Below are 72,089 nucleotides of genomic sequence, written 5' to 3' on the forward strand. Positions count from 1 at the left end.
TTCTGAACGTGCATATAAGTTGGGGTCTGATTTTTATGATTGATTTTTCGGGTTTCAAGACCCAACTTATACACGAATATATACGGTATCTATTGTCTAACCAACTTATCCAGTTCAAACTCACAGACAGTAAGTGGGTATGGATTTGTGTGTAAGAACTCTTTACAATGTACTGGTTCCCAGCACTTTAGCAAAAAATATTTTGAGTAATCGCATGCCTAACTGTTTACAATGTGCTGCACAAGAGCCTTGCAAACTGGCACCCTGTCCAAGAAAGCTTCCTGCCTTTTGCTTACTGTGTATTTCACTGAGGGTATAGTACCAATTACAAATAATTAATTTAAAAATATTTAACTTACAATTTTTTCATCAATTCATTTTTTTAGTCTACTTACCCCTAGTTGTGTTATGTACAAAAATGCCTGGGAGAAAAAGTCTATCTCAGGAACACTTGATGGAAAGAGGGGACTAAGTCAGAAGTGGGCTATAATTCATCACAGCATGAACTTAACCACTCACTAAATTTATTGTCATCTTGCTAATTTTAATTGAAACCACAAAAAAGCTGCACCAGTTAAAAGTTTAATGTAGTTTGCTTCTAACTTCTCATAATGTTCTGTGAGTAATTAACTAGTACATCTATCTTCCCAGACAATTTTGTCTTGTGTCATATTTATTTAAAGTCTTTAAGCCCCATACAGCTTAAAGTCAGCAAAACTGTAAAGTTTATGTTTAACAATTGTTTGTACAAATGAAAAATACTTATACAGGTTAAATCCCTTACTGAAGTAATACAGAAGTAATGAAATTTTCAGAATAACGAATACTTTTTGTGGGCCCAGACAAATGTTCATAGAACATCATGTTAAAAGAATCTCATCTTAACAAAATGTAAATCTCAGCATAACAAACGTTTTTTCAACCAACAATGCCCACTGAAGATAATAATGCATTGCAAAAAACACTTCATACTACTTCTACACTCTCCATGTCAAGTTTCGGGAACCTTGCAATAGGTTGTCTCAAAGAGACAGAGAGAGTCTGTTGTGAAATTTCTGGTCTTGGGCAGGCTTGGTGAGTGTGAAGGCAAGACGTTATATTAACATCAGAGTCAGTGCTCCACCAAGCGTCCACGTGGGTAGTTGTGTTGTGTGCGGATACTGTACTGTTTGTGTTTCATAGAAGGTAGGTACAGACTTAATTCAGAATAGGAACTGTTAGGAGCTGCGGCATGGGCAATCATCCGACTTTATCTCCCATCTTCGGATTAGACGAACACCAGCGACTCAGAATCACCACTGTGGCAGACGTGGTCTGGAGTAGACAAATGAGAAGAGTGTGAGGAAGACAAGATCAAAGCCCCGTGTTAAATGTTTAACATTGTGCAACAAGAAAGATATGCGGTAACCCTGATCCTGCAGAAGACAACCAATTGCTTTGGCCTTGGTTTACCCTTTACAGATGTAGCAGAGCAACTACAGAGCTGTTCCTGCACTGCTTCCATTAGACATGGCAAATCGCTGGCAGCCCTGGTCACAATACTATACCTATTTTACCCATATTCGTTATAATGAAATATTTTTATGATCCTGTGAGTTTCATTATAATGGTATTCCATCTCTATATATAAAAATTGTTTCTATGTTTTTATTATTATTTAAGTAAATATGATCTGATTACCTGTGAAATGTTAGTTAGGCACCAACATATCTACACTAACCGACTTCAGAGAATTTTGAATATCTTTGGAGTGAGGGAGGAAATAAAGTAACCAAAGATGCTTGGGTGCAAAACTGAGAGAATGTAAGAATAATCTGACTGAGAAATAAGCTTTTGCAATAACATATAACTTAAAATACAGCATCTTTCCAATAAAAGAGAAAAATGAAAGAAACTCAAATACTGTCACTTTTTAAGATTTTAAATTAGCAGCACATCTTTGTAAGTATTAGCTCTCAGTACTGGCTCTTACCAACAGGTACTAAGTGAGCACAACCTTAAACTAATAGGGTAATGTGCTAAACCCTAATCCTTTAAATTTTTTCTGAGACATTAAATGAGAAATTTAATTATGAGTCTTATGAATCATTTTTATGCAAGAGCATCTGTTGTGGGGTACAAAATATGTACATATTGGTTTAATTTTCCATTATATTTTGTTCAAGACAAGACAACAGATGGACTACATTTAGGACAAAACAAAGCAGGTTTTCTTCCCTTACACCTCACTTTTAAAACAGCTGTTCCAACATAGAAAGGAAGACATGCTGGTGGCTTGATACTTTATAACCTGGGAAAGGAAGATTGAGCCATGCCTCAGGCTATTGATTACTTTATGGATGGACATCTGGAACAACAATTTGGTTTACAGCCTTGGAAAGGAGGACACGAGGCAATATCAAAAATCTTTATTATCTGGGAAAAGATAGATTAAAGATTTTGAGCAAAATTCATCCATCATATTGACAGCCAGCCAATCAGGTGCATGGAACATTCATGTGCTGTGAAACCACGGCATGAAACTTTATAATAAATATGCCTCATTTGAAAGCAGAAGAGGAAGAGAAACAGTGACAATGGAAGAGCGACGTCAGAGAAGACAACAAAGACACGTATGACCAGTTTTCATCCAATCATCAGTTAACAGCATTTTCATGAACGTCGATTGCTAAATCAAACGCCTCCCTGCAACATTCATCCTTGTCATCTGTACTTTTTTTTGTAAGCTTTTTCTAAAGACTATATATATTCAGACTTTCCTATTAGTACCTATTTTCTATTATTCTTTGTTCCAGTAATATTATTGTTATTCTTGTAATAAATACCATGCTGCTTTTAACTTTCTATGCTTTGTCTTAATGTCTATAGAGTGATTGAAATAATAAGTTAGATTTCTTTGAGCACCTAGTGCAGCCGGAGATTTCCCATTACCTCTGTGCTGTGAGGTTTATTAGGCTAAGAGTGAGAGCTCCACTCAATAGTAGGGAACAGTACCGTAAAGAAGGTATTCTTGGCTGATAAATGGCCTATTGTCAAGAGTGCTGAGTCTATGTATGTTTAAATGTATTCTTGTAGAACAAAAGTAATATTTAGGTCTGAGATATCATTAAAACATCGTATGTTGTTTGTGCCGATAATAAATAAGTCTCTTGAAGTGCTGAGTGACAGGCTGTGTTACTCCTAAAGCACTTGTGTGGTTTAAAGTGCTAAAGGTTAATCAGTGTGTGTGTCATTTATGGGGCACTGTTGTGGTTAGGGTCTGTGTGAATGCCTATAGCTGTGTATGTGTGTGTTCATCTTAAAGATGCAAAAGTAGACCAACCCGATAACGAACTTGACGAGTACACTTACCCTTGAGGCAAAACAAGTAAAGGGTAAGTAGAGGGAAATACTATGATAATACAGCATCCACACAATATTTTGTTCTCAGAACAGTACCTTCCCTTAACATTTTTTTTCATAGAAGTTAAGTCAACGCACATTTCATCAGTCGATATAGAGCGTTAGGAATGGAGGCTAGGAAACCCGCACCAGTGGTCCTGTCTATTGTTTGAAGCAAATATCAGTCAGCTTAATAGATATAGAAAATCCAGTGGTTTCAGCAAATATTTTCTCACCTCAAACTCTCAATTGCAAAAATTGTAAAGCAGTAGAAAATCTATTTTAACATTTTTTAACAAGTGTCAAAATTATAGAATGTAAATCTTAAGACAGTCTAGTGAATTTACAGTCACTCAATTTAAACTGTTGTAAAAGTTACAAGTAAAACAAGCCATGCAAGATTTCATCTCCAATGAAGAACAGTCATTAGTAAAGAATATCCCATGTGTAATGTACATATTTCCATTCATCTACCTGTTTTCAGAGCACGCTTAATCCAATATGTGTACAAAGAAAAATCCTACATCAGGCAGAATTTGAGGATTACCTCAAAATAGGGCTCCTGTCCATAATGGGGCACATATATATCCATATTGCTTAAGTTCTTCTTTTGGCTGCTCCCCTTTGAGGTTGCCACAGCAGACCATCTTGTTCCATATCTTCCTGTCCTCTGCATCTTGCTCTGTCATACCCACCACCTGCATGTCTTCTTTCTCCACATCCTTAAATCTCCTCATAGACCTTCCTCTTTTTCTCTTGTCTGTCAGCTCCATCTCCAGCATCCTTCTCCCAATATACCCAGCATCTCTCCCCTGCATATGTCCGTACCAACACATCTCGCCTCTCCTGTATTGTTGTCCGCATATTGATCTGGCAAAATTTTACACCAGATGCCCTTCCTGACGTAACCCTCCACATTTATCTGGGAATGGGACCAGCATGAAGAAATATAATGGTTTGTGCATCCCTGCTGCCTGGGTTTATTGCCTACTATAATACTAAATTCAGTATACTTAGATCCATAATGATCTAAACCCTGCTAATTTCATTAAAACAAATATCAGCGAAAAGGCATCTGTGGCCACCTTGTATCCCAGAAAACATCAGAAATTTCTGAAGACAAATGCATAAAAAACTGAAAGTGGCAATCCCTCAAATTACAAATCTTTGCTCGATGAAAATCCTGATATATGAAAAACATCCTTTAAACTCATCTCTTCCATTTTCTACTATTTTATTATTACTATATATCTGACTTAAATAATTCCAATAAAGCATCAACTGGTGCTAAATAAACCCCACTATATAGGTGCAGTGGTAGTGCTGCTGCCACTCAGAAAGGAGACCAGGATTTGCATCCCGGGTCCTCCCTGGGTGGAGTTTGCATGTTCTCCCTGTGTCTGTGTGTGTTCCTCTGGCAGTCCAAAGACATGCAGGTTAGGTGAACTGGCTTGTGTTTGTGCATGCGTGTGTTTGAGTGTGTGTATGTGTGCTTGTGTGTTTGCCCTACAATGGAGTGGCACCCAGTTGGTGCCTTATTATGTACTTGTGACACATTTTAAAGACTTAGAAATCAGATGCCAAAGATTGCTGTTTTTTTGAGGCTTGAAGGTTTTTTTCAAAAAGGCCAACTGTATAGGATTTTAAATGGGCTGACTTGAAAAGCTAGCTTTGTGACTCAGCCATTACTTTTACTCTTTCAAAGCTGTGCTTTAAATATTATTTTGGATGAAGGTATTTTTGTTCTCATGACTTGAATGGTACTTTTACATTTTACTGGAAACTTCTGTTCTGTGCTTCAAAAAGCTTATACCATTTTTACACTTTCAGAGCTGTGCTTTTTTACATGTGTATTAGTTAAAACTGTTTTTTACTCTTGTAAATGATCAGTTATGTGCACTTGGATTGCACACCTTTCATTTCACCTCTTTTATTAATATTATTTTATTTCTTCTTTTTGCTGAACCATTTTCCCATTTTGCGAATGACTGCTTAAAATGCTGTGCTACAGGACCATGGACAGAGTTATGACTTTTTCTTTTTCTTTGCTAATGTTCATCTTAGCAAGAACTCAGAATGCCACACATCTACACTGCAGAGACATGTTTTAATTTAAACACTGCTTTTTTTGTTTTTACATTTTTTAATCATTGTTTTTTCCTATTTTCACACCTTTCTTTTTTAAAACATTCTTTATTTCTTTATGTGTTAGAGAACAATGGGAATTTTCACACTCAGTGGGCACAAGGCAGAAACTAACTGCTATACTGTCAATCAAAGTTGAATGGAACTATATGCTGTAATCCATCTCACCTGTAGTTTATAAAGCAGAATCAAAAGAACCTAAAGTCAAATCCAAGCCCTGTAGCTGTATCGAGTGTGTATGTCCTACCCATGATTTTAAGTTCATCTCTAAGGAATAAGAATTAGAATACAAAAGATATCAAAAAGCTAGGAAATAGCCAAAGGACCACTTATTTTCAAAACTAAGACCCGCAGTCTATCCTGGCACATGGACAAGGCAGTAGGAGGGCAAATTAGAGAGGACAACAGGGAGCACTCAAGTCTTTTTGAAAGATGCCCAATGATCTTTTACAACCATAGAGAGCCAGGACCTGGGTTTTATGTCCCATCTGAAGGATGGCACAAAGTTTTACAGCACAGTGTCCCTCTCTGTGCACTGGGGCATTGGGATCCATACACAGGCCGCAGGGTAGGTAATCCCTGATGGCTTCGCCAACACCTGTTCCACCAGCTACAGTGGGCCTGATCTACATGTGCAAATAAACCACTAACCAAAAGGTTAACAGCAAGAATATGTGGTAAACCTGAGATCTTCTGTATACCATTAATGATGTTATATAAAGTAAAGCTATGAAGCAGTGTGGTAGACAGATGGCTGGCACCACGATTAAGACAAATTAGACTTTCACCTAGGGTGCAGATCATAAGGGGGAGAAATCCAGCCACACGGGTCAGCCACTGAACAGGGAGTTGGCACACCAATAAGCTTGGCCTAGGGCACAAAATAACCTAGCACCAGCGCTGGGTAGACGATTGGACTTTAGGGACCTTCATTACTCAACTCGATGTGATTTTGGAAGTATTAAGTGGATAGGACTGATGAGTTTTGTTAGGCTGACATGCTTGTTCTCGTCTATATTGTTCTAATATTCTAATGTACTAAGGCCTGAATGCTAATGGCCATATTCTTTATTTAGGCAAATCTAAATGTAATTTACAGCATTCTGAGAGAAGTGCAGGTACAGTATATTTGATACCCATAGGTGTATATTTTCACTGTATTTTGTGTAATACCATACAATACGTGGAAGTTTTCTAAACTTTTCCATTGAAAGAACACACTTTGGTCAGCAAAAAATATGTAATCACCTGGGAACCTTCTGCCAACATAAATGTTTACCAAACTGTACTTCTCCCATACCTGTACAAGTGCTTGTGCCGAAATCATGCCATTTACAGTAGAACCTCTGGTCACGAACGTTTCTGAACACGTACAAATCGAGTTACGATGAAAAAATTTGCCAGAATTTTCCATCTGTTCACGACCACACACTCTGGTGGCGAACAAAAACACTGGTGGGCAGTTTCCCTATGCACGTTCATACGCGCCAATGATTTCCCATTCTCCGCTTCCCATTTGGTTTTGTTTGCATATACAGGGCCTAACAAAGCAGCTGATGTTTCAAAAGGAGCTACAATGTTAACCAAGCAGAGGCCTCAAGTGCTGGAGGAGGTGGAAAAACTGTTGCTAGTGTGGTTAAACGAGAAGCAACTTGCAAGGGATAGCGTAAGTGAGCCAATCATATGCGAGAAAGCCAGGAAGATTCATGGCGATTTGCTGAAAAAAAAATCCTTCTTCGAGTGGCGAAGGCTAGGAATTTTAAGCCAGTACAGGATGGTGTGAAAAGTTTTGCTAGAGAAGTGGCATTTAATTTCTTTTTCCTGTGCTTAAAACTCATAAAAAAAGGGTTTACAGCGAGTGGTTCGTAAGGGTCTAGCGCGAACTCTTACAATGTTAGTTTTCTCTGTTGTTCAAGGTTTTCTCAGTGTTATTCAATGTTTTTACATTTAGTTTACTATCACACTGTGTATTCTATGGTATAATTAACTATTTTTGTGCTTAAAAAATATATATATTAACATACAGTTCGTATGGTCTGGAATGGATTAATTGTATTTACATACATTCTTATGAGGAAATTACGATCGGGTCATGACCAAATTGGGTCATGTCCAGAGTTTTGGAATGAATTACAGTCGTGACCAAAGGTACCACTGTATGCATTTATGTGATTTAAAACCTTGTCATCCATATAATATTTAAAATGATAAAATTATAATTTTTTATTTAATGGAGCACACCACACCACAGGAAGATGGTAAAAGTTCCATGAATACTTCCAATTCTGGACTGTACATAGTTGCAAAGCAATTTGATAAAACTGACTGCCACAGGTTCCTTAAGAAAAAAATCCTTTTCTGGTGAAATGGAGGCATGCAACACTATATTTTGACTTTGTTGCATCCTTACCCCAATTTTATAGAGAGATGTTTTTCAAATAAAGAATGGAACTTAAATAAACTGATTCGTGAAATGCTTTGTTTTGGGCTCATCTTTACAGTAGTTGAGCATATGATTCCAAGAACATAATCTTATGATTGGCAAAATTTAATTTAATGACTAGAATTTGGACCAGACCTAGATTTGGATGGTTCTGACCATTATGTTAATTGAGTAAATTTGTATCCCTATTTTGAACATAAATATGACTTTGAAAACTTCCACAGAGATTATAGAATTGTCTCCAGGGAGCTACAAAATGTGGGTGCCATAAATTCTTCCAAAATTAAGGGGGACACCTGAGTTTGTTCATTATACTGGACATAAAATTCTAACAAGAGACATAGGCCTAGAAGCTGGCTTCTTTGGTTTAGTCGCTTGACTAACAATGATGTATTACCATTGCAAAGATCAAGTCATGGATTGCTTCTGGGCTAACAAACAATGATATTGTTATCATCTAGGGGCAACCTCTGTACCCAAATCATATATAACCCTAAAGTTAGATCAGTCACAAAGAGCTTTTTCACTGACAGGTTAAGTTTCTCCATGAATATGATACCAGTGGGGAAAGGGTGGGATTAGCAACATAACTATTTTATTTCAATTCAGTTTATTTTTGTATAGCATTGTTCACTGAGTGCAGGCACAAGGCACGGTAACAAGTTCATTGTTGATACAAATACAAATTTTGCAAATTACTAATTACATAATGAGTACACATACGTACAAATGCTGATTTGTTGAAAAAGATAGCAAATCAAAGCCGCTCAAAACTGATTACCATAAATGTAATGCAACAATATCTGTTAATTAAGTAATTTAGTTTCTAGAGAAGTCCCAAGAAGGGTTTAAATGAGGATTGTGGACCCTATGTGATACTCTTGCCCCCTTAAACCCTAGTCATCTTCCTGACCAACAAGACAACAACTCTCCAATTTTTGCTTTGGTAGCTGACCAGAAAGGTAGCATCGGTCCTTTTTCAATTAAGTAGGACAGTCTACAAGGGAAAGGCCAAATTATTTCAATATATTAGCCTATTCTGCAAAATGCAGGGACTGTTTCCTCTGTCTATATGTCCAGCCTACAAGGAATTTCATATTCTATTGATTAGATAAGTATCAGTTCTGTTTTTCTTGATCTTAAATCCAGGATAATTTATTGCAAATGAATTATTACAGTACTTTTGAAAAAAAATGTGCTGGTTCTAGCCCCATTTGATTGTATGCCTTAGTATAAACAAAAATTGCACAAAATATAAGCCTGCTGGTATTATTTTAGTAATAGACTGATGACTTGCTACAATGTAGAATTCTCAAATGAAACACTGCTGGCACTGGGAATTGAAAGAGTTCACCCGGCATAATAAAGTCTAAGACTTAGAAACTCTGGCGAAACAATACCCAGCAATCAGCCTTTTACAAGCCTTTCTAGAGAACATAATAAGCATCTAGGTCAGCTCAACATTCATATATGTAGAATACACAACCTTAATTATAATGAATGCAATCATAAATACATTAATTCAATTGCTTTCATTACTTCATCAATTAGCTCTGCCATTCAATTATATTAAAAACTTCTCAATGAAAAGTTACAGTTGCTGGTATACTTGTTTGGAACTAAAACTACTTTGAAATAACCACTGTTAAATGATGTCTAGATATTCTCCAGATCTCCAATGTAACATTACTACAGTGAGAACATTCTGTAATTTTCCAAAAATACATTAAATGTTTAAACTGTATCCATTACACCCAAGTGCTGTTGACAAGAGTTCATTTGTTTGCCTGCAGCAAAGAAATTTCCAACTTTGTCTAAAATTGGAAGTCTAGCATTTAAAAAGTGTGTAATGTTAAATTGCTTGAGGTGAAAAGGAAATCCTTAAACAGAAGTCACAATGTGTAACTTAAACTTTTTTTATGTCTGCTGATTTTGAAAGATCAAAGCCATGCTTAAAAAAGTTAAGAATATAGCAGTCTTTGGAAGAAATACCAGGAAACTGAAAGCATGCTGCTTAGATTAATGTTAAGGAAAAGAAATTCCAGTCACACATAAATTCCCATTTCACATTGCTGCACTGATTTTATTTCTATATCAGAAATGAAATTTCTACTAAGAAAGATGTGCTGCAATCATTTATTATCTTATATGATAAACTATTGAAAGCTGGTCAGAAAAAAATATCTAACATCTGCAGCTACATTCATTTTTATAAATGAGCATCTGTAAAAACATAACTTAAAAGAACATTTTCTATATAATGATTCGTGACCAACAAGTCAAATCACTGACTGAAGTTTCATGATTTATTATATTTATACCATAAAGTGCAATACTTTTTTCCCTCAATATTTACTTATGGTGTTATTGGAGTTACTATGTCTATAAATGATATTTATCAGATTTTTGTTGGTATATTTGGAGGGTATATACATACACAGTTTTAGAATATATAAATTTACTTGTATATACACAATATTTCCTGCTGATATGTGGTCTTTCAGGCTTAAAAGTAATTTGATTCATTAACCAGATCATATATACTTTGTAAATACAGCTGAAACAAATGAGTGCAACATAGTGCTGCTTCTATGCAGTGCCAACATCCTAAATTCAAATCCCAGACCTGGGGCCTCATGTATAAATGGTGCATACATACAAAAATGTTGCGGAAGCCTGTTTCCACGCTTTTTTACGCGATGCATAAAACCTAAACTTGGCATAAAGCCACACTAATTTTCACGCCAGCTAAATGCTTGGCATACGCAAGTTCGCCGCTCAGTTTTGCAAACTGGTGGCACCCAGCATCAAAGCAGTGCTTTTATTCCAGTGTGGTTTCCCCTTCTTTTTTAGATCCTCATCCCTGATGCAGCTTTATGAAATACACTGAAATTAACCGCATATTGTTTATTAGTTTATGGCATCTGATTGTAATTAACCTGTAACAATATAATGGTCCGTGGAATGGCCAAACTATTCCAAATACCGTAGCTGCTTTAGCTTTGTTTCTCTCAATGCACCACTCAGAGTATTTATCCCACTATATCTGAGTGTGGAATCACAGCTCTACAGCAGCTGATCGGAAAGAGAATTATCGGTATATAGCATCAAGCACCCACTGTCTCAGCCATGCTGTCTATATGAACTGCTCTCAAACGGCAAACGCTTCAGAGACTTTCCTGTACGGACTTCGTGGTTCTGAAACAGTTTCATCCTAGGAACTATAAACGCACTCAATCAGTCCATCAAGCGCTCCTTGTAGAACTGTTTGTACTTATAAGTACAATACTTCACTGTAAACTTGCGATACAGTTATAATATTGCACAAACTGAGCCACTTTATAAAGAGCGTATTTACATTTGATGACTATATCATTTATAAGATGAAATGCAGCAAAATATGTTTATTACATTATATGGACAAAATGTTAACATCATTGAAATAACCTATATTGTTAAAAATTAAACATGTGAGGACACGGTGGTGCAGCGCTAGCGACAATCTGGCACCCCATTCAGAGATTGTTCCTGCCTCGCACTGTATTCTTGCTTGGGCTGGTGCGACACTGGCAGGATAGATGGATAGAATAATTAAATATATACTAAAAAGATATTTCAATGTTCCTTAAAAGTTTTGAAGAATAGGCTTTCTAAGCTTACAGATGGCTTAACATCTATTTAAGAGCTAATTGTGGCGATTGGTTACTTGGAGAAAGAAAAGGAAGGACAAGAATTGGTTAGTACATTTGAAAGAGACAGTACTGCTGCAATAAATTATTTCATCAAAGGTCGTGCACAGTGCAGCAAACATCTTGTGGGTGGCAGTCTCTGGACAGGGCGCCAGCTCGTCACTATTACTCTGCCACCATGTTCCCATGTTTAATAAAATGCTTTAACTCCTATCACCATGAAAATGATTCATCGTTTCATCCTAAATTCAGTTGGGGCAGCATCTCACACGTGAAAACACACATATAGATACACACACAAACACACACATGCAGAAACTGCGTGCATGGGCAGTAACCCAGTGTAGATTATCTGTGAGCAAATGAATGCAACAGAAGCTTAATAACTAGCTAAAGAATTTATCCATCTTGTCCACATAAAATGAGAGATCAGAATTCATAAGTGATGTACCTTAGTGCATGTGCATAATAATTCAGTTAGGGTATAATAATTTAACCATCATTTGTTATTGTCCTTCATCTCTCTCTCTCTCACTCTCTCATACTGTATATATACTTTCACATACAGTTTACATCTTCTATTATCCTTATGTTACACATACATTGTATCATTTGGATTATTGCAGAAGTGTGTCTGGGGCATTTGTTGAAAGATTGTTTATCATCACGCTACAACAGAGCTACAACAGAGAAAGTGAAAGTATTTAATGTAGACTTTCGCCAGTTTATAAACCTGCTTCACAAATTGTATAGATCTGTTTATATTTCTGGCATACATACACTTTTCCTTTTCATGTCTCACATGAAGGACATGACAAATGCAGACCAAGTTATTTGTTGCAGGTCACTTTGGCTCTGAGCAGCCACACTGCATTTTAAACTCTTTACTCAATGCTCTTTTTCTCAGCTGTATCACTGAAATACCCATTTTGCTGCCAAACAGTCTAGAATTTATTTAATGGTAAATATTTTTTATATTTCTTAATCCCCTTGTTAGATCTTCTCATTTTTTGTATATTATTGGATATGAATTTTCATTTGATGCATTACTATTTTATTAACTTTTGCTTTGTATTATATAATTGATATAAGATACCTTGCATTACAGTTTGTTGTGAAAGTTTTTATAAGAAACTGAGATGTATAGTTACTGTTTAAAACTTGATTGGAAAGGAACAATCTCACTAAATACACTGTTACTTCTAACATTTTATATTTGGGTCTGTTTCACATTTTTTTAATTATAATTGTATTTTGGGCAAAAGGTTGATTGCTAGCATGGCAGATTCATGAACCCAGCAGCCTGCTTTGGAATCCTGTGCAATTATTTTCTGTGTATAGTTTACATGTTCTCCGGGTGTCTGTGAGGATTTTCCTCTGGGCAGTGCTGTTTTTTTTTCCATCATGCTCAAAGAGTAGTAGATTAAATTATTGCTGATTCTGAACTGGCACCATGTGAATGTGTCTGTTAGGGATCTATTTTCCATTCAGAGTTAGTTCCTGGGTTGAAAATATTAATATGTTATAATATTTGTTTTCGATAATTCTCTATTGATGTATTCTTTTAGCAATAAACAGGGAATTTGAGAGTGACTTTTTAGCCACAGGTTACATGTGAACATTTAAAGAGAGACAACAAGAAATCTGATTATTTGTGAAGTAAGAAACTGGCTGCAATAAAGGCCAATAGAACCTGCTGGCGAGTAGGTAATTATCTTAATGTTTTAAGCTGTAATTTTGGAATTGTTAAATGCACTACAAACTGAGACATTTGACAAAATATATTACAGCAGACAGAGCTACTGAGTAATTTTATTAGGACATGTTCATGAATTCAAATAGCTCACTTCTCCAAACATTATTGTTATTATTATTATTGCACATATATGGTTCCGAAATGGTCAAGGCTTTTAGTTTTTGTTTGACCAAATATTAGTCATACAAGGTCCATGTTCTAAGCAATTCAGGCCATGACATGAATACTGGTATCAAAAGCAGCTGTCTTCCTTTGAGTTTCACACACTACATTCTTTGGAGTTTTGCGTTAAAACACTTTCAGGGTTCCATGGCAGTGTGCCAGTTTCTCCTTTAAATACTGTTGGGTACACATGTACGACAAAGTCCAAATTGTGTGTGATGGTATTGTTTTCCTATTCTTAATACACATTCAATTTTGGGTAAAAAAAACCCCACTAAAATCATTGCCAATCTTTAAAGAGCAATATTCAAAGTAACATTACATGGTATAACATTATGCAATAAAAAAAAATCAATTGTAATATCCATACTATGTCAATTGAACAAAGACTCATCTTGCAAAAATGAGATAGTGGATAGTGGATAGTGGTCAACTGGATAGTGGTGTCTTTTATTATTTTATACTGTAAAATTTACATTTTCCCAGTAAGGAACATTTGGCTATAATTCACTAATGCTATTGTAAAATAAGAATTTCAGGTCTTCGTAAAAAACTTTTCTTGCTGTTTTGATATTCTGTATATGTGAAATCACATTATATTGGGTTTCCTTGTGATATTATGATGAAATGGTTTTGGTTTGTGTCAGTCAATCAGGGAAAGGCCTTGAGGAATAATTTTTAGCCATCCCCTTTTGCTTCACAACAGTGGGAAACTGCATTCCAGGATTCACATAGGCTGTTTATTTATCTATTTATGTATTTATTCATTTATTTATTTATTTTTGTCCTGTTTTCTTTGTTTTCTCATGTTTTCATTGTGCCTTCCACTCCAGGGCTAGTTTTGTTCATATAAGGCCTGGTGTTCGCCGTGTGGTGGGTGTTTTATTGCTATATTATGATGTACTTTTTTGTGAGCAGTTTTAATTGTTTTTGATTTATACTTTGTTAACCCCTTAACCGCCCTCTGCCGGATATATCCGGCACCGTTGTTTTATTGCTAACGCCATACTGCCGGAATTATCCGGCACATTTGCCTGTGGTTATATGAATGCCTGGCAAGTAGTATAACTGACGGTTTGGCGTGGGTATTATTACTACGTTGTATTTCGACAAGTCTGTGGTTGTTTTGGCCGGTCATGTGACGTGATTCGCATGTAACATCTGTGAATATGGCGAAACGTAAACTGACTTCAAGTGCGGCTTTGCAGGCGATTTTGGACAGTTCTGATCATGATTGTAGCAGTTCTGAAGAAGATTTTAGCGACAGTGATGAGCAGCCACGTGCGCTGCATGATACTGTGAATGAAGATGCATCGGATGACGGCGCTGAGTGGGTGTATCCCCAGCATCTCAGCCTGCCTGCTGCCCGTGGTGAACTACCTTTTCTGCATTCGTTTGAGGGAACGTGTGGCTTTATTGTTTATGTAAACAATTACACTGCTGAGCAGTTTTATGAGCTGTTTGTGTCACCTGATTTGATCAGACATTTTGTTCATCAGACAAATCTGTATGCAGCACAGTTTATTGAGAAAAATCTCAATTTACCTCCACATTCCCGTGTTCGTGCTTGGTTTGACACTGATGAAAACGAAATGAAAAAATTCATTGGGATTTTGATGTTGATGGGAATAATCAGAAAACCAGATATTGAGATGTACTGGTCTACAGATCCTATGTATGCAACACCTATTTTTGCAGCTGTCATGACACGTAACCGATTCTCTTTGCTGCTGAAATTCTTTCATTTGAATGACAACAGAAACGAGCCAGATAAGAAAGATCCAAACCGCGACCACTTGTTCAAGCTACGTCCTTTGATTGATCATTTATTTGAAGCATTTCAGTTGCCCTACATGCCAGGACCGTCAGTTGCAGTTGATGAAAGTTTATTGTCGTGGAAGGGCCGCTTACAGTTTCGACAGTATCTACCATTGAAAAGGGCACGGTTTGGTATCAAGATGTTTTGCTTAGCTGAGAATTCAGGTTACATTTATAGATTTCGTGTATACACTGGCAACTTGCACAACATTTAGTGGTCAATACTACTTGAATAAATGTAAAAAATGTAAAAAAAATGTAAAAAAGTAAAAAAATGAAAATTGTTCAGATTTCGCCTGGCGTGGGGAATATTTAGGGAGTTGGCGGTTAAAGGGTTAATAAAAATTTGATCACAAAAAAATAATGCTAAAGTAAAATAAATAATACATTAAAAATCACTTGTCTTGATGCTAGACGAACCACAAATAAAACATACTGTATATGTTGAGGTTATTTAGGTGGGGGAGCAGCCATTTATGTAAAAAAGAAACCGAATGAGCATTTACTTCAAATGGGTGATGGACAATAACTTTGTGAGGATATTTGGATTTGGCTAGATAGCATTAGGGATTGAGTCCTGTGCTATAGACACCCCTCATCCCCTTCTCCAATGCTCACAATCATAATTTTAAAAAGCCAGTGTAGAGGGAGATATTATAGTAATGGGGATTTTAGTTACAAATAGCAGATCACAATGGAGTTCCATAGATTATGACTGTTTTTTTTATACAGAATGTGAGAAGATTAGAACCACATGTCCATAATATAGTACATTTCACATTATTCTGGCAAAATTCCTATTCAAAGACTAAAGCTGTTTGATTTTAATAGGGCAGATTTGGAAAGGTGTTAAAAAGGAAAACAGGAAAATCTGGAAATTTTTGAAGAGTGTGCAGCTTAAGATCATTTTGTATGAAATACGGAACAAGTTCATCCAAATCTTTATGAGCAGTAATAATTCAGAGAGAACTCTGCAACGGACAAAAAAGAAGCTAAAAGAATGTTGCAAAGAAAAAAATGATATATAAAAGAAAAACACTCAAGTGCAAACAGTAGTTGTTTATGAGAACATTAAAGCAATAGTTAAATTGGATGTTAGGAAAACTAAAAGGTATTTGGAGAGAAATAGTGCAAAACATGTGAAAGCTGACCAAAGCAACAGTTAAATTAATATTAGGAAAGCTAAGAAAGCTGGAGAGAAAAAATGCAGAAAATGTCAATGGTGACCCAAACAGATTCTTTCAGTATTTTAAAAGAATGATCAGGAAGAAGTAAACCATATTAGGATTGAGAAATGTAAACTGAAATATATGAACACTGAAAAAGCAAATGCTCAAAATGGATATTTTTCTTACATTTTCATATATGAAGAAGTAAAGAGACTCTCATCAGTTACAGGGTCTACAGAGGAGGTACTCAGTGATATGGAAATTGTAGAAAGAGATGTTCTGCTTGAATTAAAAAATAACTTAGAATACATACGTTGCTATGACTTCACTATCTACAAGAAGAAAGTGTAGAGAAACACTTAAGAAGACTAATGGAATGTGAGGTTATACAGTCCAAAGTGTAGACTACAAGTCAAGGATGATTATGTTTAAGCAGTACATTAGACATTAGTGAGGTCTCCATATTACAAAAAAGACACAACAGTGCTAGAGAAGGTCCAGCGAAGACAGACTAGGGCTATTCGAGGACTGCAAGGCATGATTTATAAGGAAGATAGATGCACTTGAACCTTTTCAGTTTAAGCAAATGGAGATTAGCAGGTGACATGTTTGAACTATTCAAAATTATGGATGCAGTTAGTACAGTGGATCCAAGCAGTCGTTTTAAATTGAATTCAGTAAGAGCGCTGGGACACATACTGTATATAAGTACAAATTTTACACAGTTTTTAAAAAGTTTTTCTTTACACAGATAATTTACACAGGTAACATGTTAAATATTAGGATTGTTAGCTTTTCTGGGATGAAAGGCCTGTTACCGTCTAATGAACAAAATATAGTACACAGGTTGGGCACAACCAAAAAAATTTGGAAGAAGTTGCATCATCAGCAAGCACACTTAATTGAGTTAATTAAAACAAAAAAGTGAGGGATTGCTGCTGGAAATAAGGAAATTAGACCATATGAAGAAGCAGCTAGGTCAATTGATTCAATTATATGCAACATCCAATCAGGGAGGAGTAGATCCTGAGAGACTTGTTGCATCTTTGGTGTTCCTGGTTTTCCATCTTGTGGATATATATTTAATGGTTATTCTTTTATGACAGGTTACAGTATCGAAGGGTCTTGGAAGGGAGGGACGAATTTGTAATGCTCTAGAAAAATTGTGCTTTTACGTTATGCTAAATATGACTCAGAATACTTAATTTGTTTGTTTTTATTTTTGGACTATATAGATCACAGGTGTCGAACTCCAGTCCTTTAGGGCCGCAGTGGCTACAGGTTTTCATTCTAATTTTCTTCTTCATTAATGACCTGTTTTTTTCTGCTAATTAACTTCTTTTGCCTCAAGCCCCTTAGTCGTCTCTTTTTCCTTAATTAGCAGCCAAACAATAATGAGACACAAAACGAGGTGCCACATGACCAGCTCCCCTGTGCCCATCACACAGTATCTGAAAATAAAGAAAGGTGAAGGTCTCGGTGAGGTTGATCTCTCAGGTCACCATTTTGATGGTGTTCTTAGAAAAAACAGAAAAATCAACAGTTTTGGAAATGTCTGCTGTGGCAGAATGAGAGCAGCAACAAGCCATGGAATTAAATAACGAGTTTAATTAAAATCAAGAATTGGCTTCTCATTAAGAAAGTGATTGGAGTTTGAAATCCCAGCTTAGCTGGTCATCTGTTGGCTCGTTTCACATCTCATTTCTGTTTGGCTGTCATTTAATGAAGAAAGGAATACATTCAGAGGACTGAATCCTTAAAAACAAGGCTATTAAAATGAAGGGAAAAGGAGTTAATTAGCAGTGAAAACTGATCACTGATTAGGAAAAGGGTTAGAATGAAAACCTGCAGCCGCTGCGGCCCTCCAGGCCTGGAGTTCGACACCCCTGGTATAAATAATGGCTGTTAACCTGTTTACCAAAGCTCATATGGGAAAGCCAACATTGTGTAATCAAAGTGTTTTGTAACTAAAATAGCAGGCAGGTAAAAATTACCTCATTTGATCATTAATATTCATAATGGAGTCTTCAAAGAGTGTTAAATTCAGCACTAGACAAAATTCAGGAGTGTATACAAAATCAACATAGACAAGAATTCAGGGAAGATAAGTATAAAAATGATAACATGTTTAATCTTAAGATGAATTAGACAGTTTGTATAAGTTTGTACACATAAGTGAAATGAAGGCTTGAGACTTTTAGATTAACATGTTTCATGTTTTGCTGAAAGTAACTTACCTAACAATCAGCCAGACTATGGAAACTTATTGGTTGAGCAATATCTTACATAAAGTAACCAGCAAGTCACTATAAATTAAATTCAAGGGATTTTGCAAATATATTTAACAATGCAATACACAGAATTATTTAAAAACACCAAAAATAAAAAAATAAGTAAACAAACAAGAATTAAACTGGAGTCAGGGCAGCACTGACTGCATAGGGTGGCAGCAGTTTTAAAATGAAAAGGAATTAGGAGAAAAGGAAAAGTATAAAGTGTGTTTGTGTGTGTCCTGCGGTGGGTTGGCACCCTGCCCGGGATTGGTTCCTGCCTTGTGCCCTGTGTTGGCTGGGATTGGCTCCAGCAGACCCCCGTGACCCTGTTTTCGGATTCAGCGGGTTGTAAAATGGATGGATGGATGGCTGGCTGGAAAAGTATAAAATAGCCACAGTCAACTACAGAGAGATCAAGAATCTAGAAAACAAGCTCAGTATGCAATATATTTTCAGGGAGTGTAGAAAGAGAGTCAAAATCCAGGATGTGCTCATAGGCTGAACCAAAACACAAGGTGAAAGATGTGGTCAAATAGACAGAAACGGTTAATTAACCAAAGATTTAAGTAATACACAAAGTATAAGGCTAGAGACTTTTAAATTGAATTCACATTAGCTAGACAAACCAGAAAGTGCATGACGCTGACCTTTTATACTGGCCTGGTGACGACGTCACACATCATACACTACCAGTCATTCTGCCTAACAATGGATAGCAATTGTCAAAAAAATTGCTTCAAATATACAGTAATGATGTCAAGTTGGTAAAAAAAAGTGACCACAGGATTCCCTGACTTGTAAAACCCCACAAAATAAATTTCAGTTATTTTTTGTATAAAAAATGTATAAAAATATAAAGAACAAAGAAACAAATCATTAAACTTCATCTGAAACTTCCCAATCCTATACTCAATTGCCTCTTTTTTATCTCAGTCACCTATGTTCTGAGGTGGCCACTCCAAGAGTTAATTTTAGAATAAGGTACAGAACTTCCTTTAGCAAAACCAAGTTGTCCCTTCAACTTTTCAGTTGCAATTTGTATTCTTAGTCTCAGAGTCTGTGGCCTGCACTCCAGTGATAATGGAAGGGATCGTTGGGCTTCCAGTCCTACCAGAAACTGTTCTTGAATAGATAGTCCGGCCCTAATGTCTCTAACTAGTGACCAAGTACCATCCACCTGTTGGTCAGGAGTTACTGTAGTCTCTTGCCTACTCTTCTACACCTCCCTTACTCCATCATTAAAGGAACAGGCATCCCTGATAACTGCTATGTTGCTAGCTCTCTGGTGTCCTAAGGAAACAATATATGTTTTCCACCTAGGTCACAGCTCTCTTTCGTATTGACCTTCTGGGCACCAGCATGCATACAGGGTGTAATATCTCCTAATGTTGCCTGAATTTTCACTTTAGTATGCCCAGTTGGCCCATTCTTGCTAGAGCAGTAAGATTTCATGTGGGATTTCACTTTCCCCTGGTAGTGCCATTGCACCTGGCAACCACCTACTAGCTGACATTCCTTTACACCATCTTTCATTAGGAGAAAAAAAACACTTTAATTAGGAAAACAAATAATAAGAGCACCAGCACTAGCTTTGCCAAGAAAGTAAACTGTCTTGAGAACACAAATCTATTTTTGAATCCAAGAAAGCTGGCATTGATAAAACAACTGTCCCCACATTATCATCAACCTAATACCCACGAAAATGCTGCCTGATCCAAGTTACATATAATTCAGTTTTACAGTCACTGATGACTGGAAACCACAGATTTTGGATGCTGTGAGACTTTTGTAAACGTGACAATGAAAACCTTTAAGCTCAGCAGGCATGTGTAAAACCAGCTTTTTCAAAAAGGCAATAAGAACATCCCTGAAGTATTTTGTGGAAGAACAGTGAATCACCGAGTTATATTGGAGCCAGAAAAATAAAAAATCCTTCTGTTAATATAAAATACTGTTAAGCAGAATTATCCTAGGTATGAGATGGGAATCAAAAACCCAATACTGTAAATAATAAGAAGAAGTTATAACATTTTGTGATGTAAATAACTAGAAACAGGGACCTGCGAGATAATATGGGGCCATACCTAAAGATATGAATAGTGGAAAATGGGGGGATGTGAAAAAAATGGGTCATAAATTCTTTGGGTATTAACATGATTTTTGTAGCAACAATATATTATTTTCTAATAAAAAAAATTCAGAAAGATCAACAGCGCACAAAACATTTTATTTATAAAATGATTATTTCATCATGGAAGGACTATGTTGGGAAAATAAAGGGAAAAAAATGCCAGAAGAGAAAGCAGACTTCCATAGCAGGTAAATAAAACATGATGATGATACATATTCTAAAGAGGACACCTAGAGAAACTTGAACTTATTGTTTTTAACAACAATATAGTATATTTTCTCAGTGGTTAAACACAGTCAGTGATACTGCCATTAAGATAATCAAACAAATCCCTTCAATGTGAAGTGTTTTGACTTCAGGTGAACATTTCACAGTGGCAACATAGCTCACTGGAGGGATACAGCCTCTCAGGTCTAATGTTCTGCTTTTGATTCCTGACCTGGTTAATCGCCGTAGTCGTAGTAGTAATTTTAGTAGTAGAAGTTGGAGTATGTATTCAGGCCACAGTCAAGTCATCTTCGAGAGTTTGTGTGAATCCCTGTGTTCACTCTGCTTTTTTTCTGTTTAATCTGGTTTCTAACCATATCCTTTAAAAATGGATCTTAGTTCAACAGATGGCTATAAATTGTCTAGGTTGGAACAGCTTTAGAACACACCTTTTCATTTCAAGTTCTTGGGATGATGAAATATTTCCCTAAAAGGAGTGAGATAGACAGAAACCATTTATAGTCCTCGAGAAATAGCAATCCATATTAGGGTACAATCACATCTACAAAATTAGGTTAATTAATGAACTCAATGTGAGGACCTGATGTCTCTGTTGTAAATGATTTTCAGTATAAAAATTAAACTGTGAGCCTCATTTTTGTGTTCTCTTTCTCCATACATAATATAGGAAGGGATACTGCAGTGCATTCCAAATTTTGGCTTAATGTCTATGCATGGGTTGGTGTGTCACTGTTTTGCATGTACTGTGCAGAAAGGGTTTTCCAGAGTGAATGTGTGTCTGTGTAAGTGTGTATGTGCATCGGAGAAGTTGGATCAGGTTTGCAGGCTTGGCCAACCCAGCACAGCATGTTGCCACTGTGACCCATACCAGGAAAAGCAGAATGAAAAAGATGATGACGATTAAATGTATAACTCGTTAAACATACATATGTTGTAGATCAGGGGTAGGCAACGTCGGTCCTGGAGTGCCACAGTATGTGCAGGTTTTTGTTCCAACCCAGTTCCTTAACGAGAACTCAATTATTGCTGATGAAGCACATATTGCTTAAGTGACATTTTAATGCTTCATTTTAGTGGTCTCGCTTGTTAAGGTTCTCCAACCTTAATTGCTTATTTTAATCTTAAACTGCTGCATTCAGTGTTTTAATTGCTCCTTATTAGCAATAAGATGTAAAAGACAAAGCAGCCAGCAGTTCTCCAGCTAGCTTTTTTCCAATTACATCTGTGTGTGTTCATCATGCACGGGTTGATTTAATAAAACACTTAATAGAAAAATGTGACAGACTGAAAATGATCTGTTTTAGGCTTCAAATCATTTGGATGATATCCTTGGAAAGGAAAAAAATCTACGATATAAAAGCCTTACATTGCACAGACTAACAAGCCATAAAATTAAATAAGGTCTGAGATTGGCAATGATTGGTTTCTAATTAAGCAATTGGGTTGAATGAAAACCTGTAGCCACTGCGGCTCACCAGGACCGACATTGCCTACCCCTGTTTTACATCTTATTGCTAATAAGGAGCAATTAAAACACTGAATGCAGCAGTTTAAGATTGAAATAAGCAATTAAGGTTGGAGAACCTTAACAAGTGAGACCACTAAAATGAAGCATTAAAATGTCACTTAAGCAATATGTGCTTCATCAGCAATAATTGAGTTCTCGTTAAGGAACTGGGTTGGAACAAAAACCTGCACATACTGTGGCACTCCAGGACCGATGTTGCCTACCCCTGTTGTAGATAACAATCTAGTCTGAAATGTTAGATCCCTACTGATTTTCAACAAAGTGGTTCTAGGGAAATTCTGCTTTACTGAATGTGATTTGTTTTCTTTTTTTACCTCAAGAAAAGAAGATATTTGTAGTGATGAAGACATTTACACATTTTGTTTGATGAATTATTGGATGTTTGCAGCATTTTTTGATCTGCCAGCATTTTATGTTTACCAATAAAAAAGATTTTGCCAAGTCTGGCACTGCAGCGCTCTTTTTCAGAAGTATGTTCCAAATTAAATGAGCTGTGAATTAAAATATTTTCGGCATTTGTTGCTTCTTTGAATTTCTCTGTCATTTCTGAGAAATACATCATCAAATTACTTGTGATAACATGTCAGAGTTCCACTTGGTGATACTCTGTCCAGTTTAAGTCCTCTGGGCTAAGTTTATATTTATACCATGTTTTTTCACTGATGTTAATTTACATTAAAACACACACAAACCTAAATACTTTTTTGTTGTGTGTCAGATATTTCAGGCATATTGCTGTATTTCTAAGACTGGCACACCTTAAAATATGGTTCAGCTGATATGGGTACTTTCTTTACATATTTTGGTACCGTGATGCAATGATCCTGTATCTGTCTGTGTGTATACTGGATGCATAACTTTTGAAAATAAGAATATAAGAAATGTGAAAAATGGGAGAAGCCCATCAAGCTTGTCTGTTTAGCTAATAGCTTAGCTGTCTATATATCTAATCCAGATGCTTCTTAAAGGTTTTCAGGGTTTTTGCTTCAACTACATGTCTCAGTACTTTGTTCCAGATTCTCACAACTGTTTAAGTAAAGAAGTGTTTCCCAATTTCATTTTCATTACATTTATATTTACATTTATTTGCTCTGCAGACAATTTTATTCAAAGTGACTTACAAAAGAGGTAAGTATAACTGAGTAGCATTAGGCTAGGAAATGTTTGTTCAGCAAGTGAACTAGGACAGGTAACAAAAGTTGGTTGCCATAAGTGAAAAGATGTAATAATTAATGATTAACAATAAAAGAATATAAATCGATAAAGTAATTAAACTTAATGTAACAGCAAATTAACCAACAATATGAAAAATCACAGAACAAAGTTTTTTTTTTTTCAATTAGACAGATATTCACATAACATTTGTGTTTTCTTCTTGAATAAATTGAGGGAGTCAGCAGTTCGGATAAAGGTGGGTAGCTTGTTCCACTAACTAGGAACTACACAAGAAGAGTCTGGATTGAGACTTGATACCACACAGAGGCGGCATCACCAGTCGCTGTTTCCTGGCAGACCTAAATGGGCAAGAAGGAATATAGGGCTTCACCAGTGTCTCCATATACACAGGTGCTGACCCATTGACTACTCTGTAGGCAAGCATCAGGGATTTTAACTTAATGTGTGCTGCAACAGTGAAGCAATGTAGCAACCTGAAGAGATGAATGACATATACCCATCTCCACTGGTTAAATATAAGATGAGCTGCTGCATTCTGAACCATCTGCAGCGGCTTGATAGTACACGCGGGTACTCCTGCCAAAAGCGAGTTGCAGTAGTTCAGATGCAACAAGACCGAAGCCTGAACCATAAGTTGTGCTGCATTTTCCGTCAGATAAGGTCTGATCTTGCAGATGTTGGACAGTGTGAAGTTGCATAAGCAAGAAACAGTAAAAATGTGGTTAGAAAAAGGTGTTGGTGACAGTGAGCCAAGCTGAAAAGCAATAGGGAGATGAATAGACTGGCTGGACAGGATCACAGGAAGCTCAGTTTTTGCCAGATTGAGCTGAAGATGTTGGTCCCTCATCCAGACTGAGATATCAGTTGGGCATGCAGAGACTCTAGCAGATACTGTATTCTCCTCATAAGGGAATGACACATACAGTCAGGTTTCAGTCATAAGTCCACTTCCTCTTAATTTCCACCCCTGTCCTCATATACGTGGTTGCCTATTTAGTTGAAAGAATTCAGTTGGATCTACTTAATTGATACCTTTGAGAATTTTGAAGGACTGAATTAGGTATGTGCATAGCCTCCTCTCCTCGAGACTAATCAGGTTTAATTCATTAAGCCTAACAGAGTAATGCATGTACATTAGAGCTGGGATGCCATTGATTGCTCTCCGCTGCTCTACTTCAAGTTCTGTTACTGTATATCTTTCTCGTAGTGTGGTGACCAGAACTGCATACAATAAGCCAGGTGCATCTTACTACTATATTTGTTCCCACAAACAGATCAAACAATCTAAACGAAGTGTGACACACTCTCCTTATGATACTGAAAACCATAGAAAACGATGACAGGAATTAGATTGGGATATAATATGGGTGTAGTGGGATACTCTTCTCCATCTGTTCAAATTCTAAATCAAATAGTGTTGGAGTGAACTTTGCAGATTTTACTTATGGCTATATAGCAAATTAGAGTTCAAAGTGTATGACAGAGAGGGGGGCGAATTATGTTGACCACAGAAGGGTTCTGCCTTTATGGCACATAAATCCATCCATCCATCCATCCATTTTCCAACCCGCTGAATCCGAACACAGGGGCACGGGGGTCTGCTGGAGCCAATCCCAGCCAACACAGGGCACAAGGCAGGAAACAATCCTGGGCAGGGTGCCAACCCACCGCAGGACACACACAAACACACACACCCAAGCACACACTAGGGCCAATTTAGAATCGCCAATCCACCTAACATGCATGTCTTTGGACTGTGGGAGGAAACCGGAGCGCCCGGAGGAAACCCACGCAGACACGGGGAGAACATGCAAACTCCACGCAGGGAGGACCAGAGAAGTGAACCCAGGTCCCCAGATCACCCAACTGCGAGGCAGCAGCGCTTCCCACTACGCCACCGTGCCGCCCGGCACATAAATCACAGTTCAATAATGTATTGATTAGTCATATGAATAATTAAGTTAATGCAAGACGTTGGACTTCTTAACATTGAATTGCCATTTCAGGGAGGCAGTGGGATGATACTAGCAACAGGAAAGATCTCACTGTTGGGAGTGATTTGGGAAATCAAAGGAGCATCAATGTGTGAAGATGGGTGATAGATCATCACTTTTTGAAGATGTTTGGAGATGATCTAGAGATAATGTGGTACCCTTCTAGGAATTTAAGTTTACAGCTTAGAATGTGCACCAATAATTAACAAGGGTAAAACTCCATTCATTTTCTCCTTTCTTATGTCTACCATTGGCCGTTTGCTTTTGTTCAATGTGTCTGTACTCTTATGCAGCTTAAACAAACTGGGTTGGTGTTGGGTAATTTCATAGACGAGTCCTTTTTCTTCTTCTCTCGACAATGATGACCACAAAAGTCAAACATTAATAGCACAAATGCAGTGGTGCAGTTCAGAAAATACTCTTGAAAGACAAATTGCCACAACAGCTAGTAAGCTGACTTTGCCGCTTATGAGAGTTTGACCACAACGTGATACATTAGGAAGGTACTGTTGTTCATTGTACAACTTTTTGTATCAGGTTAGTTTAGCATAAATAGCTAAGCACAATATGCTGCCACACATAATGTCGGCACCTTTCCAAGTAAAAACCAATCTGTACAGCCTCCTGGTAAGATTAATTTTGGATGCCACAAGCCATCATTCTGAAAAAGAGTAGCAAGCATCTTTACCCAGGTAGTTTCAAATTAAAATGTATTGTCATGTGCACTGCACAATGAAATTTGTTCTTGAGCAGGATATTTTGCAAATGAATCGTTTAAATATTTTCTTTGTTTTTTTTTTACAAATGTGAAAGTTTATTACCTGAATGTTCATTAAGCAGTATGTATTGCAATACATCAGCAAGGAAGTACATATTTACACCATTTTATTTTATATCTTATATTTGTAGGTGTAATTTTTTCATATATACAAGTAATCCTTTACCAGCAGAAACCATATAGTCATTATGCTGTACATACCTTAGCAAAGATTTCTACCAGTGTCTCATTTTTACCATTGTACCACTCACTTCCTGTTCCTCAATAGTCCACTTCATTTTCTCATTTTTATTTAATTTACTCTACATCAGCTGTTCTTCATATAATGCAAGAAAAATACTTTTAGATATTTCCAGTACTGAATATTATAAAATTTCAAAAGTTCCTGTAATCTCAGATATTTTGTAAGAGAACATAATAATAATAATTGCAGAAAATTTCATTGAATTAAATTCAGCTTCCAAGAAATTCTAATTTAGTTCCAATTCTGATTCCTTTTTCTCAGTTTCTTATTCAACAATTGACTCAGCCCTGGCCCCTGAATCTAGTGGAGAGAGTGTAGATTAGATTAGACAAACTTTATTAATCCTATGGGGAAATTTAGATGCATACAGCAGCAGAAACATAAAAACAAGGATAGGATAAGAGACTCACAGGACAGATAATACAACCAATCAATCGATAAGTAAATAAATAATTAAATAAAAATAAATACATGTATATTGTGAAGATATTTCAAAAATAACTTTTCAAGAACATCAGGGGAAAGCATTGAATTACCTGATAGCAGTTGGCAGAAAAGACCCTCAGAGGTGCTTCTTAGCACAACGTTGTAGAATGAGTCTGTGGCTAAAAGTGCTCAGAGTGCGCACTCCTGGAGGGTGTAGAAGGGAGTTTTCATGATGGCATCCAATTTTTCCACCATTCTCTTTTCTACAACAGCTTCCAGTGTGTCCATGGTTTGCCTTATATGTTTGTTCAGGCATTGTGCTTATTTTGAACTCAATTTGCTTCCCCAGGAGACTTCAGCGTAGAACAACACACTGGTGGCAGCTGGCTAATAGAACATTTTCATCAGATGGCTGCACACATCAAAAGACCCGAGTCTCTTTAGCTAGTGAAGTCTGTTCTAGCCCTTCTTGTACAGCACCACTATGATGTCAGACCAGTCCAGTTTATTGTTTATGTATGTAACTTGTAGCTCTGCACCACTTCCATGTCCCCTCCGAATGATGACTGGTCTCAGAGGCTCATTGTCATGCTGAACGTCCTCCACCAGCTGTTTTGTCTTGCTGATCGTGAATTGCAGATTGTTGTCTTAGCACCACAAGATGGAGTCTTCCACCACCTTTCTGTACTCCGACTCATCTCCATTATTAAAGCAGCCTATGGTGAAGGAGTCAACTGAAAATGTCTGTACACGGCAAGCACTGGTAATGTACTGGAAGACTGTAGGTTGTATATAGGGTAAACAGTAAGGGAGACAGGACAGTTCCCTGAGGTGCTCCAGCATTACACACCACTGTTACTGACACACAGTCCCTCAGCCCCACAAACTGCTGTCTGTAAATCAGGTTGTCCATGATCAGGGAATTATGGGGGCATCAAGATTGAAAGCCTTGAGGTTCTTCCCCTGACACTAATAATCTGTGCTAAAGTCTGACCAATTCAGTGGTCCTTGGCCCTAGTTTAGAGCAATGTCTTATGGCTGTTTCACCTGTTCTGAATGCCAACAAATTTAAAATTGGACATTGACTCTGCTTTCTTTTGTATGCACTAAATGGACAGGAATAGATGAGGTTAGTTGTAACATAAGCTCTCCTTTTGCCAAAATGCTTAAATATGTTGTTTTTCTGTTGCATCTGTAGCTATTTAAGTTTAAATTGTGTAAACTGAGGTTTTGTTTGCTTACATGACATTAACAAATTCAGATAACAGAGTTGATAGCTTGATAGTCTTCCACTGCTTTCTCTTGCTGTGCTGCTACCCTTGCACATTCCTTAATCATGTCTTTGATTACATCTCCACATGATCCCTTTTTCATATTGTGTTTTTTGTTTGTGGATGCTAGGTGTCATTTACACTATTACTTCATTAGCACAGCCAGTCCATGTAGCAGGTGGAAAAAAAATAAATTAAAAGTAGCTTGAATAAATATTCTGTAATATTGATACAAGCTAAAATCTCAACTTGTAAACTACAATAACAATACTATAATGCAAATGTGATTACAGTAAATACACTTTAGACACTAAATAATGCAGTATTATCAACCCGAATGTATTAAAAAATAAATAAATAAACCTCAGTCTTGGTTTTCATTACTGTGAATGAATTTAGTAATTCTGTCACGCCATAATCTTCTCTTGTCTTCCTCTTCTCTGTTTTGAGACCTTGCCCTTGTAAGGGGTTCCTTCATTTATAAACATTTCTTCCATCAGCCTTTTGAGATGTCCACAAGGTGAAAGTAAACTCTCTACACATTACTGAGTAACAAAGAAAGTCTTACAAAACCCACTGGGCCTTAGAAAACAGAAATGACCATTTCTTGAATATTATCAAGGGAGAATAGAAATGTTGAAAACTGTTGCCATCTTAATTTGGCTAATGGCTGCTTTAAGGTTTCTCAAAGTATATAGCAATTATAATCCAGTCCAGTAAATTTACCTTCAGTTTTTATCCTAATTAATCTGTTAACCACACCTGTTTAAATATACAGTATAATTTATATAAAATTATATTTATTACAATTTTGTGATGTTAACCTCATGAATTGTCTATGTTTAAATTATAATAATTTGCTAAAAGTATGCATAACTTGATCACTGTGTAGTTTAGTGCTTTTATGGATCCCTCTGATGTAAATAATTGATTTTGAATAAAGTATTTTGATCTGTTAATTAATACCATCATATTTGTATAAAAACGTTTCATTAATCTGAACAATTATAAATAAAAACAGATTGGAAGGAAACAGAAGACAGTGAGGTACAAAGTAAATTGGCTTAATTTCCAAAACAAGCACATATCAAAGCTAATGAATTACACCTTTTTACATTTCCCAGTGCAGCTGAAATTCCAGCAGGCAAATAGAATACAGTAATATCTCAGTTAATTAAGTAATTTTTTTCCCAGAATTTAGCTGTTTATAAGAAACTTGGTTATTGGAGAGACATTTAACCCTGGAGAAATATGAATATGTATTGCACCAATCTGGGCCTCCCAAAAACCCAGACCATTTACAATTCCATTGGCAGCCCGATTTTGCTTGTGCCTCCACACATGTTTATCTGCCTCATTCACTGCGTTGACATTTATGCTACTGAATCCCCCTCACACCTCACCTGGGCTCAGAGGCAATACCATCTGCCTCACTTTCCCAAACTTTGTTAGGCAATCCAAACCGGGATTCTTAAGAAGACTTGCTAGCGGGCATACACCCAGACCAATATACTTTGGCAGCAGAGAAACATCTCCAAAGTTCTTTCAAGTAAGTGCTTTCTATCCATGCCCTATCTTCCACACTCTATACTTGCTCCTTTCATGACCCAATACTTGTGCTACATAGCATTTTTTTTTATCCAGCTTCTACCCTTTTAGAATCTACATTTTAATTTGTAGAGATATTGCATACTGGGAAAATGTATTACTTTGTACTGTACATTATGAAATAACTAAGTACTCACTTATTAAAACTTTGTGTTCCACAGTATGCCATTCCTTAGTCAGGGTTCCTCCCCTGACTGTGGTTGAAATTCATGTTTTACGTTGTCTTTATTCGTTTTTGGTTATTTTGTATGTGTCAAGTTTATTTGTGATTGTTTGCCATTGCCTGTGTTTACCATTCAATGCCTCTGTTATGTTCCTTGTGTTTTGTGGGTGGTCCCCTGCCATTCACTGCCAGAAACTGCCTTCCACCCTATAAATTAGTGGGTCTCCCATGTTCCTGGTGGTTCATTGTGAACGCGGTTTGGGAGTTATTGTCTGTCCTATGTTAGTTTTGAGATATTGACTTTCATGCTGTGATTTTTACCACGATTCTGGGTTACTATATACTGAATATTGGCACTGTGTTCACCTTCGATTGCCGTGTTTCTAGGCAATTCCATTTTGTTATTGTGCTCTATGGAGCTTCTCTGCATGACAGAGAATTTTTGTGAAGAATTAAACCTTTTAATTTTTATGAAGTTTGTTTGTCTGCCCATTTATCTAGCTGGGGTATGCCTGTATATCCCCCTCTAGTGGGCTTTTGCAGCTTTTTGGCACTTATGTGTCTTAGGACTACTAGTCATAACAAGTACACTAAAAAATCACTATAGATGACTATTCTGTGCAAAGACTTTGCACAATGATTGCACTCTAGCAAACTGTTACTTGAATTTGTGCATATGCCAGAGTATGTTTTATACTAACATACAAAAGGTACAGCACCCTAGCTAAGCCACATGGCACAACTGTTGCAACATCATAATGTTCTATTATTTACCTACTAGTCATTTAGCCCGTTACAATAACGGGCGCTAGAACAGTAGTGCATAAACATTAGTAGGAACAGTCTATATTAAATGGCAAGGGACTTTGACCTCATTCTTTTTGTTGGTCATATTTTTCTTTCTTTCAGCCTTTCTTTTGTTGATGTTTACTTGCTGAGCTGACCATTCTTCGTGGGCTGCCGCCGTGTATTGTGTGTCTTTAATTTTAGTTCAAATGGCTCTGGAATATGTGAAGAGCAACAGGTGCAGATCTTTATTTACGCGCGCCTTTATTCACTGCGCTCAATTGAGGTCGTCCTTTTGAGGCTCGCCTTTTTGTGCGTGCCCTTATTGAAGGATACCGTCTTGTACGTCCGCTGGCTTGTACGTCCGTAATATACGTCCATAATATACCTTTAATTTTCTCTGGCGGTAATACAGGCGTGCACGTCGGTAATATGCCTTTAATCTCCTCTGACAGTAATACTGGCTTGTATGTGGCTGTAATATGCGTCACTGTATTGTGTACCTTTAATTTCCTCTCGCAGTAATACTGGTTTGTATTTCCGTAAAATGCCTCTAACTTTCTCTGACAGTAATATCGTGCATCGCACCGTGCCCCGCGCATGCGCACTTCACCAGAAGACACCCACACATGGACACCTGGACGCACATAGGGATTTTATATATATAGATTTTTTGTTTTCCACATGTGAAAATCTTTTGACAGTAGCTGATAACTTTAAATATTTGTGCTTTTTTGAGTATACTTATGTATTCACATGTGGTCATCTACATATTCCCATTGAAAATAAATTACATGATAAAGTGTGTGGTGAGTGGTGTGAATCCCAATCTATCATTTACCCAGAATTTTCGGAACTTCATATTTGGGTGTATTGTCAACTATAATAACAGGAGGAACCAAAATAGGATGGGAAAGGGCCCCAATAAACACATTTGAATTGGGATACATGAAAAAATTGGAGAATATAAAACGTGACACAGCAGTGAGGATTGTTGCACTGAAAGATCAAAGGCATACACCGGAACTAAAATAGTAATACTAACTTGCAGTCTCCAGATGGGCAGTTGCTCAAAAACTGAAACTCCCCGAAATTAAGCTGATCAAAAATATTTTTTTTTCTTTTTGTAGGGAAGTTTTCACTTTATTTTGAAAAAAAGATTAATTGATTTTCAACATGTGGTGAGCCCTTAAATGATATAGCTGCCATGATGTGACATGCTGGACTGTAAGTTTTAGTCTGGATTTTTTTTAAAGCAATTTCTGTAGGTCATGCCTTTCCTTTTATCTTTCCTGAAAGTCAAGTAAATGAGTCACTTATAATTGTGCAATTATTCCACAGTTTTTGAGATCACAGCTGGTGACTATTTCCTTATATCTGCTCTGTGTTTCGTGGAGTGCAGAGGTCCCGGGGCCTTACTGAAACATGGCACACGACAATAATAGAAATGTGCGTACACGCAAAAAAAATTCAGATACAACTAAACTGTGTCTGAGCACTTTCCTTTTATAAATCCCAATAAATATGAATTTTAATACACATGCACACACCTAAAGTCCCACCACAGCTGCCTATTTGAAAATGCAAATCAATATAAACATTCCCCTTCCATTCAGTGTTTTGTTAAAAGACAATGGCAAAAGCACGTGTTAAAAAGAAGAATTTCAGAGAATGTGAAATGGAGGTCCTGCTCAGTGAAGTGGAGGTATGGAAACAAATACTTTTGGTGGTTTAAGCAGTGGTATAACCAACAAAAGGAAATTGATAGAGTTGTACAGCGTGATAAAGGCACTCAAAAATTCAAGTTCAGAAAGCATTCAAAATAAAAAAAAGAAATGTGTTATGCCTGTTTAATTATTCTATCCATTCGGCCATCCATCCATCCATCCAAGGCCACACCAGTCCAAGCAAGCATCAAGCTCAAGGAAGGAATTGTGAATAAGAGCACACACATACACTAGTAATCTCAATTTAGCATCACCAAATCACTCAACCTGCTTGCTTTTGGAAGAAAACCAAAGCACGTGGAGGAAACCCACCAGGAAAACATACAAACTCCAACCATAGCCTCATGTATTTGAAAGTCAAAACATTCACATATCCAAAGGGCGACCCTACAAAGACCTAAAGCAGAAGGTGGCATGGTTCTACCTAACTTTCAATTTTATTACTGGGCAGCAAGTATACAAGCTATAAAAACCTGGACATTGACACAAATAGATGAACAGACGCAGGCTTGGTCCGCAATAGAAATAAAATCCTGCAGTACTTCTTTATATTCCTTGCTTTGTACCCCAATAAGTACTATTTATTGCCAATATACTAACAACCCAATTTTGCTTCACTCACTCAAAATATGGAACCAATGTAGGAAGTATTTTAAGATAGAAAAGCTTTTATCTGTGGCCTCCTCTGCACGAGAACCACCTTTTTCCACCGTCTCAAACGTATGCAGTTTTTAATGTTTGGAAAGCATTTGGGATTAAATCACTTAGAGATTTGTACATAGACAATGTCTTCACATCCTACAAACAATTACACTCCAAATTTAACTTTTAAGCAACACATTTCTTTCACTACCTTCAAATTAGAAACTTTGTTAAACAAATCTGCCCAATTTCCCTCACCTTACTCTATTCCGGAAGAAATTTGATCAGTCTTGAGGATTCAGACAGCATTTCTGTAATATATAAAAGCATTTTAAAGTCCCTTCCTTTCAAAGATTCCAGAGAACAATGGGAAAAGGATCTGTCACTCAACATCTCAGAAAAGGAGTGAACGGTAGCACCGAATTCACTCACATTCAATATGCGCAAAGCATATAATTATTCAACTTAAAATTACATATCGAGCACATCTGTCTCGTTTAAAATTGTCCAAAATGTTTCCAGCTCAAGATTTCAACCTGTGAACACTGCAATCAAGTTCCAGCCTCATTGGGCCATATGTTTTGGGCGTGCACCAAATTAACATAATTTTGGACCAAAGTCTTTAAATGCCTCTTAGACAACCTTGGTGTCACAGACCCTCCTAATTCACTAATAGCTGTGTTTGGTGTACTCCCAGATGGGCTTAAAGTGGAGAAGGACAAACAAACTGTAAGTTGCCTTTACTACAATATTGGCACATAGACTTATCTTGCTCAACTGGAAGAATCCTAACTCACGTCTTTTAAGTCAATGGATAACTGATGTTATATATTCTAAAATTTGAAAAAATCAAATTCACTTAGAGGATCTGTATAAAGCTTTTTCAGAACTTAGCAGGATCTAATCAATAACATTTTAGAATAAGAATTTAAATTGAGGAAGCAGATTCTCTTCCCTCTTTTTTATTCTGTTTATTTTGATTCATTTATTTATTTACATATTTTTACTATTATTAAAGTTTTACTCTGCTAGCCTAGGTATCTTTATCATGGGTATGGGTTGATTTTCTTCTAACCTAGTTTTGTTAAACATGACTTGCTATTTGATTTTAATAACCTTAATAAAATGTTTTTAACAAAATCGGGGGTGTACTGGTGGCGGGAAAAGCATGCAGAGTAAGATTTACATTGTACAGAGTGGCTGACTGCTTACTATGCATGGAACAATAGGTTCTAATTTCATCTAATTTCTAAATATGTCACAAAAATATATTTTTGTTGCCTTTTTTATATACTTATTTAATAATTATATTTATTTATTTCAGTGACACACAAAGAGCATGAAGTAAGCCCAACTTTCACTTGTCAAAGGTGAGTGGGTGGGTACTGTTTTTTGATTGGTGAATTGTCGGTATAATGGATATAAACCTTCGGCCATGAAGTGCCATATTTACATCAAACACTCCAGATATAAGGTACTGATGATGAATTTGAAATTCTTGTATTGAAGTAGCCACTTCACAAAGTAATTCTGGGTAACTTTTTGTTTTACTCATATCCGTTACAACTTTAAGCATGCGCATGAGCTACAGGATTCTCAAGTGAAGCAAAGTGCTGACAATTCATCAATCAAACAGCAGTACTTGCTAGAGTCTACCCTCTCAACTTTACTGAGTGAAAGTAACAGTTAGTAGTTACACCATGGACACAACAGCCTAAGAAAGATTCTAAAGGACTTGCTTGACTCCAGAAAACTCCACCCCTGCGTATTAAATGTCAGTGGGTGCTTGAGAGTACAGTGATATCTAGGGCAGCCAGAGTGAGCTCCTGAGTGACAGGTTCCTGACTTTCCGATGGTGTCCATGACCAGGGTTGGCTCAGGATATAACGCTATAGTGGGGTTTAAAGGCTGCTCCCATCAACCTTGGAGTCTTGAGGTTGATGCAATATATTGACTGACATCAAATTAGTGCATCCAGTCAGACTAGAGAGGAAGTAGAGGAGAAACTGAGTGCTGAGTAGAGAGAGACTATGTGATGCCTGAGGTTGTGTATTTTAAATGTAGGGTGAGCCATCCAAATTTATAGCTGGTGGATAGATTTTGTTTAGTTTAGAATTGTGTGGTAGACAGCCTATAATTTTGTGTTTATTTCACTGTTGCCTTGTCTTCATCCTTTAGTCATCCCACCTTTGTTCTGTATGACAGTGGATTTTTGTACCCTCTGTTCAGGATTAGAAAGGCACAGAGACGTCTCTTGTCATCTCATTTATTAAAGATAAATATATGGTGATTAAAGATATATTTTTAATTAAAGAAAATACTAAGCAGCCCTTATCAAATACAGGTGCTTCACTAATATGGTAGAATTCTATTGGGAAGCAATCAAAGCATACAGTGTTATTTAACTTGATTTTCTAAAAGTGTTTGATAAGGAACCAAAGGAAAAGACACTGATCAACCTAAAAGAAGCTGGTGTTCAAGGTGGGCTGTGCAAATGGGTGTAAAATTAACTTAAATACAGAATGTCAAGGGTGATAATGTGAAGAACACTGATGTTAATAGTGCTGGTCCTCAGGGATTAGTACTATGGATGCAACACTTTTAATTTAACATAAATACATCTAGATTAGTATATAAATAAAAAGATGCTTGCATTTTTCAAATGATACCTAATAGGCGCAGTGGTAAATGGTAAGTAACCTAGGCTCAGAAAAAAACATTGCAAAAGTGGCTGAATATAATTTAGACTTAGGCAGATATAAGGCTAAAGTTTAATATAAATTAATGGTTTTATCCACACAGAATCTGAATAAGGAATAAGTTACCAAGTAATATCATAATAGCAGTACTTTAAGGCCTTTAGATTTTGATATTGTGATATTGTAAAAGTTAGCTGACTAGGGTATTGAAGAACTATGTTAGAGTGTTCTTTTCAAAAGTGTTGTCACATTCATGTCAAAAAACAGCATTTTTGATAAAAGGCTCTGGACCTTCCAGTCCATGAGGTCCAATTATCATATCCTCTTTATACTCATCTACTCTATACTTTTTTCCACTTACATTCTCCTACTTCAAAACTGGTGGCAGCTCTAAATGGGCTGTTATATAGAGTTTCTTAGTGAACCTTACCAATGCACAATTGCCTTCCCCTCTATAGCCCCATTTCTTGGAAATCAGTGTTTAAGAATATTACTTTTTCCTCAAGAATCTCCAGTTATCAGCAAGCTGGACACCATGTGTACTGTATATGAGCCATGGCAAGTACTACATCATTATCAGAAGATCCTTATGGATAATTCTGCCCTGCAAATGGTCTAGGCACATTTTTGAACATGTTTTGTCAATGTCCCATAGAACCTGGATTTTGATCGACAGTTATAATTATCTTGGTGTTAATGTCTCTTCTGATATTTTTCTTTTTTCTCATATATTCTCATTTTTGGGCAGCCTTTCTCATTCGCTCAGTCATGCCCAACAGAGAATGTTTAACTTGAGCATAGTTGCTGAAAAGTTAGCTCTAGCTTCTCACTCTGGGAGGCTTAATTTCTAAATCTAGGCCCTTCTAGAACTTTTGTTGGTGAGAATGTATGAATCATTCGAATCTAGTGTTGCAAGCTTTGATGCAACATTTTCTGTCTCATATGGCTGTTGATTTATGCTGCAATCCTGATCTTTAATTTCCAGGCTTTGTAAGCCACCTAAGACATGGGCGCTTCCTTCCCAGTTTTGATAAGGCATCTTCAGTAACAACCTGCAGTTAACCTCTTTTACAGGGTTGGCAATGGAAGGATAGGAAAGTGGGTTATTGTTATTGCTTGCTGAAATTATGATTATTGTTATTATAAATTTCTAATTTTACTACCATTCAAAATGAATTATTAGCATTTTTTTATTTTCTTGTAATCAAGATTATTACTAAATTATTAAAGATAAGAAAAACAGATGACCAACAACAGAGTAACTTAGCCACAGGTCACATTTGCTCATCCTGTTCCAGTGTGGTGCTGAGGTGTCACCCACTGCCCTCGAGTCCCAATTCAGGTGGTCCATTGTGGCAAAAAGCCTGACCTGCATACAAATACATTTAAAACCCATGTTAATTCATAATATTTAGTTGCTTAATCAAAAACTAATGCTTGTCATACTATAATTTGTGTATGAAGAGGAAGACATTGGAATTCTAGAAGATGTTAAACATAAACTGAATGTGATCTCCTTGCCATTAACAGTCTCACTGTGCTTTACAAGGAATGTTATGAAGCTGATAGAAAAAAACAGATATTTTTTTATCTAAATAAAGTTGTATCTGTCTCAGGTATAGCTGACAAACTTTGGTTATGTGGAAAAGCTTCTCTCACCATTCATTTCCTGAATCACTTTCAATCAAAGCTAGGGTTGCTGGATTTCAGGGCACCATAAACAATGCATACACATTCAGATGATGAGAACATTAATACATCCAAAGCAAAATAAAAACAAAAAATAACCAAAGGCTGTAAACAAAAAATACAAAACTGGAAATTCAAAGTTTTTCCTTTATTTCATCACTTTACACAGTAACATTTCCTCCACAATCTCTACCTTTTCCATATTTTAAGAACATTCAACCCATGTGTTATGGTGAAAGGACTGGACTTCCATTTCTCACAAGCCACTTGGTAAAAACAATAAACACAGTCAGAATTAGTGTAATGATATGAAATGAAACGACTCCTGGGGTCATTTGATATGTCATGCAACGTTTCAAGTTCTTCTGATCATTTTTGCTGGTGACACCTATCAGTTTACTCTTTATCATAAGGGTGTAATTTCTTCCAAAAAATATGGTCCAAAAATGGCCTAAAAATGAAGTTTCTTTGGGTCTAGGAGGGCCTAAAATAGTGAGGAACCACAAAAAGATCAACATATTACATAACTAGACAGCAAGATGAGTTGAATGTCTGCTTTTCTGTTTCAGACAGACATAAAAGAGGTGGAAGACCCTTCTGCTTTAACTAAGCAAAACAGCTGAAACCAGAGCAATGCATCTGATAAATAATGATATCATTTTCTGACTATGTTTGAAAACATGCTTCATTAAGTTTTGTTTCTTTTACAGTTGATTTCAGAATCATGCAATGTATCTAGTATCAGCATCCGGCATCCATAAATCAATATCTGTTATGAAAAGGTTACATCAGCATTGAAATTGGGTCATGTTACCATTTTAAAATAACATCTAAATACAATTATAAAAATGTATCTCTTATTTTGTAACATATTAGTATCATATTTAAATGAGTTTGAGAGTTATGTATAGAACATTAACTCATAAATTAAAATTAAATAATTGACAAGTACCTGTATACTTCCAGTGGAAAAAAAGATAGACATTTGAAAGTACAAAGCTGGTAAATAAAATGCCCAAGGTTACCATAATCCTAATATGTGCTGAAAGGAACAAAGAAAGAATTAATTTCTACATGTTTTACCTGAAACCTGAAATTAATCTCCCAAAGCAATTTGCACACTGTGTCAAAAGGGTGTCTTTTCTTTTTTCATAAATAGCAATAGGTCACCCTGAACACATTATGTGATTGTTTTCATTGATTTTTATATGACATTATCTAATTGTTACATCTTTCATGAGATAAGATTTGATTGCTAATCCACATGACTTCCAAAGAGTTTTTAGGAAATGAAAATCACACTATTTTCATCATTCCTGTAGTATTTTAAACATCACAGCATACTAAAGAGGTGCGCTGACTGCTTTTCTTCAAGGTCAGAGGCACTATTTTTCTATTTCAAAGTGTATATACAACACATTAAGTGATGTGTATTTAAGTATCTGCCAGCAACAGAGAGGTGGTAATCCAACTTCCACTGAGACCAAAAGTCTATGTAAATTAAGTTCATTCTATTACTGCCTTCTGTCAGGGACTACAATTACTGTTACACCCCTAGGGAAAATAGATACCTGCAACCTGCAGAGAATAGAGCCCTACTGTTATTATGCATTTGTAAGTTTTGGAAGGCAAGATTGATTGATTTTTTAAAAAAATGATAATCTTCTCTATTACACTTGGCAAATAACACAATAGTTGATACCATGAAAATATATAATATTCATGCAAACATATACTTTGATTCATCTATGCTTTTATTATTGTATTTAGTGTATTATAACTTTTAGTTTTAAAAATTGCAAAATATTGTAGCAACAGTTCTCAGTAATTTACATAGGACCCTATTTCTAAAGCTAGTGATTCAGCCTAACTAAAATGTACATTTACCATTATAAACACCAACCTGAGTGCCAGATAAACACTAATTTTAGGAACAATCAGATTTGATCTACCGGTGTTTGTCTACAGAGAGTTCTATTAAGCATTGGGGTATGTAAATAGACTTTCATTACATTTACAGAATCTTTGCCATACTCTGAGAAGAGCATTGTACTGGAAATGCATCAGCTTTACGCTTTACATTTTTGTATATCTTTGAGATTTACTTTTCATCCTTTCCAGATGCAAATAGTTAGTGATCTACTGCATCTTCAGTGGCAATAAAATGTTAATTTTGCAAATGAGTTTTTTCAAATGTTATTGTTTTACCCTGGTTGTCCTTGGCACTGTTTTCTGTGCAGTGTTTTTGTCTTATGACTACAATTTCATGTTTGTTTCTTGAAATTGGTTTGTTTAATTTTCACTCTTGCTTCCATGTACAACTATAACAGTTGTGGTGAAATTGTTGAAGCACATCTGCAGATAGGACTGTGAATAGTAAATAGTCATGAAAAATTCATAAACTACTGAGTATGTGAGTGTAGTGAATTCACTGTTTGGTTTTTGTTATGTTTGGACATTATTTTTCTAATGTTTTCTGTGTTCTACTGTGATTATGTTTGTATCCTCCCTGGGCTTTGCATTTACCTCAGTAAATTATTTACTGATGTTCTTTTATTTCCATAAGTCTCATTTTAATTTTTTCATTTTTCATTTTCATTTTTTCCTGTTATTTTGAGATGCCATTTTGTTTTGACTTGGGTGCCACCATTTTAGAGAAATAGCATACCTGTTGCTATGATGACGTGCCGCATGATTCACTGAGAGTACACAACCCCTGACATCATTAACGTGACAGCATTTATGTTGTCACATTCAACCCCAAATAATCAGAGATTTGGATGCAAAGTGTGTTGCAATACTATTTTTGTTGTTTGGTATTTTCTAGTTATCAAGACTCAGCAGTGTCTTTATTATTACTTTGATTTTTGGTTAGTGTTCAGGGTTTAGTAACTGTGCATTTTGTCTTTCTGGTTACATCCTTGGCACATATTTCTGACTAAGTCTTACTTTCCCAGTCCTATCTCATTAACAAATCTCTCTGTCTTGTTCAAGATAGAACAGTTACTATATGTACACCACAAACAGACAGACCTAAAGACCCACTACAATCCATCTGGCTGGCACAAGGGAACCGGTTAACTATTTAACTATTGCTAGGAAACAGATGACTGGAGACACTAAATGTATTGATTAACAGGAAAATAATTACAAGAAAACAGAACAAATAGACTGTAGAAATGAGAATAAAAAGCTCTCAAATCTAGAACCATTATATGGGATAAGGATCCATTTACTAGGAAAATAAAAACAAACATTACCCCTATGTTTTTGTAGTAAACCCACCTGTTTCTGAAAAACCTTTCCTGTAAATAATTTTACTTCTTATCAGAACATATTATGTTATAATTTACAATATGCCCTGATTGTATATTGATATATCATACTTCAATACCTTATACACCTAAACATTATATTAAGAATATTTAAATAGCAAGAAACTTAAATTTTGAATTACAGTATATAGTCTTGGAAACATTTAATTTCATCCTATTTAATTTAATAGCATTTCTTCAACTTTCAAAACTGTATGTACCTCCATAGTAGACACTGTCACTTCAGGGTGGTTATCTGTTCCTTCAGTATGTATTTATTGTTATTCTTACCTATTTTTACTTTTTTTTTCTTTCTCTTTGACATCTTGTAAAGCACTTTGGGCTACATTATTTGTATGAAAATGTGCTATAGAAATAAATGTTGTTGCTGTGAACCCTTCAGAAAACTGGCAGTTTAGACTACTTGCTATTTTAGGGTCTATACAATGTATTTTCATGTTTTAATTAGCTCTTAGTGTTCCTGATACCTTAATTTCCTCCTTAATCCATCTTATAATATTAAAATACTAAAAGAATCTTTCTGGGTCATTTTGTTTCCTTTGCTGCAATATTTTTATATATTTGTTCCAGCTGCCTTTCAGCTGTCCTAATATTCCTTTTAAAAATTTCCTTTCATAATCCCTAAGGTTAGTACTGGAGTTGTTAGTTACTAATTAGTTACTATTACAACTTATAGTACAGCTGCTTTTGGCTTTGCCTTTTTTCTCTTTATTTTCCCATTGTGGAATTTTCTTTAATTTCTTATTGCTTCTAAATTTCAGGATGAACTATTCCTAAAATTACATATAAATAACATCTCCTTGACTGTATCTACACTTAAAAGCCTATATCAATTGATCTCATTTAGGCTTTGTCATATCTGCTCAAAGATTGCCTTATTAAAGTTTAATGTAACAGTTTTAATTTTTGTGTAATCACTCAACCAGAACTCTGTAAAATCTATTACCCTAAGTTCTTGTCTATAAGCCGGACTCATGTATTAGCCGGAGACCAAAAATCATACGAATTTTTAAAATAAAATCGTATCATAGATAAGCCGGACTCATGGATAAGCCGAACGTACTATAACCTATAACTAATAGAAGGGAGGGAGGTCAGTGGTCTCACTCGCGCCCATTTAATTTCTTTAAGGGGGGAGAGAGTGTGAGATATTGCCGTCTCTCTCACTCCCCGCATGGCGCGGTTGGAGCGGCCGGAGCGCGTTCTTTCTGCTCTGGGCGTCGCCGAGTCAACACGAGCGCGTAGCGGTCATTTAAATTGTGATTTTATATGTAAGCATGTTTAAATATATATCGCGGATTTCTGCGGACAATGGGTCTTTTAATTTCTGGTACATGCTTCCTCAGTTGGTTTGCCCAGTTGATTTCATACAAGGGACGCTTTTGGCAGATGGCTGAGAAGCTACCCGGCTTACTGTTTTCTCTCTCTTGCGCTGACTATCTGTGATCCTGACGTATGGGGATTGAGCAGGGGGGCTGTTTGCACACCTAGACGATACGGACGCTCGTCTAAAAATGCTGAAAGATTATCTTCACGTTGCTATCTTTTGTAAAGCTGATTCCTGAAAAGACATGCTGCACAGTGCTTCGCATACTTAAAAGCTCGAAGGGCACGTATTGATTTTTGACTGAAAAACAAACTCTCCCTCTCTTTGTCTGCTCCTGACGGAGGGGGTGTGAGCTGCCGCCTTCAACAGCTTTGTGCCGCGGTGCTTCGCATACTTAAAAGCCAAACAGACATATTGATTTGTTTGCTTCACTGCTTTGAAGAGGAAGATATGTTTGCATTCTTTTAATTGTGAGACGGAACTGTCATCTCTGTCTTGTCATGGAGCACAGTTTAAACTTTTGAAAAAGAGACAAATGTTTGTTTGCAGTGTTTGAATAACGTTCCTGTCTCTCTACAACCTCCTGTGTTTCTGCGCAAATCTGTGACCCAAGCATGACAATATAAAAATAACCATATAAACATATGGTTTCTACTTCGCGGATATTCTTATTTCGCGGGTGGTTCTGGAACGCAACCCCCGCGATGGATGTATAAGCCGGACTTATGTATAAGCCGATATTCTATTTTTTCATTTTCACAACTTTTTTCCTTAGATAAGCCGCGGCTTATTGACAAGAACTTAGGGTATATTATGGTTATATTCATTTATGTTGTCATTAATGGGCCATCAGCTCAACATCCTGATAGTGAATCCCAACCTTTGATTGCATGCTGTTTCATGAATGCCACCTCTGATAAGACTTTGCAGGGTGCACCAGGATCCATGTTGTTTCTACCCCTTCCCAGCCAACAGCAGTGCTGGACATCTTCCAGTTTTGGAGGGAAGTAAGGTTGATATATTTCTTGTTTGCTGCACTCGGGTCCTAAAACTTGTTTCTTTTTGCTTGCGCTACTGCAAAAACAGCACATCTGAAAAGAGCTTTTTGCAGTCAAATTTCTTCTTGGGAGAGACTCGATGATTGAGAATGACCACATTGTGTCCTGTCGATTATACCTATTGTTGCCATTGTATAGGTTTGCAGGTTAAACCACCACATCTACCGCTACCCTTGCTTTTTTAGATTTTTAGTTATTTCCTGCCCAGTTTTACTCCTTCTACACAGTAGTGTCTTATTAAATTAATCATTTTTGGTCCAACCTACACATCAAGTTGTTGATTATTAGCACTTGTTTGTTATATTTGGTTAATCAGGCCCTGTGCTATATGCCTGCAAAAATGCCAGTTGTTTAACTACAAAGTGGCCTATTAGTTTGTTTTTTTAAGGACATTCAAATATCTTAATGTATTGCTTCACTTTCTTCAAAAGAAATGTTTGGAACTTAAAAATACACTCTTTTCTGTTGTCGCACTAATCCAATAACCATCTAATATGGTGCTGAATTTCATCAGGCTTGGATGGTCTGATCATGCAAGGAGCCAACCAGTTTAGATCAAGGATTTTTTCCATATTAGAAATTCATTTTTTGAACACACTGGCATCACTAGTATTTGAAAGTTCATTATAATTCCAAATGCTTTAAGGATAGGAAGTTTTGAAAGAATTACAGATGATTATCAAGGTTTGCCAAAATGTAGAGAGAAAGTCCACACATCAATATTCTGTCTAGGAACTTTTGATGACATTAAAAGCAATATTTTATCCCGTGGAAGAAACGAGACACTCAACATGAAAGTTTTGGTGGATAGACCTTGACAGAGGCTTGGTCTAGACTTAGGTAAGCATGGCAAAAAAGCATTACTTGGTAGTCTCTGGTCATTATTCCAGATACCTTGAGGCATTTTATCTGTTAACAAAAACAATCTTTCAATTCATTTTAAAAAGTTAAAGTCATCTGTGGTATCCCAGATGAGATTCTAGTAGATAATGGCCCTCATTTCATAAGATGTTGTTCTCCAGTTTGATTTCAGACATACTATGTCCAGTTCACACAAAGCTCAACAGAATGAACAGTCAGAGAAAGGAACCCAAAATCAAAAACAAAGAGCAGACACGCTTTATTTGCACTTATGTGATATAGGTCAACATCTTGTACTCCTGCTGAAACTAGTCTAGCAGAACTATTAAAAAAAGGACAAGATGGAAAAGAGGAAGGAAGCCTTCTATTACAACCATTGTCCTGGTGAATATGGTGCATCGAAAGAAGTGTCATATTATGCAGTGTCAGATGAGCCTAAGAAAAATGCATGTGGCGACAAATAAACACAGCGAATGGGCTGCTATTTTCATCTTGAGCTGGTGAGAAAAAATGCTGGGATTTAATTTAGTTGATAGAGAAATGATGAAATCCTTGAATTGTGAAATGTTATTACTTACAAAAGTGATGAAACCCTTGAATGGTAAAATTTCAGTAGCTTTGAATTTAGTGCTTTGGAAGGAAATTTCTGCTTCTTTACAAAAAGATTGTGAATAACATTAAATGTAAAACATGTTATATCACAAAAGGAAATGGAAAATGTGATTTTATGTTGGTGTAGCAATGTCTTCACAATAATGTTGTTGTATATTGCCTTGTTTGTGATCTTTGTGTAATATGTATTGCACATGCAAAAGGAAACGGGAAATGAACTTTACATTGGTGTGTTCAAATGTTAAAGTTAATTTCTTTGTGTATGGACTTGTTTGTTAACTGTGCATAATTTGTAAGCCTACCCCTTTAAGGCCAAAGGTGTGCATTTTTAAGCAAAAACAGAGATAGGAAAATCAACCTGGATTTTTGACCACACTGTCCTATATACTCCCATGTCCAAATTAACATACAGTATGTCCAGCTTAACTGTCACCTCTGATAAAGCAGAAAAAACATTATTAACTGTAATGATTATAAGTATCCATCTATCCATCCATTATCCAACCTGCTATATTCTAACTGCAGGGTTGCGGGGGTCTGCTGGAGCCAATCCCAGCCAACACAGGGCGCAAGGCAGGAAGCAGACCCCGGGCAGGGAGCCAGCCCACCGCAGATGATTATAAGTATTTAACTCACAAAATACCAATGACTGTATTTTGTATTAATCATGCTGCAGAGAACTATATGATTTTATACTTCTATATGATTTGATCTGCATTTAGGTAGGAAAGGAATTATGTTTATGCACAGAATATGAGACTGATTTAATTCTTCTATGTGAAAGTACTAACCTCTTAATATTAACAGAACACCCTGTGATATTATAAATAAATGTGGTCGTTTTCTTCACTCTTGCTTAAAAATATAAGACAAAATTGTCATTTATGAATTAATAAATAAGGATTATTAATCTAATCAAACAAATATAATCTAATGAAGATATTAAAGTTATAAGAATGTAATCTCTTTATAACTAATGCAATGAACTTTAAGAAAACTGCTTAAAATGGGTTTGTGTGTGTGTACTGAGAAGGTCACAGTCTGTAGAAAATGTAGGCGCCTGGTACTGCTTTGTTTTTCTATATTCCTGTATGTCATAAATTAAGATGTAACCCTAATCTATGTATGACCTCAAAATGAACTGTTATGTTTTTTTTCTGTTCTCTCTTTGGCTAATGAACAAGTTGGGTGATAAAAGGGTGAACAGTTTTTTCTTTTTCCAGTCTGCCCGAACTCAAATCAGTTGGCTGAGCTGGGGGGGGGGGCAGTTTTACAATCTCTCTAACTCACAAAGAATAAATAATGAAGAAATTGCTTTTAATTTTAAATTGGTGTTTATCTCGTCGTTTTCTGACTTCAGCGCTCACACCTCCAACAGTTAATACTGGCATATTTAGATTTCTTGAGAAAGATTAATTGGAAGCAGGGTTACCAGCTGTGTTGACTTGTCGCTGTGTACATTATTCGTGTGAGCATTTGTCATTGTGCTTTTTTCTTAACCCTCATTTGTTGCCGACCTTTTGTTTAACATGCTTTGGTTGTGCTAGCCATTAACATGCTTAACTTTACTATAGACCTTGATAAAAATCCGCAGCTGTAACTCGTGATAGTATCATTCCAAGATCATAATTTATAGTATAGTTGTTCTCAAACTTAGTCCCATGTGACTACAGGTTTTTGTTCCACCAAATTCTATTTCAAGTTGGTCTCCTGGCCGAATTTAGCAAACTGTTATCCCACAGTTTCTATGTTTTGGGGTCAATATAGACTAAAGAAATTACAAGGAACAAATTGCTGTGCCAAGCATATATATATTATGTGGGGATAGGTGTGTGCTTTTTTAACTTGAATATTAAAATTTTCATCATCTTCATGATTTTCATTCTTCTTTTCCAGGTGTTCTAGTTATTTAGTCCATCATTTACTAATGAGCACATTAGTGGGTCTAACGCTAAAGTAGTTGCAGCGTTTCAGCATTCCGTGTTGTTTGGGCAGATATCTGAACCGCTCGTTGTTAATTGCCATTATTAGGATACTGTTAACTGAGCAAACTGCACAGAAAAATGGCAGATTAATAGGAAGACAACAAAAGATGACTGAGCATTTAAATCTGTATCAAAAATACAAATATTTCAAAATTTCTTATAAATTACACTGCTGTGCTTTTTCTGAATGCAAAACAAGAGAAGAGAGAAAAAAAGACCATCCAAATAAATTAGATCAGTTAGAGGTAAAATGGCTAACTGATTGTGAAACTGGTTGGACCAAAAACCTGAAGCCAAATGGAATCCTCATGACTGAGTTGGAGAACCACTGTTATAGAGACACAAGATGACACAACACTTGAGCATAACTGCCATCATATAAAAGTTGATCCTCAACCAGCTGCCACTACAAATCTTATTATTTCTGAGTGTAATACCCTAGAAGATTTAAGTTAACTCTTTTTATGACAAACAAATGAGGTGTTAAATTCAAATATGTTTGTGTTACATATAGATAGATCATTTCCATGGATTATGTTTGTATCAACTCTAAAGAAACCGATTTACTGGAAAAGATAAGAAATCATTAATGTTAGATTGATATTTGTTCTTCCATACAGTTTAATGTTTGGGATTGGTTATTTGGTGAAGACAGAAGGGGAAGGCATGAAAGAAAAAATAAAGAAGAGGAAGGATTGTGAAGGAGTGAGAGTCATGATTTGGAGGGGTTTAGTTTTTTTCTAAGTTCAGGGTGAATAAAAGAGAAAAATAAGTAAAAAGTAATTAAGGTAATTCCAGAGTAAACATTTCAGTATTCTGGTGAACCGATTTGGAGATAGGTTTGGATTTTGGCATGGTTGGTGTAAGCTAGTGAGGATCAAAAGGAAAAAGCGAGAGGTTAGCATGCTATGAAGGAGACAAATGACAATTTCCAAAAGAGGAGACATGTAACTGGTGCCTTCTGGGGAGTATGATGTAGATGTGCATGGGGGAAGTTAGAGGTTCATGGCAATTGATGCATGACTCTGGTAGTCTCTTTATTACATTTTCAATTTACCTTATTACAATAGTCCAGAAAGCCATTTCTTGTAAATCTTCGCACTTACAAGTGCTCTTAATCTAAATTCGTGTTCTGATGTTAGAGAATGATATATTGTTTGCACTCTTTCCACTGATTAAATTCCATTTATTGTAATAAAACACAAAACAAGCATAAAGATTTGGGGTTTTTAGCCCCATATACTGCAAATTAAGGTCAGATATTTTCAAAGCAAAAATCATCAGATACATGAGGGTGGGCAGACAGACAACTTATAGGGTCGGACAAAAAGTGAAAACAGTGTGATGCTGGGAAAATCGTGGTGATGGATGGGTAACTAACATCATCAAAAAGGGACCAGAGGGTAGAAAGGGACCCAGAAGTGCTGTGGTTCTTTAGTTGTCCGGGTGAAATTATGGCGGCAGTGCTTCGTTCTTTCTGAGGAAACAAAAGAGAGAGTTTAGTACCCCGGCATTGTCCTCTGGCATGACTGCACGTCGGGTCCTTAAGCTGCTCCCCATGTGCTCATGCGTGACAATATATATATATATATATATATATATATATATATATATATATATATATATATATATATATATATACAGTGGTGTGAAAAACTATTTGCCCCCTTCCTGATTTCTTATTCTTTTGCATGTTTGTCACACAAAATGTTTCTGATCATCAAACACATTTAACCATTAGTCAAATATAACACAAGTAAACACAAAAGCAGTTTGTAAATGGTGGTTTTTATTATTTAGGGAGAAAAAAAAATCCAAACCTACATGGCCCTGTGTGAAAAATTAATTGCCCCCTGAACCTAATAACTGGTTGGGCCACCCTTGCAGCAATAACTGCAATCAAGCGTTTGCGATACTTGCAATGAGTCTTTTACAGCGCTCTGGAGGAATTTTGGCCCACTCATCTTTGCAAAATTGTTGTAATTCAGCTTTATTTGAGGGTTTTCTAGCATGAACCGCCTTTTTAAGGTCATGCCATAGCATCTCAATTGGATTCAGGTCAGGACTTTGACTAGGCCACTCCAAAGTCTTCATTTTGTTTTTCTTCAGCCATTCAGAGGTGGATTTGCTGGTGTGTTTTGGGTCATTGTCCTGTTACAGCACCCAAGATCGCTTCAGCTTGAGTTGACGAACAGATGGCCGGACATTCTCCTTCAGGATTTTTTGGTAGACAGTAGAATTCATGGTTCCATCTATCACAGCAAGCCTTCCAGGTCCTGAAGCAGCAAAACAACCCCAGACCATCACACTACCACCACCATATTTTACTGTTGGTATGATGTTCTTTTTCTGAAATGCTGTGTTCCTTTTACGCCAGATGTAACGGGACATTTGCCTTCCAAAAAGTTCAACTTTTGACTCATCAGTCCACAAGGTATTTTCCCAAAAGTCTTGGCAATCATTGAGATGTTTCTTAGCAAAATTGAGACGAGCCCTAATGTTCTTTTTGCTTAACAGTGGTTTGCGTCTTGGAAATCTGCCATGCAGGCCTTTTTGCCCAGTCTCTTTCTTATGGTGGAGTTGTGAACACTGACCTTAATTGAGGCAAGTGAGGCCTGCAGTTCTTTAGACGTTGTCCTGGGGTCTTTTGTGACCTCTCGGATGAGTCGTCTCTGCGCTCTTGGGGTAATTTTGGTCGGCCGGCCACTCCTGGGAAGGTTCACCACTGTTCCATGTTTTTGCCATTTGTGGATAATGGCTCTCATTGTGGTTCGCTGGAGTCCCAAAACTTTAGAAATGGCTTTATAACCTTTACCAGACTGATAGATCTCAATTACTTCTGTTCTCATTTGTTCCTGAATTTCTTTGGATCTTGGCATGATGTCTAGCTTTTGAGGTGCTTTTGGTCTACTTCTCTGTGTCAGGCAGCTCCTATTTAAGTGATTTCTTGATTGAAACAGGTGTGGCAGTAATCAGGCCTGGGGGTGGCTACGGAAATTGAACTCAGGTGTGATACACCACAGTTAGGTTATTTTTTAACAAGGGGGCAATTACTTTTTCACACAGGGCCATGTAGGTTTGGATTTTTTTTCTCCCTAAATAATAAAAACCATCATTTAAAAACTACATTTTGTGTTTACTTGTGTTATATTTGACTAATGGTTAAATGTGTTTGATGATCAGAAACATTTTGTGTGACAAACATGCAAAAGAATAAGAAATCAGGAAGGGGGCAAATAGTTTTTCACACCACTGTATATATATAAAGAAAAGGAGAGGGAGATACAGCTAACATATGAAAACACAGTATAGGATCTTATGCAAGTATTTTTCACGCTGAAAATGTTTTCATATTTTGTTTATTATCTATGCCGCTGCAAATGAATCTGGAATGGTAATATTGTGAACTGGAGACTGCTATTGGCAACCTATCTATTAATCTTTTTTAAGATATTCTAATACCATTGTGAAAGTTTATTTACATTCACTTTTCTGTGTAAAGCTATTTTTCCATGATGCATCTGCTTAATCTTTTCTTATTAAAAATACAAAGATAGCAATCTCTCTTCTGAGGTAATGTAACATGTTTTAAATTTTTCAGTGCACGTTTTATCACTGTTTAATTTTGGGTCAGTGTTGTGAATAACACTTAATACCGTTAAGCATGAATTTGACAGTGTGGCGCTTATAATTGTGTCTTGCAGTTTCAGGTAATCTATCAAAGTTTATTTTTTAATGAGTGAACATTCACACAATCAACAAGATAGCAAAGTACCATGTAAGATTTTTCACACAAAAGATTAAGCAAAACATTTTAATCAGTGACAGATCAAAACCTCTGGGAGAGGGATTAAGAAATGAAAGAAGACATGTTCATGGTAGAAATTAAAACATTTTCTAAATGCAATGCATAATGTAATATCTACATATACAGTAAATCTCGCTCTGCTCAGCAAAAGGTCAGTTTTATATCTAGAAGCTCATAAACCTCAATATTATGTATGTTCAATCAGCAAGTAATGGCAGTTAGTATGAGCAAGAAATTCTTATATTTATATGGAGCATGTTTGATAAACAGCTTTGTTTATATTACTATTTGTATTTTCTTTGCAAAACAATACACAGTGATCTGCAATGTTAAATATATTAAATAGATTTTTCCATGCATTGTATGAAAGGTTAGAAGTCATTACCGTGCTAATAAAAAATAACATAGGTGCAGAAACGAATTGTAAATGTGCAGCAATCCTGTAAAACTTTTCTTTATTCTAAGGAAGGGTCTGTAGTTACTACATGCATACTTCTCTAACAAAGTAAAATATGATAAATAGTAAGGTGGATGAAAAAAAATTACACTGGTGCTACAGGAGGACTTTTAACAAAAAAAATCTTCTGTGATCATAGAGAAGTTTTGTTCCCACAGAAGAAAACAGGAAGAATAGAAGATCCACTTAGGATGTGACTATACCTCAAAGACTGTTTGGAGGATATCTGGAGGATACACTGCATGACAAATTTGTGTGTGGATTGTAAAATGAAGCCACACAAAAGTGTCTGTTAATTGAGGCTGCATTTATGTTCCAGAAAGCGGTGGACACGGCAGTCTGGAATTGCAGAGGACACAAATAACAGTGAGCTGATGGAGGCAACACTGTGCCTTGAACACAAAGGAGCATGTGGCAAAGACAATTAGCACACAGTAGCTCAAACAAAGTTCTTCACTTGAACTCAGAGCAACAAAATGCAAGTCCAGACAGGATCAGAGGTCAGGCTTAAAGGATTAGTATCTGTAAAAGTGTCTATCTATGTTAAAATAATTTAGAAATAACTAGTAGCTAATAAATAGTCACCTAAGGACCTGATTTCTCATATGTTATTACTGTGTTATAAGAAGTGCCGATGGAAAGACTTTTGTGCAAAAAGGTAATGAAATAAACAAAGAGTTACAATACAATAGAATCACTGAATAAAGTTCAATATAATACTATAATATACAATACTATAACATACAATACACCAATATAATATACTGTACAATTTGCTTTAAATGACATGAAATTGTAAAACAACACTACTGAAATATTTTTCTATTTCATCTATCTGACATCAATAACATTCCTCTTAATACATCTTCTTCCTAAACCTCATGTTAGCAAAGTTGTTAATAATTTCTGCCAAATCCAAATTTGCTACTGTGTCATGTGGCAAGCAAGAAGGGCACATTTCATGTACTTCTTCTAAGTACCGTGCTTTGCATACACTATAATAAGGCATGTCCACTTGAGTCTGTTATGGTATGATTTAAACAGCCATATGGCGTGCACTCCCAAAACTCAACATTTTAGGCAGGTACACATTTTGCCCAGCGCTTGCGCTTTTATCTGGTTGCAAGCTCATAATTATGCAAGGTACATGTCTAGCTTTTACAAGTCTTTAATAGCAATGATTCTTTTTGAATGACTCTTTTCAGTGAATCATAAGATTTGAATCGCAAGCACAAACAAATCAGTTCAGTAGATCTGAATGGCAGTGTGTGATGCTGTCAGCCTTATATGGTTAAACTACATGTGCAAGCATTGCCCATCTGATTCATGATTTTCATTTATTCCCCCCTTTGAGTTTTTTTAAGTTAGATCTAAATCATTATCAGGGAACAAGAACTCTGTCATTGATCATTCTTTCATTGATCGTACAAGTGCTATACAGTAACTACATATTTAGATTTGAATGTTTTAACTGTTTGTTTTATACAGTGCATCCGGAAAGTATTCACAGCGCATCACTTTTTCCACATTTTGTTATGTTACACCCTTATTCCAAAATGGATTAAATTCATTTTTCTCCTCAGAATTCTACACACAACACCCCATAATGACAACATGAAAAAAGTTTACTTGAGGTTTTTGCAAATTTATTAAAAATAAAGTGCCTTTCCAATAACAAAATGTGGAAAAAGTAATGCACTGTGAATACTTTCCGGATGCACTGTACCATTTGTTATTGACATTTTTTTAAACAGACAATATAACATAATACAGTATTAAACTAATATGTTCCTGCCCTTTGTACATTCATCAAATTAGTCACAAAACTGAACCTTAACTTTACTTTAGTACACACTTTTTATGGCTCATTGAATGCAACAAGTTATGCATCATTCACTAACTCTTTCTAGTTCAAATAAAGAATGAACTTTTACACAATAAAGAATCACAATTCTCATTCATTTGATCTGTGAATGAGTCATTCGATTCTTGTTCATTTCATTCTATCGATAAATGAATCACTGACTCATTCATTACCTGAGAATGAGTCACACAATTCTTGTTCAGTTTCTAATTTTATTTTTGTATTTTCACTATATTGTCATGCTTTGTGCTTTCAAAGAAAATACTACAGTCTGAAATGAATTGCCAGCATGTTTAATATATAATTTAACAAATATAAATAATACATTATAGTTAAAAAATAGTTAAATTGTGATTCATTTCAAGGGATAATGAAGACAGGGTACACGTACAAGGTTTTATGCATGTACAAGTGAGAATTAATACGCACGTGTATTTATTTATTTATTAGTTTATTTATATAGCACATTTAAAACAACCAAAATTTAACCAAAGTCCCTGTAGTTAGGATATAGCAGGTTGGATAATGGATGGATGGATGGATGCTTTACATAGAATAAAAGTTAATAGAAAGAAATAAAAGAAAGATTAAGAATTATAATATATATGTGGGGCGGCACGGTGGCGCAGTGGGTAGCGCTGCTGCCTCGCAGTTGGGAGACCTGGGGACCTGGGTTCGATTCCCGGGTCCTCCCTGCGTGGAGTTTGCATGTTCTCCCCGTGTCTGCGTGGGTTTCCTCCGGGCGCTCCGGTTTCCTCCCACAATCCAAAGACATGCAGGTTAGGTGGATTGGCGATTCTAAATTGGCCCTAGTGTGTGCTTGGTGTGTGGGTGTGTTTGTGTGTGTCCTGCGGTGGGTTGGCACCCTGTCCGGGATTGGTTCCGTGCCTTGTGCCCTGTGTTGGCTGGGATTGGCTCCGGCAGACCCCCGTGACCCTGTTTGGATTCAGCGGGTTGGAAAATGGATGGATGGATATTTAGTATATATAGAAATATATATAGAAAGATATATAGATATATATATATATGTGTATGATATATATATATATATATATATACAGTATATATACCTGTATATATTGTCACACACTTGCGCATGGGATGCAGCTAAAGGGCTTGAGTAAGGGCAGCTCCGAGTCATACCGGGATGTGGCAGAGTGTGCTGACTCTTTTTCTCCCTTTCCTGCTGACCATTCACGGGAGATTCCACCTGGCTCTCTTGACGTGACTTCCGGGACCGAGCCAATGGAAGGAGAACTTGCCGGCTCTGGCCCCTGTGATGTCACGTCCGGGCTCGAACCTATGGCTGAAGACCTTCATGAGCCTGACCCCTTTGATCTCACTTCCTGTCTTCCCCTTTAAAAGCCTCCACCTTTTCCCTATTCCCTCAGTTCTGTTTTGGACTTGGTTTTGTGCACAGCAGTGCTATCATTTAAACAACAATTTGCAGCTAGGAAACCAAATATACGGGTGGCTGCCCCAAACCTTGCTATGGCTCTTTGTGGCTTTTGTGACAATATATATATTTATATATATAAACATTATACATACATAAACACATGTATACCAACATATAAATATAAATACAGTAACAAAAATACATACAGTACATGCACAAGTATAAATGATATTAATATAAAGATTTAAACAATGAAACTCATATGTTAAAAACAGCTGAATAAAAGTGCTTTTTTACTAAAAACTTAAAACTATGACTTGTGGGAGCTGACCTTATTGCAAGGTGAAAACAGTTTAGGACCAGCAACAGCAAAGGCACAATCGCCCCTCAGCTTCATCCATGCAGGACAGTAAGCAATAGCTGATTTGAAGACCTCAGCTGCCTGACTGATGAATATAGATCAAGAAGATCAGCTGAGTAAGGTGGAGCTGACCCATGTAGGGCTGTAAACACAAACATTAAAATTCAATCACCATCCTTTCTAACAGGGCGTTTTTGCACAGGCAAACTCAGTAAGTTAGACTGAGGAATTTGTAGCACCTCATTTACTCAAATTATTAATTGGTATGCCCATTTATGCACTTAAGTAACTTTTTCATTGGATAAGCTTCTCTCACTTTTCATAGTTAAGCAACAGCAGACTTTTCTAGTTCTTTACCTCCAAGTTCAAATATCTCTTTACTCTTCAAAAAACTAAAGTCTGCAGAATATTTTATCCATAGAACACCAGTCCTTTGTTTGGTTTGTTGCTAAAAATCACATTTTTTCCCAGTTTTTACCCTTTCTAGACACTGGAGCTTGCTTTTGTTGTTTTTCTCCAACAAGGACTTTGTTCTTTTTCCTTTAAGAACCCTAAGCCTGAAGCTAATGCTCCTTTGGATGGAAGTCTCCCTCTGTCAGCTCCCCCACATAAAATATATAGTTTCTTTTTTTCCCACTATCATAACAAAGTTTTTTCTTATGTGTTAGTTCATTGAGTTTTGCAAAACAAGAACATTTCTGTGATAAGCAGCATTGCCCTAATCCTTGCTAGGTGGAACCTTTGCCACATGCTTTATATACAATAGCACCCATTACATCAAAATGTCTGCTGCAAAGAAACATGCTGCCTGTGACAGGCCAGAAGCAACACCTAAATAAAACAAAAGAAAAGAAGTAACCAGAATTATAAAACAACAGAAAAATGAAAAAAAAAATACAAAAAGTAAAAAAAAAAAAGAAACAATCTTAACATAAGGTAATTTAAGGAATAAAATGTGGTTTGAAAACATATTTGATGTCCGATTACTGTATGCATTTAATTTACCTTCCAACTACTGTTCAGTGCTGCTATATTTATAATTTTGTATGTTTTATAAAATAAAATAAAAGTCTAAAATTTGGGATTTTTCTTTAAAACTTTATTTAAAAGTATCTCAAGTAAACGGAAATTTGCAGTAGCATTGTCTTGTTTGTGATATGGGTGCAGCTATTTTCTGTATTCTGTTTGGTCTGGTTTCCAAGCTGTTCTTAGGCATGTTCAACCCAGAAGTGTCCGGCACATGATAGCATCTGGTCAAGTGTGTAAAGGTCAGCATTGTGCACTTCCTGGTTTGTTCAAGTTTGTGGATGTAACAAAGAAAAGACTAGCTAGTTCTCATTAGGGTTTCAGTCTCATTTTGGCAATCAATTACAGTAGTTTGTTATGTGACTACAACTTTCATCTTAATTTTGGTTCTAGTTATATGAAATTATTTAGGTTTTTGAGTCTTCTACTATGTTTTTCAGCTTATGATTTTGGTTTCACACACTGGGCTTGTTCATTAGAGTTTTATCTTCCTGGTATTAACCATTGCCTTTAATAAAACCCCAGTGTGCCTCAACATTCCACTGCCACCCAATGGAGTCAGTACAATTCTAAACAGTAAGTTTACTAGCATCATGACTCTGGATATTTCAAGATCAATGCACTCTTCTTACCACTTCATTAAAAGCTTATAACATAATACAGTATTTGCCACAAATTTTAAGTACCCGAATTAATAAATGATAAACAGAATTAGTAAAAATATGTCCACTTACCAAACATTTAATACCTTTACATTTACAACTTTTTTAACACAGTAGGAAAGAACAGTACATTAACAATCTTGCAGTTTCCTTCATCATCTTGCCACCATTGCTGGTTATCTGTGTAGACAAGATTTGGCATAACTTAGCAGAGTTGGTATTTATATACTGTAGTGGCATAAAACCTCCAAAAAAGTCAGAACAGTGCACATTATATTAAAACAGATTTTTTTTTAAAAGCTACTGTGGCAGGCGGCTGGCATCCATGCCCAGCCAGGATGCCCCTGCACACTATATTCAGGGGGAGCAGCCCTGGAAAGTGCAATACCTCCCCCTGGACGCTAGATGGCCATCCCCCTGGGCTGGAGTAGTGCTTGGGTTTCCCACAGGGCTCCCTGGGAATTGGAGTTGAGGGCAGCCCTGCTGGGTCCGCAGGTACCGCCAGGGGGTGCTGTGTTTGGGACTCCTGAGCCTCTGTGGGCAACAGATTCATCACACCTGGAAGTGCTGCCGGAACTCGGTGATCAAACACCTAGAGCACTTCCAGGTGACCTATACAAGGAGCCAGCGACCACCACTCAGTGGCCAGAGTCAGGTGGACGAGGACAAGGTTGCTAAGGAGGAGGAGTGGTGGCACCAAGGAGAAGAAAGTGTTTGTGCTTGTGCTGTACTGGTGGTGACTAGTGCTTGGGACTGTGTTGTGGCTGGGGGGATTACGGAGAAGACGTGCCCTCCAGTTGAAGATAAATAAAAGTCCTGGGGCCTCATGTATAAACGGTGCGTACGAACAGAAATATTGCGTACAAATGCTTCCACGCTCAAATCGCGATGTATAAAACCTAAACTTGGCGTAAAGCCACGCACAGCAAAATATGTTGCTTATAGTATACAGATAAAACTTTAACTTCATTTAAATAATCTGTATTGTTAATAATTAAACATGTGAGGACACGGTGCTGCAGCGCTAGCTAGTTCACGGATAGCTCCTGCCTTGCGCTGTATTATTGCTGGTGCTGACGCGACACTGGAAGGATAGACGAATAGAATAATTAAACATGTACTACCGAAGATATTTCAATGTTCCTTAAAAGTTTTGAAGAATCGGCGTTCCAAGCTTACAGATGGCTTAACGTCTATTACAGAGCTGATTGTGTGCCGATTGGGTATTTGGAGAAAGAAAAGGAAGGACAGGAATTGGAGGTTAGTACGTTTGAAAGAGACAGTACTTCTGTAATAAATTATTTCATCGAAGGTCGCACATGGCGCAGCAAGCCTCTTGCGTGAGATATGAACAATCACTGCGCCACCGTGTTCCCATGTTTAATAACATGCTTTCATTCCTATCATCATGAAAATGATATCACGTATACATCTCAGTATTTTAATTATTCAGAGAGCTGTAATATCACGAATGTAATGGATTCTGTGTCCTGTCGGAGAAAGAGAAAGAACGGACGCACGTAGTGATTCACACACATAGAGCACATAGAAGATCAAATACAGAACAAAGCATTTAACGTGCTACTTGAGAAACTAGTAAAAGAAACGATTTTAAGATGAAGTTTATGATGTTCTACTTTAATGGCAAAATAAACTACGTGATTAAAGTGGAAATTTCGAGATTAAAGTTGACATTTCGTGCTTTTTTTCCCACTGTGTGCCTATTTTTTTTTGTCTGTTCCCTAATAAGCTTTCATATGACACTAAGACGGTGGGCTACGACTTGCCTTTTCACGGCGACTTTGATATGTGATTTCTTTTTTATTTCAGGCACTGTGCGACTTTGTGAACTTGATCTTTCGAGTTTCTCCGACACTCTGTCACTCGATCAACTTTCTTTTGTTGATTATACCACTGTTTAAACCAACAAATAGTACGTTTTTCCTTTGCCTCCACTTGGTATTCACTGAAATTCTTATATTTTCCCCTGTGCTTTTCCCATTGTCTTTTCACAGAAGGCTATTTATATTGATTTGCATATTCAAAGAGGCGTAATTCTGGGAGGAGTTGGGGCGGGACAGAAGGCGCGTGCACGTGCGTTACTTTTCACGCTGATTGGGATTTATGTAGTGGAAGATCGTGAAAGTTTGCGTGCACACAAATTCCTGCATCTGGATTTTTCTGTGCATACGCACAAACCCACTTTTGTGCTTACGCCATGTTATAGTGTGAGTTCTATGCACGGTGTTATACATGAGGCCCCTGGTATTTCACACGTGCCTCCCGTGTCAAGTCTGTGCCAGGTCGGGCGCAATATAGCGCCTTTCTGACAATACATAATATTTTAGTTGTATGCAAAATTTAATCAATAAAAATAATAAAAACTCTGAAAAATGAAGGGAGAAAATTTCTTGTTAAGTAACACCACATTTTTTGATTGGCAATACCTCACTATTACCTATTAACTAGTATTTTTTTTATATACGTATATATTCTTTTTATTTAGAAGTTTTATATGTAGTACTTTACAGTTACTGTAAAAATCATTGTTTTCTTTTATTCATTGCATCTGAAGGAGTAGCTGCACTGTAATTTCGTCATACATGGTATAATGACAATAAAAGCTTCTAAATTAAAAACATTGTCACTTTGTGTATTTGAGAAAATTAGGTAATGTCAAACAAAAATTAAGTTCTTTGATTTATTCCAATGTTGCAGTCATTTTATACTCATAAATAACACTGTCTCAGGTTTAACAATTATTCATTCATTTGGTATATTGATAATATAGATTAATAAAAGTTCAACATTTACTTTGTTAATATGCGTTTAGCAAAATTACAACTTGTGCTGTGTATTACTTTAATGTTATTCTACCCTAGACAATTAAAAAAACTATTTTTTTTGTAAATAAAATTGATATTGAATAAATATATATAATAAAAAATTAGTCATTTGATTGTAAACTAGCTTGCATGAAGGGGAAAACAAACCTGTAGATGTGCCTTAAGCCAATAATGATCAGGTCTTATCACCAATGTGTGGGCGGTGAAAGTAAAGGTTAATCTATATTTATGCTTGGAAGGAAAGGGCAGGAAGATGGCTAGTATGTACAGTAAGTACTGCTTTGTACATAAAAGCAAATTAAACACATTTGAACTAAAGGCAATCACTTTTCTTAAAAAAGGTTTTAAAATTATTCTTTATAGTTTTCATTTAAATTAAGGGCATTGAGGATTTATGTCATATTCTAGTTATACTCACAAAATAATTAAAAGGAAAAACAAAATATAAAATATTCAAAGGGTTACTGACATTACCCCTTCCATCTTTTAAATAATTTAAATTTCATCTGGTTTTCTTGGCAATGGCCCACATACAAACACCCATACTAGTCCCAAAAATATTTTAAGTATGTCAAACTGAACAACCATTCTCATTACTTCTTTGTAGTTTTCGTTTTCTTTTGATTATTTTGAAACAATATACCTGAAAAGCAGTAAACTTGATATAGAAGCCATTTTTTTTCTTTCTTGTCTATGCTTCCATCCACATCACAAAGAAGTTCTATGTCAGACTGAATTGTTTTGATATTGGTTTCCCTGTTACCTGAATTATGATGTTATGGTGTCACCTTTACACCGTTGCTTTTCCTAGCTTTAAGATATATAAATACAGTTGGATGCTTATGTTTGGTAAGCATCTTCAGGGTTCTAACGACATCAGGATAACTAGAAGGGTGATTGGAGAAACACAAGTTATTGACTCCTTGTCCCTTTCTACCTGCAGAGCAGAAGCAGAACCTCCAGAAAACCAAAGATGCCAGTCCTTGGATTTGGAAGATGCCAGATTTAGTTCCAGTCCTTGAAGTCCTGCTCCTTTTTATATATAAACGTCTACATGTGGAAGTGTGTGTCTCTGTCCTGTCCGGAAGTGAGAGGTGGAGTCAGGGTAAGGGCTCCACCTCCACGGATAGACAAGCGAGGCCAGCCCATCGGCAAAGTAAAAATCTCTGAAGAAAGAGTCACTCACTTAGCCACTAATACAGAAGCGAGGCGAGCATGCTGGCAAAAGAAAACCTCCGAAGAAAGACAGTCGCTTAGCCGCCAATGCACAAATGAGGCGAGCACGTCGGCAACACGAAACCTCCTAGGAGAGAAATGCCCAGAGTAGTTCCTTCAATTACCTGACATCTCTACATTTTAATTTTTTTTCTGATGATTTCAATAGTTTCTAGGACCCTGGGCTTTTTACAGTACGGGTTTACACAGCTAGTATATATATATATATATATATATATATATATATATATATATATATATATATATATATATATATATATATATATATATATATACAGTATATATAAAACGCTACCGTGGCTGTACGTTTGTCTGTCCAGGATTTTAAAACACCTGTAGATCGCAAACCGTTTGAACTATTGACCTGAAATTTGGTACATATATACTATGTGACGTCTACTATCCGCTTTTGGGGTGATGATTGACCTCCAAGGTTATTCCTCTTTTTATTTTTATTTTATGTTATTGTAGAATCAACCAGCAGGGCGGCCATGCAGTGCATGCGTATGGGCGCTGTTCTCATTCCCTGCTCCTTTGCTGTCACTTCCCCTACCTCTTCATGTCTTAAATCATTCTTGAGGCAGATTGAAGACTTAAGTGACAGCTTAAGTGAAAAATGAAAGAAAACGTACTAAGCAATTGCAATACAAACACTCACCTAATCAGTTTTAACGCGAAAAGATGCCGATGGAAGAAGAGAAGAAATGGACCGCTAGGGTGGAGAAAAGAAGAACTGTTCACGAAATAGCAAGCGCATCAACCTCTGAGCAAATGAATGATAAACGTACAGAGAAAGAGTATGAAATCTATGAATGCTCAAGTCAAGTGGATTCACTGCACGTTATCGTGTAGTACTCCGTTACTGGTATATATACTGTATATTTCAGTAGTTCAACACATATCCTACAGCTACAACAAGAATATTAAACGTGAAGATATACAGTATATCTTGTGCTTGTGACAGAAAAACATTTATGTAATCAGTAGTATGGGGCTGGGGAAACTGAGTGGAAATGCTTTAGCAGTGGGCATTTCTATAAAGGGAGCAGAGTACATTGTTTGATAGAAACAACTATTATTAAATTGTCCACTTTTCTTCATTTTTTAAAAACAGTAAAATTTAAAGTTGTGAATCTTCTGACAATTCTGACTACATTGCTTACATGGGGTCATCAAAGTCCAAAAGATTTTTGCACATTGTTCACAGTGAGTAGTTGGTACTGAAACACAAGTTTCTTAGCAGATCAGCACATGTGCAGTTTTAAATTTGAACTTTTAAAGCAACAAACAAATTATATTATAGATAAATTAATAAGGTAAAAACTATTTTTCTTAAATTGGAAAAATGGCATTTTGCAGTTCTCAGTTTTGTGGCTTAAAACATAATTTGATACTTTAAATATTTGAGGAGGCAGCAATTCAAGAAGACTTAGACAAGCTTCATAATAGGACAAACACTTGGAAAAAACTGCAAAAAAAAAAAAAAAATTCTAATACAAGATTCAAGACATTGTCCTAATAGAAGCAATTTCTGAAAAGGATTTAGGGGTTCATGTGGACATAACATTTTCATCATCTAAGCAATGTGCAGAAGCAATTAAAAAGGAATAAAAAATGCTAGGTGATATCGTAAAGACTGTTGAATATACTGTAAGTCAATGGACTTTATGCTCAGACTATATAATGCACTAGTGAGACCAAATCTAGTGTATTATGTGCAGTTCTGGTCACCATGCTACAAGAAAGATATGCATCCTTGGTCTCAAGGTCTGAAAGACTCAGAGAATTAATCCTGTTTAGTCTTGAGCAAAGGAGACTGCGTGGGGACCTAATAAAGGCATTTAAAATCTTCAAAGGCAATGATAAAGTAGATCCAGCCAAATTAGTTTCACTAAATGGTCAATCACTTATGTGATCACATCAGTGGAAATTAAGGGGAAGTGCATTTAAGATGTAAGCCAGGAAACACTCCTTTATTCAAAGAGTTGTGTGTCATGTAGTTGAAGCAGAAATCTTGACATCCTTTAAAAAAATATATGGATGAGATATTGGAACAGCTTAACTATTAGCTAAACAAAGAAGCCTGATGGACTGAATGGTCTCCTCTTCTTTGTCAAATTTATTATTATGTTATTTCTTCAGTCACAGTTAAAAAATCTTTGTCTTTCAATGTAGAAAGTACAGTCTTATTGGTTTAGTACATACATTTGTAGTAATCGAAAAACAGGATACTGAGTAAGCCCAGAGTCAAAGAGTCTTATAATCTGTTTACTGTTGCAGATAATTGTATAACACTCATTACAACACAGAAAGTAGAGAATGAAATGTCTTAATAACAGTAAGAAAATGAATACAAATAAAGGTTTGGTGGTTCTCTAAAAGAAATCATTTATCTTCAAATAAAGTGGCTAGGGTTAATGCCAATGTCTTACATTTTACAGCCCAGAATCTCTATGCAGAGTTTTCTTGTTCTCCCCTTGTTCTGCATGATTTTTATTTCTTTTAGACATTCCTGATTTCTCCCATGTTCCCATGATGTTCTTGTTAAATTAACAAGAAACTCTAAACTGACTTTGTACAGTTATATGTAAAGTGGAATATATAGTAAATTTTCCCTATGGTGGACTAACATTCTTTCCAGGTTTGGATTATGACTTGTGCTCACTGTTATAAAGATGGGCTTTAACTCCCTTTCACTGTATTTCAGAAATAGTATATTCTGAAAATGGATACATAAGTTTGTAGGATTTTTTTTTTATCTTTCCTTCATATGGTGTCTTTTGTAGAAAGTATCATCACTAGGAACTTTACAAAGCAAATGGGACTACAATATAAAGCATCACAAGATAATAAGGTACCTCTCAGTCCTTGACTAAAAGCACATCTTCCTCTCTCTTTCTTTCCATTTCAAAATACAAAGTCAAATTACTCTTCTCAAGGATATGGGGAAGGTATTTTTATGTTTTTTCTTTGCGAAATTACTTCTTTTGTACTTATTGAGCTTATAATCATCCTGCTGTGCTACATATCGACACTTACTGCCAATTAAGTCAGGTGGACATTGAGTTGATTATTTTTTACATGTTCTCAAGCATACATACTGTATTGAGAATGATTGGGTTGGCATCACACACCTTGCATATTCCTGCTGTGATCTCATTTTTGATAAATTCTTTATTCACTCTTTCTGTGCTATAATTTCCACAAGACTGTAGTCTACACTATTTGTAATCTAGTGAGAGCATGAAACATCGAACATTGCTTTTGCTTTTCATATTTATCTATGCACACATTTTATAAACCATTTTTAATCATTACAAAGTGATGAGAAGCTGAAGTGTATCTCAGTACTTGCAGGCACGGGTACATCCCAGGACATAACAGGAAAATTGAGCAGCCTCCACATAAACAGTGACAAAGACAGAACCTGAATCCACGTTTTAGGCACTGTCTTGCAGCAGCACTAGCCATTTATCCATTTTCAGATCTGTTATTGCCAAGCTCTTGTTCATTGAGAATAATCATTAATAATTAGATTTCCACTGACATACTGTCAGGTGCAATACCTTACAATTTAAAATTCTGAAATTTAAAAATTGTTATAAATTGATTTAATTCATTTTTCACAGACAACAACAATTCATTTAATATAAATGTTTGATCAGAACTTCTGTATGCCTTCCAAACTGGAAAAAAATCTCATTCTAATAATTTACATTTTAAATTTTGAGTTAGAGCTTATTGTAATTCCTTTTTTTCTTTAAGTAATGATGCACCCCTCCTTTTAATCAAAATTACAACCATAAAACATATTTGCACAGTATAATACACTTAGAGGTAATTACAGTGGAACCTCGGTTTGCAAGCATAATTTGTTCCGGAAATGTGTATATGTATTCATATAAAATTGATTAATACAACATATAAAGTAAAAATACATAAAACAAATTAACCTGCACTTTATCTTTGAAAAGAATCATGGCTGGTGTGAGTGAGTTTCTAAACTCTTGTGGGATTCCACCCAATGGGACAACACGTGGAAGAGCGTCCCAAAGCAATCGCAGTCTCCCAGTGCTGTAGTAGTTCGCCGTAAAAGCGAATCTGAAAAGATCGCAGACATGCTATAAGCGCCTGCCGTCGATGGGTGTTACAAAGAACAAGGAACATTATAAATGTGCAGGGCACAGTACTACTTGGCCACGATCCTGCCCGACTGCTGTGTCTGTGTATAGGAGAGTGGCAGATCCCGCTACAATAAATAACTGCACTGTTGCTGTTTCAAGCTGAATAAAGCTGGTGTTGCTAAAGTACTGAGACTCAGCCTAGTGTTTTGGGACGCATGACAGGGACTTGCACATCACAGCACACACGCACGTGCACACACAACACACACACACACACACACACACACACACACACCCACCCACGCACACAGTCACGATGCTTTAGTAAACAGTATATGCTCGTACGGATGTTGATTATATGAGTGAGGCACGCCGACTCAGACGGAGAACAGGAGACGATTGCCCACAATCCCACAGCGAGAGAGAAAGTGAAGAACCATCAGCTCAGTTGTGATCACATGGCGCTCAGGAGACAAAGCATATACATACTACTTGTACCGCTCGTTTATCAAGTCAAAATTTATTAAAACTTTTAGCTCGTCTTGCAAAACACTCGTAAACCAAGTTACTCGCAAACTGAGGTTTCACTGTACAATTATTATATAAATCTATTTTCCCGTGTGGAAGTCTGGATTATGATCTTGTACATGACAGTGGGCAAAATTCATTGGTAGGTGCTTAGCAAACATCAGTCAATTTTTATTATGTTCAAATGGTTATTATTAATTAATTGTATAGCTACAATTCTTCAATTTTTCCAAAAAGTCTGCAGAGGAAAGATTCAAGCAATGAACATGAGTAACTTCTGAACGTATATGATAAGAAAGCTATATGCCTATAAACCATTCTAATTGTAAACATCTATCTTTCTAACTGAGCTTATTCTTCTGTTACGTCAGAATTTAAGCAAATTGCGAGAAATGTTCTATTAACATGTTTTGTTATAAGAATTAAAAGAGAATCTTCCATTATCTATGTAACTATGTAAAGCCAACATTCTGTTTTAGCTGAACACATATTTATATGTATTTAAAATTTACTTCAAGTTTCTAGAATTAGCTGTTACATTTCCAGACACTAATTGTTTATGCAGAGAGCAGTAGCAATTACTATATATTACTTGAATAAGATCCCTAAATTATTCATAAAAATTAAATATTGCTTAGAAATATTTAGAATTTCTTATTTCAATTATTTGTGGTTTCTCATAGCAGGCAATGTTTATTCATTGATCTCCCCAGTATGCTTGGTTTGGTCTGCACATAAAAGTTTCTGACTGCACATTTGGTGTATGAAATTGTCTTGATGACTCAGCCCATTATCCATGAATTGCAAAGTGCAGCTTTATCTGCTATCAAAATAATATTTTCTGGTTCAAAATTCCTTTTTGGTGTAAACCAGAGGTTTTTAAACTTTTTTATCTAAGGACCCAAATAAGAAAATTGATACCATACTGGGAACAAAAAGAGGATAATGGCCATATAATAAAAAGTAAATATTTTTGTTTCCATTCAAACCTATTTCTCACATGAATACTACTAAAAGTGAAAAGCAAACATATTTTAAATAAAACAATAGTTATTAAAATCAGGGAATAAATTCCTGAAGCATATTACTGCCAATGTAAATACGTATTGTAAGCTTTAGTAGTGTTGAGAGAATGAAATTCTTCATAAGCAGTGAGCTAAAAAAGATATAATGAATGGTCATGTGACAATGCAGATTCTTCTCCATGGCTCCCACTTCCCTTTAAGGAGCCTCTCGTACCCAACACTGTCGGTAATGTAACCAGATGAGCTGGACAGTGAGGACACCAATGAAGCAAGGGGATGGTGCAAAAAGGTGCAAGTGCTTTTATTACAATAAAACAAATCCAAAAACAGTGTTCAAATAAATAGTGCAGTGCATTAAAACATCAATAAATAAATAATTCACTAAAAAGCAAGTGAAATGTGGAGGTTAAAATAATTACAATTAAAACAAGGTTAAAATAGCTGGCTGGAAGCAATCCTTTTAAAAACAAAACCCGGTGCCTTCCTAGCTGGCGGCTCCCCTGCTTCTCCCATCCAGGCTATGCACCAGGGGAGTCGCCCTACCTGCAGCTGACCTTCTCCACGTCCGGTTGCCTTCCATCCTCTGGCTCCATACGGTACCACTACCCAGACCGAGACTTTGGTTCCAGCAATGGCCGGACTGCTCACACTGGGGTTCTGATTCCAAATCTAACTCCCGCTGCCTTCCTCGGCCTTATGTGGCAAGCCAACCACCTTCTGGTCACTTCTGCTTCTCGCAAGTGCTCAGCAGGAGCGACCTGGGTGCCGGCCAAACACCCTGAGAGGGATCACGTTTCCCAGCTGCCTGTTCTTATAGCAAGCCTGCTCTCGCTTGCTCACACCGGCTCCTTCGCTTCCTGCCTCCCATTCTCCCTCCTTTAACATACATTCTCTCTTTCTAATCTTTTTTTCTCTCCCCTCCGCGCTTGCACTCCTACTATATATAATGGGGATGTGTCACAGGTGTGGTGATTAGCAGCTCCCAGCATCAATTATAGATGCGAACGATTCCTCACCTGTGCACATAAGCTGCAGCACATCACGTCCAAGAACCACTCTGGCCAAACTATCACGCCCCCCTCTATAAGCCACGAGTGTAGCGATTATTTATTTAAAAAAATGGGCCTTTTCATCTGAGCTGTGGACCTGCTATGCCACAGGTCACTTGCCCGAGTCACTTGGCAAATGGCAAAAATAAGGGATAAATTAATCAAAAAATAATGCAGTTTATTTACCAGGGTTTTCATTCATAAAACTGTGCCTGGATTCAAGCGGGAAAATATGAGCAAGACCAAAAAACAGGATAATGCGAACAGCAAAAAAATATAATTAGAATCGTAAAACCTGGCTTATGCACATTTCTATGCGACTTATCTTTTATATATCACAATCACCTTGTGAATGTGCATTCATGAAACACACCTCAATGCTAATCAAGCTTACACATATGCAATTACAATGGTGCAGACATTCATTGGCTGGCAGAGCAGCCTTCCTCCTGATATGTCGAGATAATATGCCTCAAAATAAGTTAATCACATGTTGACCGAGGTCATGGAGACATGATGCTTGTCAGTCTCATCTTGGCATCTAACACACATACAGTATGACTTGTGCATTAATAGAATATAAAGGAATATTAATGGAATATAACAGCTTACAGTTAAGAAAAAAAGCAGCTTCACACCAACACCATATGAAAACTGGATTTAGAGTCTTCTCAGTCAGATAATGGCTTTTAGCACAGCGGATGTGCTAAAGTGAAGCTTGGCTGCAATATTCCTGACCAGTCAACCAGTTCCCTAAAAAGTGACAATAGGCAGCCGATTTAAACTAACAAAAAAACAAAAATGTTTTTCAGTGAAAATGTGCAGCACTGGCCATCATAAAAGGGAACTGAAATACAGTCTACACATCATAATCACACTGTTGAAATTTAATATGTTTATCACATTAACACTGTGAAGGACAGCCGGGTCCCATACCCGGCAGGGACACCCCTACTGCATCTGTTCCGGGGGAGCTACCATGGACAGCTCAATACCTCCCCCGGGATGCTTGGTGGCAGCCTCCCTGGCAGACGATGATTCCCCAACCGGGCGCATGGCTCCATGGGAGATGGAGTCCTCCACAGCCTGGTTGGGGGCTCGGATGGCCGCCAGGGGGAGCTGCATGGACTTTGCAGCCCGGCTGGTCAATTCCTCAGCCCCACCCGGAAATGCAATTAGGCCCAGGTGATCAAGCACCTGGAATACTTCCGGGTGGGGTATAAAAAAGGCCAGCCACCATCACTCGAGAGAGCCAGAGTCGGGAGGAGGAGGACTAAGCCTGAGGAGGAGTGGTGCTGCCAGAAGGATTGTTGCTGTGGTGAGAATTGTGCTTGTTTGGGACTGTGTACTGCCTGTGGGTCACGGGGAAGACGTGCGCCCATGGGTGAAGAAAATAAAACGTGTGTGTTTAAGACATATGGTGTCTGTCTGTCTGTGCCTGGGGCCTGGTCTTTTACAACACATATTATAATAACTCAGTGATATAAACTGTTATATAATAATTCATGTCAGCAAGTCATTATGATATGTTATAATATTATAATAATGAGTGCGAGTCATGATTTAGCTGGTTTGGCTCCAATTCACTAATTGATCATGGGTGTCGTAATATCCCAGTTTCTCCAAAATGTGCAGGGGTCAGAATTGCTGTAAACAGCAAGAAAAATCTGAATCTCTCACTTTAGAAAAAAGGTGACAATAGCTTATCCTGAAGGATTGATTTTAACTGTGTGTACCGAGAAATGAAGGCACCACAAAAGGGATAAGGGAGAGAATCAGCAAGAAAGATCAGCAGATATCAAAGTAATAAGATTAAGAAGTAAAAACGATACCATAGCAGAAAATGATAACCAAAATCATTGAATACGCACAAAGTCCTGTCTTCCTAATAAGATTTTTCACTAAATGCCCTTAATAACTTTCCACAGTAATTGTAACACACCTCCCTCTCATATTTAGGCGGCGAGTGACAACATATTATTTTACATTACTCCTCTATCCTGTTGCCAGCAACAGGCAGAACAACCATAGACAAAATGGCCATAGACATACAAAAACACAAAATGATAATGCAAAAACATCAAAATATATTAATAACTAATAACTATATACAAAATGAAGTGTACACAATATGCACAAAATGTGCATGCATAAAGAAAATCCTAACCAGCACATAATTTATGCCCTTTTTGTTTTTGTTTTGTATGTTATGTGTAGATATATGGATTTAGTAGTAATATTAATAATACATTTTGTAGAGCACCTTTAACAGTTTCCACTTTTTTGTCAAACATGTTGCCTCCAGACATTCTAATTCGACCTACATATACCCCCCTCACACACCCATGATATTCCAGTCAATGACCGAATGCTTTTGTTTGCTCTTTTCTTTAATGCTTATTGCAGGTTGTTTTCTGTTTTTTTTTTAAGAATGGAGCATCACATCACAAAAAGCCTTTCCAAGCACACAACTAAAATTCAAAGCTACAACAACAAAGTTTAGTGCAAGGTCAATTAACCGAGTAGTACATTAGAGGAAAATGAGCCTTTAAAAAAAATGAAACATAAATCTTAAACAACAAAAAAGAATGTCAAAAATAGCAGACTGATAGTTATGTAGTGAGTATTGTAAGTAAGGTAAAGTACATCATAATATGACAAACAACAGATCTAAACAGCAACAGAAACATACTTATATTAACAATTTAGACTGAGACTCATTGGCAGGCCAAGGTAGAGAGTTTCAGAGAAACAGTATCAGCTCTCAAGTTAAAATCATTTACTCCCATTCATTATACTTATAATGCATGACTTTTTTAACTTTTTGAAACAAATAATTCAGTGATTTACGAGAGGATGTATTATAAAATTTGGTATATTGAACTATAAAACAAATATATATATATATAAAACAAATGTAAAAATATGTTAAATTTGGTAGTGGGTGGGTCTGTTTCTCCTAAATATGACTTTTCTCTCTCTAGGAGCTCTCCTTCTTCTTTCTTTAGTATTTCTTACAGTGCCACCTACTGTCCAATATTAATAACATTAATAACTCAACATAACAACTTTCTTTATTCTGGGTTTAACTATAGTCCTTCTCACTTGTATATACTGTATGAAGTTTGCTCACTTTACCTGAACAATGTTTTAAGCGGCTTATACAGTAAAGGAAGGTTAGAATGGTTTTTCTTAAAGCCTACACTTTGAGACCAGTTGTGCTTCATTTGAAAGGTGACTGCTTTGTCTGATCGGCTACAGTGTTACCTGAACATCTGTAAAACATCCTGTGCTGCGCAATGTAGTAGTTTTATTCCCTGTCTCCACAATTTATTCATAGTTCACTTTTAATTGCTTACTAATTGAACAGCTCTAAAATATTTCAAGCTTAACAACTATTAGAATGACAAAATAAAGAAAATATGTACAGTACATAAATTGTCTTACTAGGAGCTGGGCCACTTTTGGCTGCCAGAGTAGCTCAAGTTTGTCTTGGTACAGATTGTATTGGAATCGTGTTGGAAATCAGGGTCAATGGAACTACAATTTGACATAACATGCTCTGTAGACCTTTGCGTTTCTTCAAATACATTTTCAGCAGATGAGTATTTTACATGCGTGTCACTTGATCCAAATTTACCTGTCTGCATTTACTTAAACCACATATCAGTGTGTAGACATCACAGTCAAGAAGTCTGTACTTTGGTAAGCAGTTGCTCCTATCAGGTGATATCTTTCACCCTGAATTTCATGCCTAAAACACTTTACCCCCATTCAACAAAGAGAGCAGTGTGTGTTAACAACTGGCCCTTTGAGAGCTGTTCTTCTCAAACCTAATGATTTAATAATTATATATGTGCAGAAGCACATTATCAATATAATATGCATACTTTATTCACTAGTTTCTGTTACAATAAAAAATGTATACATTTTAACTTTTTGTTAAAAATGTGGTCATTTTTCTCCCTTGAGATCATTTTTCTTTAGCTATTATAGCCAGGGAAAGATCCATTACTATAAATAGCATGAGACATTCAATATAAAATTTTCCAGTAGCATCTTTTAAGCAGCTCACACAATAGACAGTTATTATGGTTTTTTACTTAGTGATTTACACAATTGTAGTCTAAAGTTAATGAAAATGCAAAGAGACACACTTTACTTTCCTATTCTTATTTCAGTGATGTGTTGCGTCTTATTTAGTCATTAACAAAGATTCTGATGCTAATCACTTTATAAGAAATACAATAAAATTATATCTTTTTAGATACTTCGGAATGGCAGCACTTTAGATGTAGGCATTGTCTGATATCTAAAACATGTTTGCATTGCTTTAAACACATTTATCTAATTACTTTTTTTAAATAGAAAGTCATGCATTTCCTGCTAAATCTCAGCATTTGCTAGAACAAACTCTTGGATAGCATTTTTGTTAAGATTCTTTTAGCATTGGCTCATATGACTTAGAAAAAAGTCCAAGAGTTTTTGCAAAAGATGTATTACATCACAGATAATTTTAAGTTTATTTATACACTTCCAGTACATATTATATATGCTGCTTAAACATTTCCCTAAATTGATCACATAGCTGATTATTTTT

This window comes from Erpetoichthys calabaricus, chromosome 4 (assembly GCF_900747795.2).
Source record: "Erpetoichthys calabaricus chromosome 4, fErpCal1.3, whole genome shotgun sequence".
Lineage (NCBI taxonomy): Eukaryota > Metazoa > Chordata > Cladistia > Polypteriformes > Polypteridae > Erpetoichthys > Erpetoichthys calabaricus.